Source organism: Antechinus flavipes, chromosome 3, assembly GCF_016432865.1.
Source record: "Antechinus flavipes isolate AdamAnt ecotype Samford, QLD, Australia chromosome 3, AdamAnt_v2, whole genome shotgun sequence".
Lineage (NCBI taxonomy): Eukaryota > Metazoa > Chordata > Mammalia > Dasyuromorphia > Dasyuridae > Antechinus > Antechinus flavipes.
In genome coordinates, this window is record NC_067400.1 from 270,079,411 (window position 1) to 270,151,499 (window position 72,089).

Consider the following 72,089-nt stretch of genomic DNA (forward strand, 5'->3'; position numbering starts at 1 on the left):
ATTCCTTCTAAGCTGGAAATAATTATAAATTCAACAGAATCATTTTGTTTTAATATTGACATATGATTTGATTCAACTTCTCTTATTTAATTTAAAAATAAAAATAAGAACTTAAAATATGTGATCTTACCCTTTTTCTCCTGCTTTGATTTTATCAGAGAAAAACCATAGGTAGCAATGGTTGCAACTATTTATTAAAGTCAATTCTATCACTAAAATTTTTCTGATATATTTTTGTTTAAATGTGAGAAAAATTCAAAAGTAAATGGCTACTTTTATTTCCTAACATTTTCAAGAAACTATTTAGTTTTAATTTGCTTACTGTTCATCACAAGAATAAGTTCCCACTTATTCAAGTGATGTATATCTTAGACCAAAAGCAGCTTTACCAAAGCTAGAAAGAAAACCTAGATCTACAGTTTTTTTGTTATTTTTGTTGCTGTTGTGTTGTTTAAATTACACTAAAAATATATTCAGAGAAATTTATTTTTAAAAGTTTTATTTCATAGACAGACTTTTACTTTTTTAACCTAATGTTTATTTCTTAATTTCTTCTATTCATTCATTCTATTTATCTTTTTAGAAATGATATCTATTAAGATATAGAGTTATATGAACAAAATTACAAAGCTGTTTTTGGAAGCAAATAGATATAAATATTTGGAGATAAACTAATTAATTGCTCATGAGTGGGATAAGCCAATTAAATAAAAATGGAATTCTAACTACATTGATTTACTTATCATTTAACATTAAACTATCAAATCATTACTTTATAGAACTACAAAAATTATTGTTGTTGTTGCCATCATGTATGACTCTGTTTGATTCCATCCACTTTTTGTCCATGAAGATTTTCTTGGCAAAGATACAGGAATGGTTTAACATTTTCTTTTCCAATATGTTGTACAGATGGGAAACTAAAGCAACTAGGGATTAAATGATTTATCCAGGGTCACACAACTAGTAAGTGTCTAAGGCTAAATTTAAACTCAAATTTGTTAGGGTTCTATTCACTAGAAAACCAAATTCCTCTTCTAGTGCAACACAAGGTCAAGAATATAAATACAAATGATGGAGGAAAAGTGGAAATAAGGAGAGTTTAGCACTGCTGGATCTCAAACTATAGCTCCCAAAATAATAAAAGATAGCTACTAGTTTAACAATAAAAAGATTGATTGGTGGAAAAGATTAGCTACACAGTATACAAAAACAAATTAATTTAGTAGACTATTGTTTAATAAATCCAAGGCATAAGCTACTGTAGTAAAGGCTTACTATTCAACAAAATTTTTTGAGGGAAAAATGACAACTAGGCAGAAAGAGTATGATAGAAATTAGGTTTAGATCAATGCTTCATGCTATATAAACTAAGCTGCAAAAACTATATCATCTAAATAAGAAAGATAAAAAACAAACAAATTTGAACAGCAATGAAGAATTACATTTCACATTCCCAAATACTGTAGCAGTTCATGAGCAAACAAGGAACAGAGAAAGTTGCAAAATATAAAATGGACAATTCTAGGTATATAATTCTAGGTGTGTGTGTGTGTGTGTGTGTGTGTGTGTGTGTGTGTGTGTGTAGTTATATAAATAAATCTAATGCAGATAACATAAAAGAGGAAACTGTAAAATGGTGAAAATATGTACTGCAAATTAATCAGATAGAGAGCTCATTTCCAAGGTATACAAGGAAATTGTCATGTTTGGTCTAGCTTTCTGGAAGTCCCCTGGATGGTCTTTAGTCTCAGTAGGATAGTAACCATAAGGATGGTCGAGGATAGAGTTTAAAGTCTTTATTGTCTCCTTCACAATCTGTCTTCTTCACAGTCTATATCTGACACATTCTGACCCAGTCTTGATCTAGTGGAGGAGTGCAGGAGTGCAGGAGGCAGGAGAGCCACCAGGAGGATGGCCAAAGATGGAATGACTCATTTCCAGTTCTCTCAGCCCTTAAATGCCCTATTATAATTACATCATTACAGCATACTGAATATGTGTGAACATCAGAACTATTACACCACCAGCCTAAATACTATGTATATGTATACTAAAGAATATCATCTCATCAATTCCACCGAGTTAGCACCTTGTTGTAAGTATCCTTGTTTCAAAAACACTTCTCCAGAGTTCTGACCCTCTACAGGAAATGATTCATTTAGAAAAAATAAAAGTCATCCCCGAACTAATAAAAACATGTAAAGATTCCAAAGATCTGATCTAAATTATTTCTAACCATATAAATAAAATTTCCACATTACTAAGAAAGAAGGAAATATATATTAAGCAGCGATTAACTTCCACTTCATATTGCAAAGTTGAAAAAAAAATTACAAAGTTGGAAGGACCTCAGGAAAAGGGACATGCTGATGGAGCTGTAAATTCTTTAGGCAACTCTGGAAAGCAACATTGTCCCCAAATTATGTCCCCAAACTTATTAAAATGTACAAGTCCTTTGACCTATTTTTACAACTGCAAGGCCCATAGGCCAAAGAAATCATATAAAGAGAAGAAAAAAGATATATATGTACAAAAATATGTGTAGAGGTCCTTTCTTCCCTTGTCTTTTTCTCTAGGATAAAGAAAAGATTGCTTTTCATTTTTTTCCCTGCTTTTATAATCCAGTTTAATCTGATACAATTTATAATAGGTATGTTCTCAGTCTCCACATAAGTATTATAACTCTATTAAAATTCTCTAGTTATAAACAATAAATCATATATTCAGGTACAATCCTTTATATGAGTGTCAGAATTCACGCTACTTAAAAGATTTTATAAAGGCAACTTAAAGAAAAATAAGAGTTTGACCATCAAATCCCTTTCCTTGGAAAAGGAGAAAGAACACATGAGAAGGGACAGGTAAGAAAGACCATTATAATTTTTCCTCCAAAATTTGAGCTAACCTCTATCTCTTGGTTATCTTAGTCCACATAACTTCTTTCTCTTTTGTTCGTGGCTATATCTGTGGTGGAGGGAGCGGTAGTCCTCTGGCGCCTTCTCCATCTCTTAGATTTCCTTTCATCTTGTCAATTGTGTACCCCAAAATTGTTTGCTTTTCTTCACTTTGGAGTCCCCAACAATCATAAATCTCTCAGAACTCAGGACATACCATTCTCACATACAGATCTTCAATTCCCATATTATGTCATCTCATATATTAACAAAATTATGAGGGCAGAGCTGAGAGTAAGCAGGACTTTTCTCTTTTTTTTTTTTTAAGGTTTTTATTTTCAAAACATATGCTTAGATAGTTTTCAACATTCACCCTTGCAGAACCTTTTGTTTCAATTTTTTTTCTCCCTCTCTTTCCCTCACCCCCTCTCTTAGATTACAAGTAATCCAATGTATGTTATAGTGCATTTCTTCTATACACAATTCCATAATTGTCCTGCAGCCTAAGAAAAATCAGATCAAAAAGAAAAAAAAAATGAGAAAGAAAACAAAATGCGAGCAAGCAAAATACAATGTTGTGACCCACACTCATTCTCCACAGTCTTCTTTGTGGGTGCTTCTAAATCACAAGCCCATTGAAACTGACCTGAATCACCTCAATGTTGAAAAGAGCCATATCATTATACACTTCACTTAAAATCATTCTGTTAACTATTTCTTTCAGAGAAATAATATTCCATAATAGTTATATACCATAATTTTTTTCAGCCATTCTCCAACTGATGGGCATCTACTCAGTTTCCCATTCCTTGACACTACAAAAAGAGCGGCTATAAACAGTTTAGTACATGTGGGTCCTTTTCCCTTTTTTTATGACCTTTTTGGGATACAGACCCAGTAAAGACACTGCTGGATCAAAGAGTACGGAGAGTTTGATAGTCTTTTAGGTATTGTTCCAAATTGCCCTCTAGAATGATTGGATCAATTCATAACTCCATCATCAATGTATTATTGTCCCAGTTTTCCCACATCCCCTCCAACCTTTATCATTATAAGAAATGTGTAGTGATACATCAGAGTTGTCTTAGTTTGCATTTTCTCTACTCACAAATGATTTAGAGCATTTTTTCCTATAAGTATTTTTTTTCATATTATATTTCTTCATCAGAAAATTGTCTGTTCATATACTTTGATCTACGGTATCTTTTAGCAAGAATACTTATTTGTTTATGTCTTTTAATTATATCTGTTTTTCATTTTGTTTTGTCTGAGATCAAGTTTGCTACTCCTGTTTTTATTCTGTTTTGTTTTTAACAAAACTTTTTAAAAACTTTTCTCTGTGTCTGTTTCTATACTTTAAATATGCTTCTTATAAACAACACATTCTTGGATTCTAGTTTTTAATTTACTTTGCTATGCATTTCCATTTTAGGGGAGAGTTCATCTTATTCATATTCAGTCATGATAACTATCTGTGCTTTTCCTTCCATCCTATTTTCCCACTATTGATGCTTTTCTCTCTTCCTTTCCCTCCTACACAGTATTTTACTTCTGACCTCCTTCTGTCTTGCTTCTCTCCTATTAGTCGTGGTTCTCCTTTTCCCTTTTATTTCTTTCTCCTTTTCCATCAGACCTCCCTTGTTATTTTTATTCCTCTTTCCACTTCTACTTATCTATGGGATAAAATAAATTTGTACATCAAATCAAGCATATATATTATTCTCTCTTTGAGCCATATCTGATAAGAGGAAGTTTCAAACTATGCTCATCTCATCCCTTCTTTTCTTGTATTATAATATGTCATTTGCACTTCCTCATATGATATACATTACTATATATTCTCCACCCCCCTTTCCCCTTCTCCAAATATAATTCTTTTTTAATCCCTTATTTTTATAACATCATATCAAAGTCATCTTATAGCCACACCCTATGTCTATGTATATAGTCATTTTAACTATCTTGAGATACAGTTGTTAAGTGGTACAATCATTATCTTCTTGGATAGGGATGTAAACAGTTTGACTTTTTTGAATAAAATATTTTTTTCTTTCCAATTTACCTTTTGATGTTTCTTTTGCATCTTTTATCAGAAGATTGAATTTTCTGTTCAACACTGGTTTTTAATCAGAAAAGTTTGAAAGTCCTGTATTTCATGCAATATCTATTTTTCTCCTGAAAGACTGTTTCATTTAGCTGGATGATTCTTTATTCTAATCCAAGTTATTTTGACTTTCAGAATATTATATTCCCAGCCTTCCAATCCTTTATTATAGAAGCTGCAAAAGTCCTGTACATCCTAACTATGGCTTCTTAATATTTCAATTGTTTCTTTCAAGAAATTGTTACAGAATATTGTTCTAAAAGCTTGGAACCACTAGATTAAAAATTGTTATTGAAAGAATCTGCCATTACCTCCTGAAAGAGATCCCAAAATTAAGACTCCAAAAATATTGTAACTAAATTCCAGGATTATGAGATTAAGGAAAAAATGCTATATGTATTCACCCAAATCAAATGATTCTCCATTATGCTAAAAGAATTTAAAGATGATTTCATGAAAATGGATCTATAATCTGTGGGAAATCATAAAAATAAAAATAAAATAAAACTTGAAAGCACATAAATATTGTACTAGCCATCTAAAAAGGTAGATTGTAAACATTATGGACTTGGAAGCCTGGCCATTTTTTAGCAAAAACATTAGATTAACTTATTAGCAGAGAAGTTTTGATGATACAGAGTCACTATAACCAATGCATATTATTTTTTTTCATTTTTCATTTTTTTATTATAGCTTTTTATTTACAAGATATATCCATGGGTAATTTTCCAGCATTGACAATTGCAAAACTTTTTGTTCCAATTTTCTTCCTCCTTCCCCCACCCTCTTCCCCAGATGGCAGGTAGACCAATACATATTAAATATGTCAAAGTATGTGTTAAATACAATATATGTATACATATCCATAAAGTTATTTTGCTGCACAAGAAGACTTGGACTTTGAAATAATGTACAATTAACCTGTGAAGGAAATCAAAAATGCAAGCAGACAAAACCAGAGGGATTGGAAATGCTATGTAATGGTTCACACTCATTTCCCTAAGTTCTTTTGCTTGGTATAGCTGGTTCTATTCATTATTAAACAAATGGAACTGATTTCATTCATCTCATTGTTGAAGAGAGCCACGTTCATCAGAATTGATCATCATATAGTATTGTTGTTGAAGTATATAATGATCTCCTGGTCCTGCTTTTTTTCACTCAGCATCAGTTCATATAATTCCCTCCAGGCCTTTCTGAAATCCTCCTGTTGGTCATTTCTTACAGAACAATAATAATGGAGAGGTGTATTTTCATCAAAGTTGTCCACAAATGTGATGGAAAAGTCTATCACATCTTCCAGCAAAGAGCTGAAATTAAAGAAGCAGTCCAAATAAATGGTGAGATCTATTAAATACATACATACATACATACATATATATATATAGCATAGTGTGGAATACATTAAGCCCTAGAATATTGAAAATCTGTTAAAATAAATCCTTAGTTCAAGAATTGAACATTAAAGAATGGACAAAATGGATGAGGAATGCTTATTTGTCCTTTTTCAAAATATATTTGGATTGGCAAAACATGATACTTTCATATATATATATATATATATATATATATATATATATATATATCGAACAGAATGGAGTGATGGACAATTATTTGGATTGGGAGGTGAATAAGAGATAACAAGGTGCACCACTTTGGGGAAATTACAAAGTTTTTTAATGACTTCAAATTCTCATGAAAGCCAATGTTTCAGTTTCCATACAAATTAAGTCTGATCTAACCAACTGGAAAAATATTAAATGCTCTTGGATAGGGTAAGAAAATATAATAAAGATGACAATACTACCTAAACTAATCTATTTATTTAGTGCTATATCAATCAGACTCCCAAAAAAACTATTTTAATGACCTAGAAAAAATAACAACAAAGTTCATATGGAAAAACAAAAGGTCAAGAGTTTCAAGGGAATTAATGAAAAAAAAATCAAATGAAGGTGGCTTAGCTGTAACAGATCTAAAATTATATTATAAAGCAGCGGTTACCAAAACCATCTGGTATTGGCTAAGAAATAGACTAGTTGATCAATGGAATATGTTAGGTTCAAAGGACAAAACAGCCAATAACTTTAATAATCTAGTCTTTGATAAACCCAAAGACCCCAGTTTTGGGGATAAGAACTCATTAGTTGACAAAAATTTTTGGGAAAATTGGAAATTAGTATGGCAGAAACTAGGCATTGACCCACACTTAAGACCATACACCAAGAAAAGGTCAAAATGGGTTCATGACTTAGGCATAAAGAATGAGATTATAAATAAATTGGAATAGCATAGGATAGTTTACCTCTCAGACCTGTGGAAGAGGAAGGAATTCATGACCAAAGAAGAACTAGAGATCATTATTGATTAAAAAATAGAAAATTTTGATTATATCAAATTGAAAATTTTTTCTACAAATAAAACTAATGCAGACAAGATTAGAAAGGAAACAATAAACTGGGAAAACATTTTTATAGTCAAAGATTCTGATAAAGGCCTCATTTCCAAAATATATAGAGAATTGACTCTAATTTATAAGAAATCAAGCCATTCTCCAATTGATAAATGGTCAAAGGATATGAACAGACAATTCTCACATGAAGAAATTGAAACTATTTATAGACATAAGAAAATATGCTCCAAATCATTATTAATCAGAGAAATGCAAATTAAGACAACTCTGAGATACCACTACACACCTGTCAGATTGGCTAGAATGACAGGGAAAGATAATATGGAATGTTGGAGGGGATGTGGGAAAACAGGAACACTAATACATTGTTGATGGAATTGTGAACACATCCAGCCATTCCGGTGAGCAATTTGGAACTATGCTCAAAAAGTTATCAAACTCTGCATACCCTTTGATCCAGCAGTGTTTCTACTGGGCTTATACCCCAAAGAGATACTAAAGCAGGGAAAGGGACCTGTATGTGTCAAAATGTTTGTGGCAGCCCTGTTTATAGTGGCTAGAAACTGGAAAATGAATGGATGCCCATCAATTGGAAAATGGTTGGGTAAATTGTGGTATATGAATGTTATGGAATATTATTGTTCTGTAAGAAATGACCAGCAGGATGAATACAGAGAGGACTGGGGAGACTTACATGAACTGATGCTAAGTGAAATGAGCAGAACCAGATCATTATATACCTCAACAACGATACTGTATGAGGATGTATTCTGATGGAAGTGGATTTCTTCGACAAAGAGATCTAACTCAGTTTCAATTGATCAAGGATGGATAGAAGCAGCTACACCCAAAGAAAAAACACTGGGAAATGAATGTAAACTGTTTGCATTTTTGTTTTTCTTCCCAGGTTATTTTTTACCTTCTGAATCCAATTCTTCCTGTGCAACAAGAGACCTTTGGTTCTGCATACATATATTGTATCTACGATATACAACATATTCAACATGTACAGGACTGCTTGCCATTTGGGGGAGGGGGTGAAGGAAGGGAGGGGAAAAGTCAGAACGGAAGTGAATGCAAGGGATAATGTTGTAAAAAAAATTACCCAGGCATGGGTTCTTTCAATAAAAAGTTATAATTTAAAAAAAAAAGAAAGCCAAAGTTTCATCTTTCATTAGTAATTATATCTTATTTTATGTTGGTAAGTAAAAATGAGGCAGTGTGTGCAATGGTCTCCAGAGAATTAAAAAAATAAATTTAACAGAAAGGACATAGAATTAACATAATTTATATGAGCAAGCTGCATGATATTGCATATTGATACAAATTGACTTCAGCCCTGCTGCAACTGAGAACTCCAGAACACAGGTGATCCTATACTCTCAGGGTAATGGTATCCACACCAGAAGCAAGGAGTATAGTCATTTGGCATAATGCCATAATATTTCTTCTGAATGTTTGAAGAGTAAACACTATTTTCTCTAAATTGAATCTTCAGTATTTCCGAATGTATCTTCAAAAGGGTAAATTATTTTTAATTGTTGTTGTTTTCTGTTTATTTTTAGAAGAGTGACATATAATCGAAGATTTAAAATTATATCATATTCATTTTAATAAGACATACCTTATTGTAAGTGAAGAAGTATTTCTGAAGTATCAACTTTTCTTTTCTTTTCCTAAGTTGATGAGCAATAGTCTTTTCACAGGTACAGATAAGAGTGAAATAGCAGTAATAGTTAGATTGTATACAATATTTTGAAATGTATTATATTTGGAACTTAACAGAAAAAATCATTTTCAGCTGTAATGTTTAAAGCTAACTTTTATATAACCTTTTAATGTTTGGATGATTTTACATGGTGTGATTGGAAAATACTTTTTATTTTTCATTTGGGAATCTACATTTTAGAGTAATACTTTCTGTGGATAAATGATTTCCCATTCCATTGACATTTTTTGATGAAGCCCTAATTTTAATACTTTGAGGCAGTGTGGATTGGCATTCTGTACTTCAAAGAAACAACATCTGTGGCTCTTTGGAGTTCATAAAAGACATGAATAATCATAAGCTGTTTAGTTTGGATAAGGGCACAAAACTATGACCTGGTAGCTAAATCATTCAAACTTCTTCCTTTGAAAATAGGCTGTCATCTTCTTGAGCTGAGAAAATGCCTTGGGTTTCACTTTCATTGTCCTGAAATTTCTATTTTTATCTCAATATGGGGGAAGAGAAATTCAAATTCACCACTAGGATATAGCTTCAACTTAGAATATGTCGATGTTGTAACAAGGTGCTAATATGAAGCATGAATACTTTTTGCTTAGTCATAATGGATAACAAGACTGGTGGACTGGAAAAAGCTCAGGTATTGGGTGCTCAAAATAAATAAAACCTGAGTTTGGTTTCTGCCATTAGTTTAAATTTTGGTGACACTGTAAGGTATGAATAGTTACAGAAAACCCAGCTTTTTACCTCTTGGCAGGAGTGGGGGAAAATGTGTTTTTCTCCTGCAAAGTTCCCACCAGATGCATTATATAGCAGCTGAACTGATTACCTAGAAGAAGATGGGCCATTGAACAGCTGAAGAGCCAGCACAAGAGACTTTGAAGCACATCTCAGGGAACCAAGCCACACAGATACAGAAAAGCAGGCACTAAGACATGGAAGCAGCTTTAGTGTCTGGTAGCAAACAAGGAAAATAGCTTAAGGGCTCAAGGGAGAGCAAGTTTTGGAAATTAAGAGCCAGGTTTTGCAGAAGTACAGATGTTGGTAGCCCAACTAAATACCCTGAAGAATTATTGCTCACTGTGAAGTATTAGATAGCAAGGATTCCATGAGGAAATGAGTATTGAGTCTCTTGCCTCCTTCCTTTTTTGAGGGTAGAAATAAGACCTTGTCTCATAAGGCTACAATGTTCACTGTTTACTTCTCAGATGAGATGATAGGAATTGGGCAAGCATGTGAGAGAGTGGGACATTATCTCCCTTCTTAGTCTTTCCCCAGCCCCATCATTCCTCTAAGTCCCATAGGAACTTCTCTCTGGAATTCAGCTTTTTCCAGAAATATTCTCTTTGGGGGCAGTGTAGACAGTGTTGTGGTTCTAGGTTGTCTGGTAGGCTATTTCTCATGAGGTAACTTCCACTGGTGCTCCAAGAAAGGGTGTGGGGTTAATGGAAGAAAGCTGATCATGATTTCACAGAAGAAACAAGATTGCTGTTGACTTTTGGGGATGTTGGGGAAACAAAGACTCAATACTTTGTGTCTTAATTATGAGTAGCTTTGTCCATATATGTTATCTATGTACCATTGTACTCTAGGTTTACATTCACTCCTTTGCTGTGTATATTTATTGGCAAAGTTGTATACTATGCACCAACATTTTGTATCTTTTCATATGAAGTTGTTGTCTTTTATATTATCTGATTTTTCAGCTTTGTTTTTTTTTTTTTTAATATACTGAGGGAGGGATGTTTTGCAGCTACTATTTTAATTATACCATCATATTAAATGTTTTTGTTGAGATTTAATTTTGTCTACTGTCTTACTGTAATGGAAAGCATGTCTTTGCCAATGCCACAAGTGTAAGTTAGGGAAGTAGCCTGGAATGTGTGGGGTATCAGACTATAACATGAAAATTCTAAGGGATAATTTATAATTGCAGATTTTGTGTGATGATGAATCATTGGTTAAAGTAGCAATACCTCCTCCTTCAAACTTCTTCCTTTGAAAATAGGCTGTCAACCTCTTGGGAGATACAAACACGATCCCCCCTAAGGTAAGCTACTGGCATTTTGTTTAATAACCTATATTTCAATTTGAAGTCCAACCAAATAATAATAAAAGAAAAGTTTTTCTCCTGAGTTGTAAAGGCCACAATATTCAAAAAAATTCTTAAGACTTTATTTACACTCAGAATAAATCTAACATGTGCAAGGCAACAGTAAAATTATGTCCCCCAATTTCAATTTTGTTTCAATTTCAAAATTATAGTACCTCTTTAAAATATAGTAAGTTCCCAAAACTCTTAATCAAATGTTGCAGACAAACAATTACTTAAACAAATCCATCAAATGACTAGGCTATACATAGCAACAAAAGCAAAAGCAAACTAAAAAAATCTTAAGTAAGTTAGTCATTTTTCCTTTGGAAACCTGACTTTTCTAGCTTCCCATATATGGTCTACTGCCTTTGCCCTCTATCCCTACCTTGCCTAGATTTCCCTTCTGCTATTCAGACTATATGTCCTGCTATGCTGTTGGATTTATTACTTTGCTTGCTTTTATACTGAAAGTAGCTATCCTTAGCTCTGTGTTGGAATCCTTACTAACTGCTAACTAATTAGAGTTGATCTAATCTTACAAGAAGATGTTTTGGGCAGAACCTGAAACAAGGTACTAAGTAGAACTAAGTTCAATGAGTTCACACCTCCCTTGAAGCTCGTTGGGCCAGAGAGCACTATGGGAGAAAACCCATAATCCCTCTCTCGTATCCCACAATTCCTCCCTCTTGGATAAAAGAAACAGACAGAAGCTCTCGGTCAGATTTCAGTAGAGTTACGCCAGAAGCCCTCTCTCCGAGGCAAGGCAGAATATTTTCCACTTGGCTGGCTGGTGGCAGAAGTGTTCTTCAGAGAGGAAGACGCTACAAGTCGAGATTTCACTGGAATGACATGAAGACTGGAGCTGGCTGGAGGCTGAAGAAAGCAGAGGCAGAGGCTGAAGGACCAGACCTTTGGATTTAAAGACATTTGGAGAGAGCTCTTGGAACCAAGCAGAGAGATAGGCCTCTAAGCTAACCGGGCTATATTGGGATAATAAAAGATCTGAACTTTTATCACCTGGCTGTTTTTTGAGAAGAAAAAGCTCACCACAGCTCTGTACTCTCTATCATGGCATGACTATATACAAACTTAGTCTGTGTGTAGCTACATTTGTGTTCTCTCAACTCTCTTGAATTCTGTACTTCTTTCTTTCTATTTTATGAAATTGAATCAAGAAATTGCTACTATTCATGTTCTTGACTGGAAACCTTTGAAACTGATACCAGTGCAACACAGTGAAAAGATTACTGGATTTAGAGTCAGAGAAAGAGAATTCAAATCAACTTTGTTTACTTTTTTCTGTAGCTATGATCAATTCCCTTAAATTCTCGGAACCTCAGTTTCTTCCGCAAAACGAGATAGTTGAAATATTTTTTAAGATCCATTTTAACTCTGATTAAATGACCATATGCTACTAAGATTTACTTAAAAATAATAAAATAGCATCTCTATGTGGGAAGGTGGGTGTCAGAAAGTGGGTTGTCTTTAAAAGAAGATGCTTTATTTCATAATACAGTTCTTATCTTTAGATGGAGATATTATCTCCAGATCATGAAATACCCATATTCTTTGGACAGTGGGAAATGGCTTTACAAGTTTGAAGGTTTCCTATTATCTTTTAGCCTGATGTGCAGATTTCTAATGTTTTGTCATATCAAGGAGCATCATATTCCTGAATTCATAAATAACCCTGAGTTATCAAATAGAGACTTTTTTTGTCTGAATGCTGAGTATGATCCAAAAGCATACATTTCATTATTTCATTCTTATGGGGGCATGTAAGAGAATAATGATTACAACATATTAAAGTCAAACTAATATAATGTTTTACATGGAGTTATTTTATAACTAAGTTATTTCTAATCTTATAAATAACTTGCTTTATGTTATTTTATAGCTATATATATATATGTTATATATATATATATATATATATATGTATAGTTATATATGTGTTAGTTTTTAATTGAAGTCATCATGACTCAGCATCTTTCCAGTTACCAGTAATCACTTAATTAACAAATTCAATGGCCTTTTCACAATGATGATCTTTTTTTTTTTTAAACTTCTTTGTAGCATTTAATAATGTTGACCATCTTCTCTTTTGTAATCTTTCCTTTAGGGTTTGTTATGTTATTGTTCTCTAGTTTTTCATGATTTGCTCCTACTGCCTCTGATTGTTCCTTTTCAGTTTTTTTTTTCCCTTTCTCATCCTTCACATTCTCCCAACAAATGATGGGACCTGAAGTACACATTTTGGAACTTTTATCTTTTATAATTTCACCAGTTTTCTCATCAGAAATTCTTTAATTTCCTTGGGTTCAATATGACTTCTTGTCTCTCTTCTGAGCACCACATCATGAATTAATTATTAGACCTTTCAAAATTGTAAAAAAAATAGTAATTTCTAGACATTTTTGCTACAAAAAAGTCATTGTTTGATTAACTCACCTTGTGCCTCTCTTCTAAAATTTCCCATTACTGTGATTAGCCATAATCAATAGGTATCACAAACTTCTCATCTTTGATTTTTTATTTTTCCTCCTCTCACATACAAAATCAGTTGCTGGATCCCTTCAGTTCTGTATTTGTGAATTGTATATCCTGTATTGGTCCTTTTCTATACATTCTCATAGCTATCACTCCAGTCCAGAACCTCATCTAACCTCTTTCCTGGCAATATCTTTCTAAGTGGTTTCTCTGTTTCTAGATTTCTTTTTCTTTCATCCATCCTACACACAGCTGTCAAAGTGATTTTCCCAAAGCTCATATATGGCCATGACAATTAATCCCTTAGTCAACAAACTTCAATAGCTCCTCTGTTTGGCATTTAATATTCTGAATAGTCTGGCTTCAACTTATCTTTCTTGGATTATGCATGGTTCCCCTCTATGATTTCTAATATTGCCTTAAATCATCCATTAAAAATTCTAATTTCTGGTTCTTTTTCTCCAGATTAAATTTTTATATTTATTTTAGTGGTTGTTTTTAATATAGAATGATGGTATTGAAAATAAAAGATTTATTACTATATTGCTCTTATTAAAGTTGAAAATTTAATCTTTGAGAAATTAAAAAAGTTAAACAGATAAAATGGCATGTTACATATTCATGGGAAATATGTATATATGTTTCTCAAAAATGAATTTAGAAACTATTGTTTGGAGATCTTGATCAATTTGAAATCTTGTATTTGAATTTTCATAAAGCATGTTATTATGCAGAATATCCTAATTACATATTGTTTCATCAATTCATTGAAAAAATTATGAAACATTCATTCAAGAATGGGGTCAGGGCCATTTTTGCTTCTTTGCCAAGGCTCAGAATTCTAGGTGGCCAAAGAGAATGCATTTTGATATCTGAATTCAAGGAAGGGGTTAGATAAGGTGAAGAGGGAAGAATATTTACAAGGAGTGAATCATATTTATGTAATGTAATCAGGTGAAATCTGTTTTTCCAAGTAACAGTTAAATGGAAAACAATAGAATATAAAGCCTCCATCAGATGCAATATATTTGCTAATGATTATTTTGGGAGCATAAAAATATTAACTATATATTCTTTATAAACTATGTGTTAAAAATCATTCAATTGTTCCAATCAAAGAACTGTCTAAAGTTACAGTTAATTCCAACTCTCAAAAAACATTACTTAACCTTCCATATCTAAGATACTATATCAGATGCTGTGTATTGAGTATTGGCTTTTTTTAAAGCACTGATTAAAATGAGTAATAAAGGTTTAACAGTTCAACTGACTTGTTTATTTTTATAGCTACACTTGAGACTAGGATAGAGATAAGAAGCAATTCTTTAATCAATGACTTTTGCTGTATTTTCATTTTTTCTGCAAAAAAACTTATAGAGTAGAATTAAATGAATGGATTAGAATATTTTATATTCTACAAAAAGATTTGTTTTATCCAGGGACTATTCTGCAACAAAATTATATAGGTAAAATTTACCCTTGCTAACTTTACCTCTAATCATGAGTAACTTAATTTAATTTTAATTTGAGGAGTTGATTTCATTAATTAGAGATTAAGTTTTTAGTCTCTTTCCATGCAATCAAATAATAACAATAGAAAAGAAATTTCTGATTGAATTCTTCAGAGTTTTATTTTATTTTTATTTTTGTTTATCCTATAACAACTGCATATAAAAGCTTGTTTATTAACTCAGGCATTCTTTTTTCCTTCTGCAACATTCCTCTCCCTATTATAATCAAATCTTCATTAACCTGAAATTTATCTGAGAACCTTATCTTGTGCTTCATGATAGTTAAATAATACAATAAATTTGTCAGTGTTGCTAAGTATAAATGACAAAATGTATTACATCTCCACGTACATTAGGGGCTGTCAGAAACAACTCTAATACCAGTACTCTCTCAGTTTGTCTTAAGACAAAATGAGAATCTAATGAATCATTGAACAGTTGAAAATAAGGAGGATTATTTTAGCTTAACACAAGAAGGAAATGCAATAAAGTTATGATGATATTTAACTTGAGCTTTGGAAGAGGCAACTTCCCCTATTTCCTCACAGAAATTGAAATGATCAACAAATCATTAGAATATGATTATTTGAATGGAATTAGATCCCCACCAAATCTTAGAGGATCAGTATTCATGATTATATAGTCAGGATTTAATACCCTTATAGAATCTGGAAAGTGTATTAGAGAAGCCAAGACCAATAATGTCCCAAAGGAAACATTGTCTTCTTTCTGGAAAGCCACTCACTAAATATTTGGAAGAGAAAGTGCCTCGGATTCTCTATGTTGTAGGTGAAATGAAGGAAGCTGTATAAGGGAAATTTTGGTCCTACAACCTTTTCTGGGGGGAAAAAAATAGTTCAATTGGCAGTAATCTGGGATTCATCAAATCTTTCTTGAAATCTACATGGATGGCCTTTCATTTCATCTCAACTATTTTCAGATATGTGATCTATTAATTTGAGGTTGGGGTCTGGATTTCTTAGTGCTATAACTAAGCCAATGCAACCATAGGAAATGAGAATGATTAGATAATTAGCATGAATGACTAAAAGTTTGATTAAACAGTGGCTATTTAAATATCTTATTTAGGGCAAGGTGAAGAGGAAGTATGTAGCCTGGATAAATTTAGTGTTAAATGGTGGTAACCAACCATTGGTTTCAATGTGACTTCACCTTCAAATAAAATATCTATCCTTTCTTCTCTTTGGGTTTGTTTATTTTTGAAGTGTCTCCTGGTTCCTCTTCTGTCCATATTCTTTTTTTCCTTTGCTGTATTTTCAAGCTTAGTAACTGTGAGCATCTCCTAAACCTCTATTTTAGACATTCTCCTCCCTTTATCATATCTTACTTGATTATCTTATCAGTTCTCATGATTTCAATGATATGATTCAATGATATCTATGTAGATAACTCTCATCTCAATTTTGTCCCAGGCATTATCTCTGTCCCAATTTCAAATCTGACATTTTCAACTGACTATGGGATATTTCATTCTGAATATCCCATATGCTACTTAAATTCAACAGTCCAAAAAATAACTTATTATGTCTTCCATAAAGCATTTCTTCTTCCTAAATCTTCTCTTACTATCAAAGTTTTCATCTTCCTTCCAAGCACCAGGGGCTCTCAAACCAAATGTCATACTCAACTCCTCATGCTTTCTCAAACCCCAAATCTGCTGCTGCCAAGATCTGTTTATTCTAACTTTTTGTAATTCCTCATATTTATCCCTTTATGTCCTTTGATATTGTTACTCCAATAATGCAATCTTTTAATATTCATTTCTGGACTACACCAGATTTTTTTTTTAAATAGGTCAATTTTTTTTCCTCTTCTATCCATTCAGCTATCAATGATCTTTCCAAAGAATGTGTTTAACCATTTCATCCAACTCACCCAAGAAAATCCAGTACCACTGGATTCCTAAACTTCCATTAGGAAATACAAAATCGTCAAGCTTTTAAAGTTTCATAACCTGGCTTCTTTCTACCTTCCCTGAATTCTCATACTTACATTTCCTTCTAGGTACTAAATCCTATGAGTCTGGATTATGTAAAAGACATTCCAATTCCTTACTCTGTGACTGATTCTATAACTTATTTCTTAGAAAAATTATAATACTGGTAAAAGCCATTGATTGGAGAATTGCCTCTCATCTATAGTAGAATTTTAAGTGTAGCTATTAAAATAACCAAAAGTTAATACAAGTGTTAAAACTTTGTAACTTATTTTAATTAATGCTTGAAAAAATCTACATTTAATACTCAACTTCTAATATAGTAAATCCCTTACCCCTATAAGGTATTTTATATTTAATATATTTCATATTTTTGAGTGTTGAGATTAACTTCCAAGTTAGGACATTCCTTGAATGGAACAATTATTATTTTTAAATCTATGTCATTTACAAGTATGTGTGTGTGTGTGTGTGTGTGTGTGTGTGTATGTATATTTATTGAAACAGAATGTGATACAATGGATAGAGGGCTGGGCCTGGAGTCAGGAAGGCTTATCTTCATGGCCTCAGATACTTACTAGGTATATGAATCTGGCCAAATCATTTCACCTTGTTTGTCTCATTGTCCTCATCTGTAAACTGAGTTGGAGAAAAAAGTGGCAGACTACTCCAATATCTTTACCAAGAAAACACCAAAAAATCAGACACTATCCAAACAACTGAACAATAACAACATAATATATGATTATCCTCTTTGCCTAGAACTTCCTCCTTCATCATTGCTTTCCACTATCCTTGGATTCTTTCATGTCTTGGCTAAAATCCAAGTTTTGTGAGAAGCTTTTTTGTGGTTCTCCTTAATCTTAGTGCCTTTCTTTTGAGATTATCTCTAATTTATCCTGTATATAAATAATAGTTATGACTTTCCTTTATCTCAGCTAATACAGTTATATTTATCTTTATGAAGAAAAATTGCCATAAATCTTTAAACTTTGCTTCAACAGATATACTCAAGATGTTACTTTACAACTCTTCTCCCAAAGGAACTCACTATTACAATTGAAAATCTCCCCCTTATAAGTTAACCAACATATATTCATATCTACCACACAGTAGTACCAGTCACACCACATGTTTTAGTGGTTATTTGATATTTGATAGAGAAAACACAAACATCTAAGTCTGCTATTCAAAACCTTCCACAATTGGCTTCAATCATCATTTCCAGCCCTATTACCCACTTTTTGTACTCTTTATTGTAGTCAAATTGTATTATTCCTTATTGCCACTTTTTTTTTTTTTTAACTATCTTGTGCTTTCAAGTTATGGTGCATATCTCTCCTTGTTCACTGTAAATGGGATAGAATGAACAGACAAAAATCCCTTTTTGACAGATCAGAGATCTCACTTCATTTCCTTCTCCCTAACCAATTGTCTTCCAAATTTCCTCATCAGTTAGTCAGGCAATAAAAAATGTCCGTTATATGGCAGGCACTGTGTCAAACACTGCAGATACAAAGTAAGGTAAAAAACAATTCCTCATCTTGAGGAGTTTACAATGAATAGGGGGAAATTCAATGAACAAATGCTACGGACAAATAAGATTATCTATAGATTACATTGAACATAATCAATAGAGGTCAGGCACTAGAATTAAAAAGGATTGGGAAAGGCTACTTGTAGAAGATGGGTTCTTAGCCAGTACAAAAGGAATCCTGGGAACCCCAAAAAAATAGATGAGGAGGGGGAGAGTTCCAGATATGTAGGACAATAAAAATGCCCACAGGCAGAAGAGGAATGGAATTTAAGGTGTAAGATTTGGAAGGGATATGTGTTTGGGTATGGGGAGTGCGTGTGCTTTTGCAATTATGTGTGTGTGTGTGTGTGTGTGTGTGTCGTGTGTGTGTGTGCAAAGTGGGCAGGTTATAAATGTCTTTGATTGCCAAACAGAGGGTTTCATACTTGAACAGATGGGTGATACTGAGTACAATGGAGTATGTTGAGTAGAAGAATGACATCATCTGATATGTGCTTTCTTTCTAATTACCTAGCTTTGAAACCTCATTGTCATTTTTAGCCTTTCTCTCTCCCTCATATTACATGTAATGATAACTTCTAAATCTCTCGATTTCTATTTCCATATCTATAGCATTCATGTCCCAATCTCCATTCTCACAGCCAATACTCTTGTATTGAATAGGGCTTCATCAATATACACCTACACTATTGTTCAACCCTTTTAACTGGTCTCCCTAATGGAATCCTTCCCCTCTCCTATCCATCATCCATAATAACAGTAAACATATTTTCTTATGGTACAAATCCGACCATATTCCATATTCAGTAAACTTTAGTAAAAGATAGCTTCAGCAAATAATGTGTATGTATGTCTCTAAGATTTTTATTTATCATTATTTTAAAAAACACAGTTTGTTAATGTTTTACATATTAATTCAATGTAGCAACATATGGATACAACTAAAAAGTAAATGATAATCAAAGACACTTTCTGTATAATATACCTCCTTCTTTTCCTCCCTCTACCTCCATTGCTTCCTTCCTCACTCCATCCCTCTCCCTCTTTCTCTCTCTTCTCCTTCTCTTTCCCCTCCCCTTTTCCCTGACCCCTGTCTCTTATAAGTGCCCATATTGAAAAGCAAATTGCCTCTCATAGCCCAAACAACATTCTTCTTTCCAGATTCCTAAAATTGATGTAAATCTTGGGATAAAAACATTATATGATTTTATATTCATGAAAACTATGAAAAGACATGTCAGATAAATAAATCCTCTAAATAGATAATATGCCTCCTTTAAAAGAATACAACTATTTTGAAATCTATTCAGTTTATATATGTATATTTTTTTTCTCCCAAGGTTTCTAGCATTAGTCCAGCAACAGTGTCTTCCTCTTTGTTTAGAGTACAAATTTGCTATTCAATCTGCTGAGTCATAAGACATCAAATTTTTGGTAGAGGAAATTATCATTTTTCAGGTGATCTGCTTTTAGCAAAACATTAGCTCCAGCAAATAGTGTGTACACCTGTATGTGTATATGTATATGAATATGTATATGTATGTGTGCTTGTTTATATATACTACATATGTGTGTGTGTGCATATGTATGCATGTGTTTTTTACTACTTTCTTACTTCAATGGAAGTTTTGTTGTATTCCCTTTCTTTTATCAATTTCTTCTTCTTCTATTTTTCCTCTTACATACCCTCCATGTAGTCAGGGTGTTTAATATATAATCTCGTATTCACAGTTATGAATTTCCTTGTAGACATACAAACAATTATAGTATTTCTCCAAAGTCCAAGTGAAGTAAAATTTCACTAAGACTTTTGGCATACTGTATATATCCACTTTTCTCTATTTTATAAGGTATATATATTCATATTATTTGGTTTTCAACTATAACATGCATTAGAAAAATTTATTTGGAAAATAACCTACTTTATTATCTTCATGGATTATCTTTCAAGAAACAAATACTATTGAAAGTTTAAAGTATGTTATAAAATAGATGCATTTCTCTTACTTGTTAATCTGTTTATCTTTCTGTTGGTGAAATTGGTATTGATTGAACATCTTCTGTGTACAAAATACTCTTATAGGTACTGTGGTGAAAGTAAAAAAGATCTGGCCTTCATCCCCAAGGAGTTTAAAATATACTACAGAGTTAATTCAGAAACCTATGCAAAATAAATAACAAGAGACAGTAACACAAATACTAGTTCAGGGCATGAGTGTTTGCTGAATCAGTACTATCTACAATGAATATTATTTCAGATAAGGTGATGATAATTGTGGCCTAATCTGGCTAAAAGATTTCATGGAGGAATTAGGACTTTAGTCACTTCTTAAAAGACAGGGCAAATTATTATATTAGTTGATATATGTTTATGTGTTTTAAGATATGGAAAACACTTCATTTATTTCCTTATAACTATATGCAATTGGTGCTAGAATTATATTTACATCATTGCCAAAAAATCTCAGACTTCAGAGAGTTTCAATTATTATCTGTTGTGTATTCAACCGTTAAGTATTAGGAGCTGGATTTGAATTCTATCCTATGCTTATTTCAAGCCCACTCTTCTTTCCAAATAGAAGAAAAGAACAAAAAAAACCCAAAAATGTTGAGAATGATTAGAGAGACTCTCGTGTGATATGATATAAGTCAAAGGAAAAAATGCACAATAATGTTAAATGCTATAGAGTTTAAAGATCAAATGAACTGGTAATTAGAAAGTCATAAAAATCATTAATATGCAGATGGATAAAAGGATTGAAGAATTACGAGTTAGAAAAGATCTTAGAAATCATGAAATTGAGTCCATTCTTGAACAATAATTTATCTTCTATTGTCCCTGGTGCTTTTTAACTCCAACTTTACTGTAATAATAGAGTATCTGGTAACCCTAACTATTCAATATGGGGTAACTTTACTGTAATAATAGAGTATCTGGTAACCCTAACTATTCAATATGGGGTAACTTTACTGTAATAATAGAGTATCTGGTAACCCTAACTATTCAATATGGGGTAGTTAAAATTTTAGGATTATATACATAAAGACATATCTTGTTGAAGATCTAAAACATGATATAAAAGAATTATGAGATAAATTGTATGCATTACTTTTTATTAACATTCATTTTTCACAAGTCCTTAAAGGCAGAAATAATCTCTTTTGTATATTCACTCCAGTGACTAAAATAATATTTTACACATATTGGGTGGTCAGCAGATTATTCAATATTAATTTCTGTACAGAGATTATTTTGTACAGAGATGTATTAATTTCTCTGTACAGAGAAACATATAAAAATGGAAAAATAGATATTAATAAGTTCATTTAAAAGATTAAGAAAACTGTACTAAGAAATTGTTATTGGTCAGTTATGTTTGACTTCATGGCCTAATTTGGGGTATTTTTGGCAAAGATACTGGAGTAATTTATTTCCTTTTTCAACTCATTTTTCAGATGAAGAAACTGAGGCAAACAGATTTAGTGACTTTTCCGAGGTCACACAGCTGATAAATATCTGAGGCTGAATTTGAATTCAGGATAAGATGTCTTCCTGATTGCAAGCCTGGCATTTTATCCATTGCAACATCTCTGTCCATGATAGCAAATGACAGAGTCCAAATATGAAGTCAAGTGTACTAATGAGTTGGGTTATCATGTAGAAATGAAAGACATATTCTGTGTGTTTGTAGAAGCCATAATAACAACAATAAATATAGGAGAATTTCAGATAAAGGGGCATCAACTCAATATAAAACGTTTCAAAGAATGAAAACGGTCTTCAAATACACTTTTAGAGATAATAGATAAGAGGTTGGACTAAGCTCCCTTTTAATGCAAAAAAAAAAATTAATTTATTATGCCTTCTGTAATTCTTCAGCATTTCATGGAGATTCATAAGTATTTATTAATTTTGTTCCTCATTATATATGTATTACCCTTTTAGATCAAAAGATGAACATTAATATTCTAATCTCAAACTTTATCTGTGCATGTGTGTAGTTTTTCTCTTCCTATCCCCCATTTAAGAATGCTAGTTAATATTAAATGCTTTTTCTTTCTTTTGAAGTTAATTCAAAATAAAAATGGAGGGAGAACTACTCAATATTATAAAGATCTGTCAACTGATTATTTACTATATCCTTTAAAAATCTGGAAACAAAGACTTTCATTAAAAGCAAGTATGTAATAACATTTTGGAGGTTCAATTCTGGAATTCCTTCAAGGTCCCCATTCAAACAGAAGTAGAATCTAAGGAATACATAATTTCCTTTCAAATCCCAGACTCTTCTGAATCCATCAAATGATAGGGACTGGGCTTCTGATTTCATTGCTATTGAACTGGAGGTGAGGAAACACTTTCTACCAATGAAGGTTACCACATTCTCTCTACCTTGTATAGTTTAGAATGCCTCACAGTTCCATAGGGATTTAGTGACTTTTCCTAGAGTCACATTGATAGTATGCATCAGAGAGAAATTTCTTGAATTTATATTTTCCTAACTCTGAGCACAGGATGGTTCTTTCTACTACCTCTTAAATCAATCAGTAATAACCTACGTAAATCCAAGCTTATTGCTTACACTTTTGCATGTGACTTCTAATTAGAATCAATCATTTTGTGTCTTGGCATTTCAGAATTTAGTGACCAGACATATTTAAAACTAAATACTTTTCAGTAATTAAAACAATCTCATCAGAAGATTTTTTTTCCTGAATTACACTTCACTTTTTTCATTCCTTGTTTTTCTACAGTCTCCTTTTATTTTTCTTCATTCATTCACTTATTCAACACATATATTTTTAGTATCTATCGAATGCAAGGAACTCTGATAAAGTGTTTAGATGATGGCAGGATGAATGCAGATAATCTGCCTTCCAAAAATTTACAAGGAATGTGAAAAGTAGAAAAATAATTACAATTCAAAATACAAGTGACTTTAGAAAGGTAGAGATCAGAGCACCAGAGAAAGCTGGCTTTAAAGATGGACCTTTGTTATGAGTTCAAATGTTGGAGTTCTTGTTCTTCTCAAAGCACAGCCGATTTAGAGGCTTAGAGCCCTTCGGATATCTCCAAATCCAAAGGTTCTGTCCTTCAGCCTCTGCCTCTGCTTTCTTCTGCCTCCAACCAACACAGAGATGGAATGTCTCTCTTGACTCCTTCTGGGGAGCCCAGCCACCAACTACAGTGGTGTGAGATGAAGATGAATCTGGTTGTCCACTAAACTCTCCACTCGTAGCTTTATCCTCTGAAAACCCTTCGTCTGCCACCAGAGTCGCTCCTCTCGAGTCCAGCTGAACTTTCTTCTGCGACCAGCCAGCCAAGAGGAAATAATGTATTCTGGAATGGCTGTCTCACCTTATATGTGAACCTTCTGAGAGAATGGGATTATGGGTTTTCTCCCATAGTGCTCTCTGGCCCAAAGAGCTTTAAGGGAGGTGTGGACTCCCTTGAAGTTAGAAAGTGTACTTTGTGAAGCTAGCATACTTGTGGACTCCAATGAGTAAAGGTATGAACACAAGCCTTGTATTAATTAGTTCTACTTAGTACCTTGTTTCAGGTTCTGGCCAAAATCTTCTTGTAAGATTAGATCAACTCTAATTAATTAGCAGTTAGTAAGGATTCCAACAGACCTTGAAGATAAAATTTTAAAAAGGTATATATAGTAGGGAAGGGCTTTGCAATCTCACATGGGAAAAAAATAAACAAAAACAAACAAACCAAAAAAAAAAAAAAAAGTCAGTTGAGAAAGCTCTCATCATTAGTGTAATCAGGAAGACATAGCAAAATATTGCCTTTTACAATATTTCTTATACTGAAATTTTATAAATATTATGAAAATTATAATTATGTGTTTATTTCCCTCAATAATACCTAGCAAAATAATTTTTACTACTTTCTTGGCATGAATTAGAATTTTGTTTTTTTTATTTCTGCTTTCTACTTCTAATATTCATTTAATATATATTTCAGATGTGTTTGAGAGTCATCTTTATCTTTTGATTTCATGGGCATAGTTGGTATAAATTTTGTTGTGGGAATTAAATAGTCATGGTATCCTCTACTATTTTCTCCTTGTTAGTAGGCTGAAGAGCTAGTTACCATCTAGTACCTCTTTGATTAACTGTTTTAAAAGTAATTTAAATATATTTTAATACATTTAACAAAAGTCTACATCTTAAAATCACTACTACTTTTAGGATTATACATACATATGTATGTACATATAAATGTTATATGTATATAATATATATGCATATATTTCTATATTTAAATATATTACATTCATATGTTGCATATTGTATATACACACATATATACATACACATATGTGTGTGTATATATATCTATACATATACATATATATGCTTATATACATTCATACACATACTTTAAGGTTTAACAAGCATTTTTCTACTACTGCTGCTGTTGTTACTACTATTATTAATAATAATAATACTAATAGCCAACCATCTAGCTAATATTTACATAATACCTATTGATGTGCCAAACTGTCTTATGCACTTAACAAATATTATTCCACAATTGAGATAATTGTCAGTTATTAAATATTATCCCACAATTGATCCTCAAAAGGTAGATGATATTATTATTTCCATTTTTCAGATGAGGAAACTGAGGTATGCTGAGATTAAATGACTTCTTCAGCATCACATAGCTAAAAAGATCTAAGGCAGAATTTCTTCATCCTTATCCACTTCTTCCTAATTCCTGGTCTGTCACTGTATGTACACTATATCTGCTAGTGGCCTTGTATCATGGGATCAGCAATATCATGTAAAATTCATCAGGTACCTGAATAAACTGGATCTTCACTAATAGAATGTTGTTTAACCATTTAAATTCCTCTTCTATTGTTAGTACATGTGTACTATAATCATGTTCAATTGTATGTGATGAATGTGCCCTTTCAGTTATTTGTGTGGCTCTTATCTTTGGTGCTGGTTGGATTGAGTTAAGTTGTAAGAGTTAAATGATGCCTATCAGTAAGCCTTCCCTAAGGGGAAAAGTTTTTTTTTTTTTATTAATGTACTACTTATTAATTTGGAAAGCAATAAAAATAAATCAGTGAGATGATAATAAATAATAATGTGAAATATATTAAGGACACTTTTGCCATGTTAGTTTTTATTAGTGCACTGTTTTTAATCATCTCTATTTTTTTATGAAAGATTGAATAAAAACTCATAAAAGCTAATTTAGTAATAAGGAATTGCTTTCATCTTTTAACACTTTTAAACTTTGTTTTAATTAAAAATATAATTTCTAAAGATTGATATTTTAAAAATAAACTTTTAATTGTAAAAGTACATATTGGATGGCACTTGGAACTTAAATTCAGCTAACTTCTGCACAGTTTTAAAGATTTTCAGATACTAAGGTGGTACAATGGATGGACCACTGGATATAGAGTCAGGAGGACTTGAATTCAAATTTGACCCAAGTCATTTACTATTTGTAAGATCCTGAACATATTATTTACCTTTGCCTGACATAGTTTCTTCATTTAGAAATGGTGGATAATAATATCACCTACTTCTCATTCATCATTATTACTAGATAAAAAAAAATACATGTGTGGGTTTAAATTTAAAAAAAAATTGTTACTACTATTGTTATTTTAGCTAACATTTATATACTACTTACCACTTATGTACCAAGCATTGTGCTAAAATTCTTTTCAAATAATACTTCATTTGTTATGTGATATATAAATTCTAGTTATTGTTAAAATATTATTATATTATAGCAACATGTCATTATTGTTGTTTTTGCTTTTCTTGTCATTATGGAGTCATGGGGGAAAGGAGAGAATTTTAATTTATTTAATTTTATGTGAGCTTTAAAAAATAGCTACACTGATATAAAACATCCAATATTCTATCAAAATGCAGCTTCCTTGCAATTTTGTTCTTAGCTTTTTGAGGTAATAACCTTCTTGGATGGGTTATCTATATTTTTATAGGAAATGCTGAAGTGTACCACAAGCTTTATTTTTTAATTAGTGATTATCCCATTTTCAAGCTTCTTTTGGAGACTTCTGACAATACTAGAAATGATGCCAGCATTTGAAATGTTTTCACTAATGCTTATGGGGGCTAAGGAGAAGAAAATGCTTATATGCTATTGGAAAATAAGATTCAAAAGTCACAGAATAAAATCGTATTCCATCCCTGGTCTCTGAAATAATGATATTTCCCAAAGATACTCAAGAACATATTATTTTGTGGAATAAATATTAGACAAAACACTATTTATCTGCATAATGTTATTGAAAAACTGGTGATATTTTAATTTTTAAGTAATTTCATGTCATTACTATCATATTATTTACAAGTGTGTATGGATAGCTGATAATCTATCCAACAGTGCTTATTTTGAAACACAGGAATCCTAAGTAGGATTTGTCTTCACATGATAAGGCATTTTGTTTTTTTCCTTTTGCATCTATTTAACATGATAATGGATTCAACCTGGTATTATTCTAGTCAGTCTCCAAAGCTTTGTGCATGTTTGTTAATTTGTCAATTGTTCCTTAAACAACATCTTGTCTATTTAATAAGCAGTCACAAAAGTCAAGAGAGCCCTGTCCCAGCATGAGTCTTAATTGAACATGTGCTGGGTAATAGAATTAAATTCAGAGCAAATAGTTAATGGCAGATGATCCTTCTCTGTTCTGAGGAAAGAATGGGCAGAAGTGATTATGTAAAGTAGATGGTATAATGGCAGAATAGTCATTTGTAGCTAATGTAATGTAATATTACAAGGGCCTTAAAGATGCTCTGGTCAAAGGGAACAATATGGGAGGGAGAGGAATGGATTTCCAGAACTTCCTGACATACCCACTTGGTCATCATTAAGCAGTGTTGAAATAATGTAATAGCATTTTAATGAGCCTTTGGTGGTTACAAAAATTCTGTTCTCATTACTGTGAAAGAGTTCTGATATATACCAAGCTTGGGGGATGCTTTCAAAACTCTAGTATAAAAATATCATTAAAAACAAAAACTAAATGAAGAATATTGAAGACAGTCACATCAAAACATTAAGAAGGATGGTCAGAAAAAAAAAACTGCATAAATAAGTTTACAAAACACTTGTCATGGAAATCTTATCTTATATATATATTTTTTTGTCTCCTTTTAAAACTCTGTAATTGATGATTTAGTTTTGAAAGCAGCTAGTTCTTAAGTGAGTATGTATTTTTAAACATTGATGGTCTAGTAATACTTCAGAACTGAAATGCATTAGTCTAGTTATATCTGTGGAGATAAATGGTATTGTGTAAAACCTCACAGGAGATTTTTTAGAACTGGATGACAGGATGACAGTACTGTTACTCACAGTTCAGACTACCACAATACAATATGTAATGAGCCATAATGCTATTATTTTTCACTTTAGAATTTTAATATTATGTTTTGTACAGCTCTTAAAATATCATGCATAAAACATCATGCAGACACCACAGTGAATTATGTATTTATAATACCATTTGGGAGAAACAGGCTCACAAAATTATGAAAAAATGAAAATATATTTATTTCTTTCTCTCTTTATTTTTCTTTTTTTTCCCTTTTTGCCTCTTTCCCTCATGCCCTCTTCCCTCTCCATCTTCCTTCCTTCTCTCTGCCTTTCTTTCATCCCTTTCTCTTTTCTCTCTCCTCTCATTTTTAAGTATGCATCAGGTAGTGTAGCTTCCTGGATTAACCAAATCTTTAGGAAACCTTCTGGTCAGATTTGGAAAGGAAGTTCTTTGATTTCTCATGATCCTGAGAGTCTGGAGACACGTAACTCTCATGAATAGTGCATTTATTGACTTCGTCATCTTTAATGATAACATTGTTCTAATCATCTTCATAATCCATAGAGAAAATGAAATTATTTTATATAAAATCAGTAACTGAGCAAATATGTTAATTGGAGGGAAGAGGAAAAGGAATGCCTGTATGATATTGTGGGATAGAATAGTAGCTATCTTGTTAGAGATGAGAGTGGCCTTTGTGTATATATATAGATATGTAGCACATATGTACACTTATATACACAATACTACATGAATGTTAATGCATTGAGTATGTGGCAAGTTTTTTATATGGAAGAGTTTTTATTTGAGTTTATTCTGCATCAGATGATTTTTTTTTTTTTAATGTCAGCATATAGTGAGAAGTGAATGACAAATACACTGTGGTGCATATCTTTAGGTAAACGCCTGAGAAAACAGGAGAAAGGTTATTTCAGGAATGAACATTCAAAAAATTGTTCTTTCAGGTATTTTATTAACCACCCTGATTAGCATATTCTAGTGGAGTACTTAGCATTACCATCAGCTTGTAAAGGAAATCTCATTGGTTTAAACAAAGAGTCCTTCTGACCTTTCTAAATGAAAGCAATGTGATGCTAAAAACAATTATAAGAAGGATCATCTCTATACACAAAATTGGCTTTGGAAATTCACCGTTATGTTGAGAAAAGCCCTTATATTCATTATAGTAGTACTGTAGTTGATTTTTTTAATTAAAGAAAATTAAAATAGTGTTTGCACTAAATGAAAATAGAGATTGATTGCTTGTTGGTGGTGAAGGTTTCTAAACAACATATGCTTTTCTCCCTCTCTATCCTTAATCTCTTGCAACCATATCCAGAGTAGCTTCATTGGTGTGCACCCAAGCAGGGAAGCGATTTTAGGTTTCAGAAAAGTTGAATTCAAAGTATTAAATGCTATTCAGTTTGTAACTATGGTATCAAGAAACTTAAGGATCAGGTAAGGAATAGGAATACATAGGATATCTTCCACATAATAGCAATTCCCAAATGACAGAAATCAACATCAATGTCAGACAGATATACTATAATGTTAGTAAGCATCTCTTGGCTATATCAATAATAGTGCAAAATGTGTTTCTGGTAGAAGAAGAAATATGAGCAGGCAGTGTGTTGGATTATCAGTTGTGGAGATGCTCTTTAACAAGGATTACTGGCTAACATCTGTGTCCCATTCTAAGCCCTAGACTTTTCATAGCTTTTATAAAGGCTTTTTTTTTTTCCTGTGAGGCAAGTTAAATTACTTGCCTAGAGTTACACAGCAAGAAAGTGTTAAATAGTAAGTGTTAAGTATCCAAGACACCAATTTCAACTCAATTCCTCATGACTTCAGGCCTAGGGCTCTATACATTGCATCTTCTAGCTACTCCCACTACATGTTACTCTACAAAAACAGAATGGCCAGCAGAATTTAGCACTTTGATGCTTAGCATCTTGAAATACATCACATTTATAGAAGATCTGAAGTATGCCTTATTTTTGAATTGCTAATCTTTTAAATTCTGGGGCAAAGCTTCAATTATGAATTACTGGATATTTCAACCAGTATTTCTATTGTACAATAGTTCTGTTTAGTTTGACTACAAGAAACAAGTCATTCTTATTTCAAGGAGCAAAAATGTAGACTTCATGGCACCAAGGAAATGTGGAAAATCTACAGTATGAATGTGCTTTCTAATTAAAAATGTAACTGCAAAATGTCAAATCATCTATATGAGAAATGCTAACAAACCATTCATTATAATGTGGAATGCTGGATGATTTCAAAGGATGTGTGTGACGATGAAAGATTCAGATTTGTTTATAAGAACAATTTGAAATTTCTTGCTTTATGAGAACATTTCCTTTTGTAGGTGGCATGAAGCTATTTTAGGACAGCACTTTAACCATAAAAAATAAGATTATTTGTGAGCCATTAATGTGCATATGAGGTAAATGCTGAATGATTTTTTTTTTAATGGCAACAAGAGTCATTTTATAGACTATTTTTTTAATCTGAAATTTCCATTAGAAAGAAGACTGGTGGTTTTTTAAATTGAGGGAAAAAACTAATATTAAAAAAGCACAAATGTACTATAAATAGAAAAAAAATGATTTCAGCAATGTATTATGTCTTTATGAATCTGAAGTGTGATGGCCATCTGTTAATAATAACATAACCTAAAAGAGCAAATGTAAAAGAAACCAAAGAGTGATTGTTATTATCTAAATTTTAATATAAAGACAATATTTTTTTTCTTTACCAAAAATGTTAAATACATTGTGATTTCCTCTACTTACAGGCCATCAATCTAATTCAGGTCCTCATCACTTTTCACTTGGAATTACATTAGTGCCCTAATGCTTTCATTGCTTAAAGTCTTAAACCCTTTTAATCAATCCTCCAGAGCTTCCAAAGAAATGTTTCTAAAACATAGACCTTACTATGTGCTCAGTAAATTTTTGTAGTTCTTATTACCTATAGGATCAAATGCAACCTTTTTCTATTTTAGAAATTTAAAGTCACTTACATATCCTTCCCCTTTCATGAATTCTATATTTGAAACAAATTAACCTTCTTTCTGACCTTCACATATATTAGTTATTCATCATGTTCCCATACTGAAACCTGTAATCAAGATAAGTGATCTTTATTTTAAAAATATCATAAAAAAATGATGAAATCCTTTTTATGACTTGTGCATTTGTTTCTTCCGGAAACATCAAAAACTGTTGAAGTAGAATTTATTATATATATATATATATATATATATATATATATATATATATATATATACATATATATGTGTATATATATATATATATATATACATATATATATGTATATAGAAAAGAAAAATATCACTGCAGGATAATTTTAAAGTATTTTGATAATCAAAATCAATTCTTCATGAAATAATTCTATCTCCCATCTTGCTAACTTGGCACAAGCTAGCCTAAACTCTTTCCTCATCTTCACCTCTTAGAAATTTTAGTTTCCTTCAGAACTCAAACACCCATTTCAAAACTATTTTTTCATTTTGTCCACCTGTCTTCCACTTACCCATGTCTCTCTATATAGTTATTTCATATTTATTTGACATAATAGGATAATACTTGTGACAAAAATACTGTTGGGCCCAATAAAGATGGAAGTTCCTTTTGATTAATAGAAGTATTATTTTTTGTTTCATTATTCAGTTCTATTTAAGAAGATTTTAGACTAGAATTTAAGTTGCCAATGAAAAAAGTTTAAGATTATATGCCTTCATAAGGTCTTGTCTTCATATGACCTTTCAGATGTAATACTATTGTGAATTGATATTTTATATGGCTATCTCAAACTGAATATGTTCATAGTTGGACTGCACTAATTTTGTCCATTGGAGGGAACTTGTTTTAGTCCTCATATTTTGAAATATGGTATGATATTTTATGTCATCTCCAGAGATAGAACATAAGCCCTGTCCTCATTTCAAACTAACTCAGAATCCAGAATCATCTGATTGAATCAGAGCAGAAAGCTGCCAAAATGAGATGCACAATGTGTTGTTCTTTCTAACTAAAAAAAGGAATAAATGAAATAGATCTTTCAGCTTTCTTAGAAATTAATATATACATACATATCTCCAATCAAATTGTGTTTTCATTGCAAGTGAATAGCTAAGTATAAATATTTCTAGTCCCAATAAACATAATTTTTTTTACCTGCTTTCATATCAGTAAAGCTTTTCCTTCTATTGATGAGGCTGGTAGAGTGACTTCATATGATTATATCATCTTTCATGATATCTTAGAAAATTATGTAGAAAATTAAATGCATATAAGACATAAATTGGAAAGCTCAAATTCCACCACAGATCTTTAATGGCCACATGATCCTTGACCTACTACATGTCTGAGAATCCATTTCCTAATCTGTAAAATGCAGGGTGGAAGAGGGGATGGAGTTGATCAGTTTTATTATTTCCCTTTTTAATTATACAGATATTTGAAGCCTTTTAAGCTCTGAATATGCAATCCTTGAACAAGTTCTTGTGAACTTTAACAAAGTAACTGACATCACTTTTTCCTGATACACTTTTTTTTTCATAATTAGGACTCCTCTTTCAACTAATTCTCCTAAATAGTATATTTTTATTTTTTACTATATTTTTATTTATTTTGTTAAATACTTTCCAATTACATTTTTACATAGTCTTTTTGTTTACTTTCCTCAATAGTATTTTATAGCAGTTATCTTGAAGAGTACCAATAACTTCTTTTAGAGCTGAACTTTTGACCTTCATCTGTGATTTTGTTAGTCTAGGGAACCATTGGTGTGGAAAATCTCTTTAACAATATAGATTGACAAATAATTTGTACTTAAAGTTATAGTGAATTGCCTCTGGAACTGAGAGATTAAGGGATTTGCCCTTTCCATAAACTTCATATTGTCAGTGACAGGTCTTTGATTCATGTCTTCCTGAGTCCAAGATCTATTCCACCTTCTAGTTATCTCAATAGTTTCAATGCACAAACATTTGATGGAGTCAGACTTGTAAGCTCTCATCAAATTTTCACCACACTGATGTTCTTCGGGAACAAGTATAATCTCAAAAGGGTAATATTACATGGCATGTGCAATATTTAGAAATAATGAAAAGGGTCTTATTCTTGGGGTTATCTTTACCCTCAGGCATTTTACTGACAGCTAATTAGTAAAATAATAATTTATTGAAAGTTCCAATTAAGGCTTTAGATATATTGGAAAACACAAATAATTTAAGACTAGTAAATATAGCATAGAGATACTGAATATTTTAAACATGAGATTAACAAGCAGATATATAGGTAAATAGTTCAATTTGAAAAAGAAAATATCAGCAAAATGAAGAAATAATTAGGTTTTTTTGCACATATATTTTATCCATTTCAATCTTATTTCAAAAGAAAGAAGAAATACCAGATCTAGAAAATTTCAAGATTAAAACATAAAACAAAAATATCCCATATGATAAAAGCCTCATAATAAAAATTCTGAACATCTAGAACTCCTGTTGAGTTTACTCAGACACCTCTACCCATAAAAAAGTAGCCAAAAAAAGGATAATCTTAAATAACACAGTTAGCAAAAGAAGCTTAAACATAAATGAGGGGAAAATAAATCTTCTTTCAATAAGTAAAACTTTTGAGAAATTTCTTTAAAATAAATATGCAGCATAAAAAGGCCAGTAATGACCAGAATATTATTTTTAAATTGTTTTCTTTATTTTTATAGTTAAATGTACATTATTTTTAAAAAATCATTTCTTTATGAATCATATCAGGAAAGAAAAGTCAGAACAAAAGGGAAAAATCATAAAAGAAAAAAAAACAGAAGAAAAAGAAAAAAGTGAACATAATATGTGTTGATTTATATTTCTTCTCCATAGTTCTCTCTCTGGATGCAGAAGGAGTTTTTTCTAAACAAAATTTATTGGGATTGCTTTGAATCACTCAACCTCTGAGAAGAACCAAGTCTTTCATAGTTGATTATTGCACAACCTTGCTATTACTGTGTACAATGTGTTCCTCTTTCTATTTGTTTGACTCAGCATCAGTTCATGTAAATCTTTCAAGGCTTTTCTAAAATCAATTTATTAATCATTTTTATAAAACAATACAATTGTATTCCTATTATATACCATAACTTATTCAGCCATTGCTTTCCAACTCTTTGCTACTACAAAAATAGTCACTACAAATAAATTTGCTCATGTGGGTCTTTTTCATTCCTTTATGATTTCCTTGGAATACAGACCCAGTAGTAGCACTGCTGAATCATTCTGTATGTAGCATTTTATAGCCCTTTGGACATAACTCCAAATTGCTCCTTAGAATGGCTGGATCAGTTCACAACTCAACCAATAATGCATCAGTGACTAATTTTCCTTCCCTTCAACATGTATCATTATTTTGCCCTGTCATTTTAGTCAATCTGAGAAGTGTAAGGCAGTACTTTAAAGTTGCTTTTATTTGAATTTCTCTAATCAATAGTGATTTAAAACATCTTTGTATATGACTATGGATGGCTTTAATTTCATCACTTAAGAATTCTCTGTTCATATCATTTGACCATTGTCATTTGGAGAAAGATGACAAGAAAATTTTAATTGAGATTGAGAGAGAGAGAGAGACAGAGAGAGAGAAAGAGAGAGAGACAGAGAGACAGAAAGACAGAGAGACAGAAACAGAAAGACAGACAGACAGATACAGACACACACACACACACACACACACACATATATATATATATATATATATATAGAGAGAGAGAGAGAGAGAGAGAGAGAGAGAGAGAGAGAGAGAGAGAAATGAGAAATGTGGTAAAATTTTAAAGTAAAATTATTTTTGAAAAAGACTAATTGAATCCATAACTGTGGTGATGCTTACTATTTAACAAAAACTTCTGGGAAAACTGAAAAATTGTTGGACAAAAATTGAGTTTAGATCAAGACTTTACACTATATAACAGAATAAGCTTTAACTAGATATATAGCTAGATATACAAAACTATATCACAAATAAAGAAGAATAGCAAGACAGAAATTACTTTTGAAATCTCTGAAGAGGAAAAAAAAACTAAATGAAAGAATTAAATTAGAGAGATCACAGTGTTCCATGAATAATTCTGATTACATAAAATTAAAATGTTAGATACAAATAAAACCAATATAACAAGAAATTAGAACGGAAATAGCAGACTGGAGGAAAATGTAAAAGTTTCTTTTTAAAAAGTGTCATTTTCAAGATAAGTGAGAAATTGACTCAAATTCATAAAAATAAACTCCTCACCAATTGAATAATATGTCAAAGAATATGACCAGGCAGCATTCAAAGAAACAAATGCAATCTATCTATGGTCATATTAAAATTCTCTAAATCATTAATTATTAGAGAAATATAAATGAAAAGAATTCTGGTATTACAACTCATATCTATCTTAATAATGAAAAAAAATCTTGAAAGGTCTCTAGGGAAACAGGTATACTATTGATGGAACCATAAATTAATCCAACCATTTTACAAAAGAAATGTGGACACTTGCTCTCACTCTACGTGAGTGTGTGCATGTGTGTGTGTGCATGTGTGTGCATGTGTATGCATGTGTGTGTGCGTGTGTGTGTTTCCCCTGTGCCACAGAGATACCACAATTAGGCCTATAGTTCCTAAGAATTTTTTAAGAGAAAAAGTTTCCATATGTGCAAAAAATATAGAATCAAACATGGGTTGGTTTCACTTAACAGTTAGTACTCACGAAGCAATTCTGGTCTTTGGAACTCAAGTTACAGAGGGATCCCTATAATGGATACTGCTTCAATTCAATACAATTTTCTTCATAAATTTCCAAATTTATTTTATTTCCAAATATTTATTTCCAAAAATAAGGAACAATTGGGAAAAATGTGAATAAAGTAAGGCATATAAACTCAGTAGAAAAGAAAGAGGATAACTATAATTAAATAATTAAAATTTTAAATGAGCTAGAATAATTAAAAACAAAAAGTAATAAGTAAAATATAGTGCTTTAAGTTTTGATAATTTTTGAAATATTTTCTCATTTAGACTTCATAATACTCCTGAAATCACGATTGCCATTTCCAGCAATGAGGAAATGAGGAAATGAGTTGAGGAAAAATAAAGCTCAAATGTGTCAATTTAGTATTAAATGGATGATTTGAATTCAAGTCTATAAATGAAAACGTGTTCCTTGAAAAGTCAAATCCTTTACTTAAATTTAATCTAATATACAAAAGAGAGAGAATGAAGAAGAAGCAATTAATAATATAGCCAGGAATGTTTCTTAACCAGAAGTGTCATGTGACAAGACTGAAGAATGACAGCTTTAGAGTGACAGAGCTCTCTTTTGGTACTCTCAATATTAGGGGAAAAAATTAATGTTCTTTTACTATACTGAATGATCTCTGTCACAAAATTGAGGGAACTCATTGGCCAGAATCACATAAGATAGGCAGGCATGAATGAATTGTAATACAAATAATTGGAGGTCATTATAGTAACAATAATAGATGTACTTAAGAATTCACTTCCATACACATTTATTGCACCTAAATTAACAAATGAAAGTTAGTCTAATTATAAAGTAAAAGAAATGCACAAACTGTAGGAGATGCTAATATTCCATTCTCAGAAATAGAACTAAAAGAAAAATAATATATTCAGAACTCAAGAAATTTTAGAAATGTTAATTGAGAAAGTCATTGTACTTTTTAAATGGGATCATTGAAGAATAAAAGTTTGTCAAGGCCAAATGGAATTGTTTTAAAAAGATATCTAATGGAACTTAAAAATATATAAATAAAAAAGAGATAAGCCCATTAGTTATATACCATAACATAATAACATTATGATTTATACAGGGATTAGTGGCATATGCTACAGTTATAAATGAAGACTTAAAAATAGATTTTGAATAATGAGTCCAAGAATGAATCATAGAAACAATTATGTGAAAGAGAAAAATGATGGGATAACATACTACAATTATTTAAATACTGCTAAAGCAGCTATCAAACATGTTTTAAACACCTATGATGTTCTAAATACTTTGCTAATAACTAAGGTTATAGAAAAAAAAAAGAAAATTAAGAAACCCTTTGTTCATAGAAATTATACTAAACACATCAATTAGTGATAAACTTTTACCTATCTTCTTCCGCCCAAAGTGAGGGATGACTAAAATGATGTTTAAAAACTAACAAAATGTATTCTCAACAGAGGAAAAAATTTAAAAAAAATATTGAACCCTACTATTCTTAGCCATGAATAAAGTGAAAATTTAAAACATTGAATTATTATATATAAAATATGAGCATTAGAATAGAATCAATGATTCAACTGTGGGAAGAAACTTCCTCTACCAATTATGTCAATATCTTTGTAATTTATAGTCATAGAATGAGTATTATCCAGAGGACTAAGAATTTCACTTTCTTGCATAGTGTCATACAACTTATATGTTCAAGGGGCAGGATTGGTACCCAAATAATTTTGGTTTTGAGACCAATTCTTTATTTTGTATGCCACACTGTCATTACTTTATATAAAGTACCCACATCAGTAGAATATGAAATAGAGATTCTAAACAATCTATTCTCTAAAAGAAAAATAATTTATAATGACCAAAGGAAAAATTATTTTAAATAGGTTGATATAAAACATTTAAAGAGATATTAATACTTATATACCATATATTTTCTGTAAACAATGAGGAAAGAAAACTCATCCAGCTTATATATATATATATATACTGATATCACTATGGTTATTTAAAATTTTAATTTGAAAATGTAGTGACATCAGCCTGAGAGAAAGAGAGATAGTTGAAAGCAATAAACTAAAAAGTCTTCCATAACTACAGTTTCCACCGCTACAAAAAGGGAGGGAACTGGGTTTTTTTTTTTTTTGGTTTCTTGGGTTTTTTCCCATCTATTTGGGAAGAGATTCTTGAGCATTATAATGGTATAGCATTTAGTTTGAGTAGTTTTTCTTGTTTTTCCTTTCCCTTAGTGTTATCATCGTTGTATATATTGTTTTCTGTTATGTGAAGCATTCCATATTTTTCCTTCTATGTTTTTCTGATTCTTGCTGTATAGTAAAAATATATTTTATGTTCCTCTACTGTTAAGAGTTCAAATGTTGGAGTTTGTTCTTCTCAGGGCACAGCCGGTTCAGAGGCTTAGAGCCCTTCGGATGTCTCCAAATCCAAAGGTTCTGTCCTTCAGCCTCTGCCTCTGCTTTCTTCTGCCTCCAACAGAGATGGCTTCTGGCGTAGCTCCACTGAAATCCGTCAAAAGTGTTCTCTGCAGCAGAGTCGTTTTCTCTCGAGTCTAGCGCGATCAGCCAGCCAAGAGGAAAAAAGTGTATTCTGGAATGGCTGTCTCGCCTTATATGTGAACCTTTTGAAAGAATGGGATTATGGGTTTTCTCCCATAGTGCTCTCTGGCCCAAAGAGTTTTAAGGTGTGGACTCTCTTGAAGTTAGAAAGTGTACTTTGTGAAGCTAGCATACTTATGGACTCCAATGAGTAAATGTGGGAACACAAGCCTTGTCTTGATTAGTTCTACTTAGTACCTTGTTTCAGGTTCTGGCCAAAACAACTTCTTGTAAGATTAGATTAACTCTAATTACTTAGTAGTTAGTAAGGATTCCAACACTCTACCATGATTTTATTTTTGTTTATTCCTCCAAAAATTTTATCTGCTTTTCCTCCATCCCTTTGCAATATACATGATGTCATAAATACTATGATGTATATGGGAACTTTCTACATTTGATTTTAGCATTCCTATCGAGTTGACAGATCTCTAGGTCAAAACATATAGACAACTTTAATCAGTTCTTAAGTAAAATTTTAAATTGCATTAGAGTTTGGCTGGACCAATTCATACCTCAGCCAATTATTATTATTATTGTATCTGTCTTTTTATAGCATGTTCAAAATTAACTATTTCTATTTTTCATTTTTGCCAATTTTCTAAATGTGAGATGAAATTTCTCTGCTATTTTAGGTATGCAATAATTGCAACCTGATATTGTTAACTATCTGTAATAATAAAGAACTGGTTAGGAAGTCTTTCATCTAACTTTCCATAGATCCCTGAAGTTTGATTGAGAAGTAATAAAGAACTGAAACAACAAGAAAAATGAGAAAATCTCTAAAAATTCCTTAATTGTTCAAAATTAATTTCATTTCTTTCATTGCATAAATATTTTCTGAGAAGCTTTTATACTGCTGTTTGTTTCAATTATAGAAAAAATTACAGTGTCATTGGGAGTCATGCTTATCAGCAGGATTATTTCATTCACAGCCAGAATATTTCCTATTAAATTATCTTGAAATGAAAAATAAATTAACATGTAATATTTATGTTGTCTTATCTAACTAGACAATTTGTTCGTTGTTTTCATCACTTTCCATACCAATCAATATAAAAACAAATAGCATCTTCTATTTTCAATGAAAATCATTGCCAAGTATTGATCAATCAACAAGCATTTTAAAAACACCTTTGATTTACCATTCACTATGCTAGGTAATTAAACTTCCAAAGATAAAAAAGAAAAAAAAAAGAACATTTTTCTTCCTTCACAGGTATTATATTGTATTGTTGTATCAGGAAACATAGCACATGCATGCATGTGTTTTGTGTGTGTGTGTGTGTGTGTGTGTGTGTGTGTATGTGTGTGTGTTCTCTCATGCTCTCTCTCTCTCTCTCTCTCTCTCTCTCTCTCTCTCTCTCTCTCTCTCTCTCTCTCCCTCTTTCCCATATTACCAATATATCCAGTAAATAATGTTATTTAAGGATAATAGCAACTGGGGGAGAGATAAGAAAATGTCATGAAGTAACCTTCCAAGAAAACTATGGGGGAAAGTAGTGGTTCTCAGAAGTCAAGGCTAAAGAGATAATGCATTGTAAGCATGAGAGATAAAGTCATTCTGTGAGAGAATGTCAAATTGAATTGTTAATTTGCAAAATGTAGACATTGGAACTAACTTTCAGTAAATTTGGGAAAATTATTTCACATCCAAGAAAGTCAGTTGGTTAAATATGTAAAATGACAAATGTATATTAGATGATTTAGAAGGGTTCTATACAGCTAAAATTTCTAATTGTCCATCAAGGATGACAAATAACAAGATAAAAGTTAAAGATATTTCAGTTTTGTCTTTAATTTTTTTGAGATTAAGATAAAGAACATAGCCAACATAGATTCCCACAAATCTTCCTTAGTGATGGAATCAAATGAAGATTTCTATGGTTGAAGAGTTTTTGCTTTATCCTGAAATGGTATTTATCTTCTTTTGAGTCTTTATCTTGCAATCCTAACACATAAGACCTATATACAGTATTATTTGGAGATAATTTCAATAGCATAAAGGGAGACCATGAAAGACTTCTTGTGGAAGGTGGAACATTAGATGAGATTCTTATAGTGAATAGCTTATAAATTTCTTAAAATCCATATCTTCTGGAAAAATATTTTCTGGTTCTTCTTAGCCTTCATGACCTCTTTGTGATTATTTATAATTTATTAATATAACTATATGACTATATATGTATATACAGATATACATAAATGTTTGTATATGTATACATACACACACATATGGGTGTGTTATATTCACACATATCTTGTTTGTACATAGTTATTTGTCTATTGTCTCCCCCATTAGACCAATCTTCAAATCAGTAACTATTTTAGCCTTTCTTTTGCCATTTCTATTGCCAACATTTATCACAGTACCTGATACATATTAAGCACTTAATCAATTGTTTTATTGATTAAATATTGAAGAAAATCAGGAAATCTAAGAGGTAGAGATGAGAAGGGAGAATATTCTAAGCATGAAGGGACAACCAATTAAACAGATAATTTCAAACACAGTGGTTTTTGTATGAAGAACAGCAAGAAGACCATTATTATTGGATTATAAAGTATTGTGTAAGAAGACTGGGAAGATAGAAACAGATCCAAGTTAAAAGTCTTTAAAAGTCAAGCAGAACACTAACAGCAAGAGCTGTGGAATAATTAACTGCGATACACTGAATGCAGCTCAAAGCAGGCAATTTTCATTTTTTCCCTTTTGTTCTGCTTCTTCTTTTGCAAATGACTAATGTAAAAACATGTTTGTACATATATAACCTATACCAGATTACTTGCCATCTTGAGGAAGGGAAAAGAAAGGAGGGGAAGGAAAATTTTTGAAAAAAAAATTAAAAATTTTATAAAAATTAATATTGGAAGCTATCTTTATATGGAATTGGGGAAAAATAAAATATTATTTACCAAAAAAGTCAAGCAGAACATTTTATATTTGTTCTCGGGAATCACTAGAGTTCATTGAATAGTACTCAGAACTAAACTTGATGGTGGTATTAGATGAGAAGAATATGGAGAGATGTTCCTCTGTACTTTTCAAAAGCCTGGATTTGGGAGGTGAGCAACAATGAAGAGTATAGAATGATATTTATATTTTGAATCTGGGTAGTTGTGAGCATGTCTGGGAAGGATAGTAGAATCTTAGAATAAAGTAGGAAAGTCAGACAAAGTTAAAATTTTATGTGAAAGATAAAGAATTCAGATTTATATATGTTAAATTTAATATATTTCTGAGGTATCCAGTTTAAGATGTCCAAAAGAGAGAAGTAAATTCAAGACTGTAACTTAGGAGAAATGTGAGGTACAAATAAGTAGAATTCAGAATCATCTGCATGGAAATGATATTAGTATCCCTGAAAGCTGATTAAATTATCAAGTGAAGTAGTGTAGAGGAAGATGATAAATCCTAAAACAGATCCCTGGGGACATTCATGTTTACAGAAAGTAATCTGGAAATATCCATCAAAGAAAACAGAGCAATAGTTAAACAGGTAGAAGGAAAACTAGGAGATAGCAATATTGCAATAACCTAGAGATAAGAGGTTACCAAAGAAAGGTAATTGTAGTTTAAAATCTACAAAGAAGTCAAGGAGAATGATGATTAAGAAAAAAGTCATTAGATATGGAAATTAGTAAATCATGTGATTTTGTCAAAATACGTAAAATGCTCCATAACTTTAATTATCTCTACCAGTTTCATATATTAAATCAATATCTTGATTTCTGAGCATTTCTGTGTCTTCAAAAGTTTCAGTGACCAAAAACAATTCTCTCACAGTACTGCAGTAAAAAGAAACCTGACCTAAATAAGGTTAATTAAGCAGTTCAGACACAAATTCCAATTATTGGTCCTTATTCAAAATCTTTCTAATTCAGTAGTATCTGCTACTGTTCTTTTAGAATAGTATGGCTGAATAGAATGGCATTGGATTGCCTCTCCTTGTGAGAAGACCCCAGAATAGCATTTTAGGCAGAGTTTTCATTCACTTTAAAAACTCAATTCATTTTTTGTTTATTAGCTATCTTGAAAACAAAATGGATATATTTTCAATACTCACATAATAGATATTTTAATTAGATTCAAGTAAACTTCAACAATGTATGAGATTTGTCATCTTGAGGTTATCAGTAAGCTTTTTCATAACTTTTATTGCTTTATTTAGAAAAAGTTAGCATAATATATACAGTAAGGTATTTTATATATTTTGATATATTTGAAATGTGTGATGGTATAACTTTAGCTTAATTCTTTCTCAAAATTGTAAATCTGTAGATCAATCAGGGATATAGCTCTCTAATTGCTAATAGTTGTTTATTGTTTTTATGAATACCTTTTGATTTGGAAAATTATTTTTTCAAAATCATGATTTTCTTATAGTCTGGATTTCCAAACTTTTTAATATATTTCTTAGGAGAAAATTAGGTGAATTTTCTTTTAAAAATCACAAGACACAATTTGCCCCTTGATATACTTAAGGAATGCAATTAACCTTTCATTATTTTATATGGTATGGATTTAATTCTACAAATGGATATTTAATGTAAGTGATTTCTATTTCTCATTTTGTAGTTCCATTTCTAACTGCTAAAAGCAACATTTAAAAATTAATTGTGGGGATTGAAATGGGAAGTTATATACAGTGTGTATAATGGTACCAGAAATGGGGAGGTTGGGTTAAACTGAGAAAATGGTGATTACCTGAGGTTTCTCTATGTAAGTTAATTATAAGTTAAGCATTTAGAATATAAACCAGTTAATTCAAAGACAAGGTTTATTAAAGTTGTCTTTTTGTTGTTGAATGAAATAATGGCATTAAGTGAAAGTTAATTTATTTTATTGTGGACCTCATCTACACTTGTATGGTCCTCTAATTAACCTCATTTGTTATTGTATCCATTTTAGTAAATGTACTCTACATTTGTTTTTGGAGTTTTAAACCCTTGCCTCTTCCTTCAGTGAACCTAGATTAACCTATTGATTTCTGATTGGGAAATTCTCACAAAGTGCAAAGATTTTGAATATGAGAAAAGCCTTGCATATAAACTATTGTGTTATAGTTCACTAAATACCAAAGTGATGGGGGAAAAAATCAGTAGACAATGAATCACTTTTTAATATGTTTCATATAGTTAGGGTGCAAATTATTTTTACACAAGCATTACTTCTCTTTCACATTTATAGCACTAACTTTTAAATGTAAACAGAAACTAGACTTTTATGTGATCATATTTTGTTTTATAGTAAACATTTTAAAGATCTTTTAACTTAAAAATATGTAAGTAAAATTCCTTACAACCGTTTACAACTTATATTTGACATAGAGGCTTCTATATGTGGCCATTAACTTTCCAGGAATCTTTTCATGAGTTAGATTAGTAGTCAGTGAAAAGTGTATTTATATGCATTCTGAACTTCAATTGACTTTTTGTAGCAGCAGTGTCCAACAAATAGGAAAAAGGCCCACTAATAATTATATAAAGAGTCCCATAAATATATGTATATTAACTTGTTTTAAAATGTATTGCTAACTCTAAGTTTCCATATCACATGTCTCAGAGTGGCTAAAGTGACAGAAAAAGAATAATGTTGGAGAAGATGTGGGAAAACTGGGACACTAAAGCATTGTTGGTGAAGTTGTAAAATTATCCAACCATTCTGGAGAGCAATCTGTAACTATACTGTCTAGCTGTCAAACTGGACATATCACTTGACCCATTAGTGCCATTACTGGGTCTGTATCCCAAGGAAATCGTAAAGGCGGAGAAAGGACACACATGTACAAAAATGTTTGTAGCAATTCTTTTTTGTGGTAGCAAAGAATTGGAAAAGGAGTGGATGCTCATCAATTGAGGAATGGCTGAACAAGTTGTGGTACATGAAAATAATGGAATATTATTATTCTATATATGTGATGAATAAGCTGATGATAGAAAGGTCTGGAAAGATTTACAGGAATGGATGCTGAATGAAACAAGTAGAACCAGAAACACATTATATACAATAACAGCAAGAATGTGCAATGATCAACTATGAAAAGCCTAATTCTTTTCAGTGGTTCAGTATCCAAAGGAAGTCCCAATAGACCTTGGAGAGAAAATGCCATCTGCACCCAGAAAAATATCTAAGGAGACTGAATGTAAATCAACACATGCTATTTTCACTTCTTTTTTTTTTCTTTTTTTCCTCATCTCTCCCATGGTTTTTTCCCTTTGCTCTGATTTTTCTGTCCCAATGTGATTCATAAAGCAATGTATATTAAAAATAAATAAACTTACTACAGTAAAAACTCTAGGAAGAAACTTTTCTGCATTTTGGCTACATCAGATCAATAGTTTATCCCATATTGAGATGTGCCAATTAAAATGTAGTTGTTTCATTATTATCAGTGATGACAATAGATTGCTATAGAAATACTGAAAACTGATGGAGAAGGCTTCTATTTTGTATCCATTTGTTGTCTTTCCTGTTATTTCTATGAATTTGGTAAAAATGACCTGGATTAATTAGGCTTTAACACATTATTTTTTGCTCCATATTTGTCTTTCAGAATTTATATGGATTTTCTACAAGATTTCTACAAGAAATCATCCATAATTTATGATATTAGTTATTTTTTACTCTTAGTCTTATTTCTTCCTCAGTTGCTGATATTCTCCACATGGTAAAGTAAACATAAACATGGTGAATGAGATGATTTCTGAACTCTTTTGACCTTCTTGTTATAGATTACACTTTGTTTTTACAATTTTCTTCAAAATAGTGATTATCAGATTCAATGTCTTAATCTTTTATCGATTTCCCACTTTTTAGAATCAGCATTTTTTAAATAGGTCAGATTTGATCTGATATAAATTCTAATAGTGACATTGGCTTTGATTTTTGCATAAAAAATTAATAGTCACTGTAAATGGATCCAACCATTCTGAAGAGCCATTTGGGACTATGCTCAAAAAGGTATCAAACTGTGCATACCCTTTGATCCAGCAGTGTTTCTACTGGGCTTATATCCCAAAGAGATCTTAAAGAAGGGAAAGGGACACTTATGAGCAAAAATGTTTGTGGCAGTCCTCTTTGTAGTGGCAAGAAACTGAAAACTGAGTGGATGCCCATCAATTGGAGAATGGCTGAATAAATTATGGTATATGAATGATATGGAATACTATTGTTCTGTAAGAAACAACCAGCAGGACAATTTCAGAGACCTACATGAACTGATGCTAAGATGCAGAAACAGGATATTATTATACATGGCAACAGAAGACTATACAATGATCAATTCTGATGGATGTGGCTTTCTTCAACATTGAGACAATTCAAACCAGTTCCACTTGTGCAGTAAGGAAAAGAGCCATCTACACCCAGAGAGAGAATCATGAGAACAGAATGTGGATCACAACATAGCATTCTCACTCTCTGTTGTTATTTGCTTGCATTTTATTTTATTTCTCAGTTTTTCTTTTTCTTCCTTCTTGATCTGATTTTTCTTGTGCAACAAGATAACTATAAATATGTATACATATATTGGATCTAACATGTATTTCAACATATTTAACATGTACTGGACTACCTGCCAGCTAGGGGAGGGGGTTAAGGGAAGTAGGGGGAAATATGGAACAAAAGGTAATGCAAGGGTCAATGTTGGAAAAATTACCCAAGCATATGCTTTGTAAATAAAAAGATTTAATAATAATAATAAAATGTTAATAGTCCCCATTCACACAAATAACTTATTTTAACTGAATTTCAATAAGTGATGTCACTTTTGCCTATTAAAATATGACCAATTTCATTTTTGTGATATTATTTTAGGGTCATTATGTAAACTTTGAATTCTCTTCTCAAATAAAATATTCTATACTACAGGTCTAAAGTTTCCAAATAATATACATGAGTTTGATTTTTTAAATTCCTTACTACTGAACCATATTTCCAAAATGATTTTTTCAATACCCACTCCTGTGCTAGTTTCTACTGTGAACATAAAAATCTCCATGTATATATTAATTATTTGCTTTTGTTGTTGTTGTTGTTGTTGTTGATGTTTGTTTGTTTGTAGCAGACTTTATTCATGTCCTTTTACTCCACTACAGGTACATAAGCATGTAAAGTATAATTATCTTTAAGGGAGTATTTATTTATTTACTTATTCTTATCATAAATACTACAAGGAAAGATAGAACTGACCATAACAAGTTTCTTATTGCCCTTAGACGCATGCTGAAATTATAGGATAATCTGGTATCCTTGTATACAGCTACAAGTATTTTATAGCATTAAATCATGTAATATGAAAATGACAATACTGATTTAGTGCAATTGCATAGTAGTATATCATCAACTCACTCTTTTTGTGAACAGAGATCTTGCATTTATAGTGCCAACAGTTTAAGTTAGTATTTATAGATAGTCTAAAAGCATTGATTCTTTAAAACAAATAAAGAAATAAAAAGTTTTCTTCTGTAATTGCCCATGATGAAGACAAAAATATAAAGAATAAATATGGGTAATAAATTTACTAATATTTGTATTAGAAGGATATAAACTTGAATGTCTCAGAATCAAGAAAACCAGAGTTCAAATTCTGCTTTATATACACAATTAAGATGGGGATTTGTGTATGCTAGTCTATAAAATGAGAGGAGTTGAATCCATTGCTTTCTATGGTCTCTTCTAACAATAAATGTAAAAAATCAATGATATGAGAATAGGCAAAGCCTTTGTACTTTCATTCTGGTAGGGAATTTTCAACATAGAAACTTTTTCAACCAATACATATCACACCCTATCTGTAATATAATAGGTGAGTAAATCTTAATAATTGCTTGAGGTATTGGATAAGTTAAATAACTTATTCAGGAACTTAATCTAGAAAGTATGAAACAGGATTTAAATCCAGGATTTCCTGACTCTTTCTAACCTTTCTTTTTTTTAATTTTATTTTTTTTAAATTATAATAACTTTTTATTGATAGAACCCCTGCCAGGGTAATTTTTTACAACATTATCCCTTTCACTCACTTCTGTTCTGATTTTTCCCCTCTCTCCCTCCACTCCCTCTCCTAGATGGCAAGCAGTCCTATATATGTTAAATATGCCACAGTATATCCTAGATACAATATATGTGTGCAGAACTGCACAGGGAAAATTGGATTCAGAAGGTAGAAATAATCCAGGAAGAAAAACAAAAATGCAAACAGTTTACATTCATTTCCCAGTGTTCTTTCTTTGGGTGTAGCTGCTTCTGTCCATTATTGATCAATTGAAACTGAGTTAGTCTCTTTGTCAACGAAATCCACTTCCATCAGAATACCTCTTCATACAGTATCGTTGTTGAAGTATATAATGATCTCCTGGTTCTGCTCATTTCACTTAGCATCAGTTCATGGAATTCTCTCCAAGCCTCTCTTATTCATCTTGCTGGTCATTTCTTACAGAACAATAATATTCCATAACATTCATATACCACAATTTGCGCAATCATTCTCCAATTGTTGGGCATCCATTAATTTTCCAATTTCTAGCCACTACAAAAAGGGCTTCCACAAACATTTTGGCACAAACAGGTCCCTTTACCTTCTTTAGTATTTCTTTGGGATATAAGCCCAGAAATAACACTGCTGGATCAAAGGGTATGTACAATTTGATAACTTTTTGAGCATAATTCCAGATTGCTCTCCAGAATGGTTGGATTCGTTCACAACTCCACCAACAATGCATCAGTGTCCCAGTTTTCCCGCATCCCCTCCAACATTCATCATTATTTTTTCCTGTCATCTTAGCCAATCTGACAAGTGTGTGGTAGTATCTCAGAGTTGTCTTAATTTGCATTTCTCTGATCTATAGTGATTTGGAACACTCTTTCATATGAGTGGTAATAATTTCAATTTCATCATCTGAAAATTGTTCATATCCTTTGACCATTTATCAATTGGATAATGGCTTGATTTCTTATAAAGTAGAATTAATTCTCTATATATTTTGGAAATGAGGCCTTTATCAGAACCTTAACTGTGAAGATGTTTTCTCAGTTTGTTGCTTCCCTTCTAATCTTGTTTGCATTATTTTTGTTTGTACAAAGGCTTTTTAATTTGATGTAATCAAAATTTTCTATTTTGTGATCAATAATGGTCTCTAATTCATCTTTGGTCACAAATTTCTTTCTCCTCCACAAGTCTGAGAGATAAACTACCCTATGTTGCTCTAATTAATTTGTAGTCTCGTTTAGAACTTATCTTGGTATATGGTGTTAAGTGTGGGTCCATGCCTAATTTCTGCCATACTAATTTCCAGTTATCCCAGCAGTTTTTGTCAAATAATGAGTTCTTATCCCAAAAGTTAGAATCTTTGGGTTTATCAAACACTAGATTGCTATAGTTGACTATTCTGATGTATGAACCTAACCTATTCCACTGATCAATTAATCTATTTCTTAGTCAATACCAAATGGTTTTGGTAACTGCTGCTTTATAATATAGTTTTTGATCAGGTACAGCTAGGCCACCTTCATTTGATTTTTTTTTCATTAATTCCCTTGAGATTCTTGACCTTTTATTCTTCTATATGAATTTTGTTGTTATTTTTTCTAGATCATTAAAATATTTTCTTCGAGGTCTGATTGGTATAGCACTAAATAAATAGATTAGTTTAGGGAGTATTGTCATATTTATTATGTCCTCTCGGCCTATCCAAGAGCACTTAATATTTTTCCAATTATTTAAGTCTGACTTTATTGTGTGGAAAGTATTTTTTGTAATTTTGCTCATATAATTCCTGACTTTCCTTTGGCAGATAGATTCCCAAATATTTTATGCTATCAACAGTTATTTTGAATGGAATTTCTCTTTGTATCTCTTGCTATTGGATTTTGTTGGTGATGTATAAAAATGCTGAGGATTTATGGGGATTTATATTGTATCTTGAAACTTTGCTAAAGTTATGAATTATTTCTAATAGGTTTTTTGTGGAATCTCTGGGGTTCTCTAAGTATACCATCATATCATCTGCAAAAAGTGATAGTTTGGTTTCCTCATTGCCTACTCTAATTCCATTAATCTCTTTCTCGACTCTTCTTGCCGAGGCTTGCCTTTCTAATATAATGTTGAATAATAATGGTGATAGTGAGCAACCTTGCTTCACTCCAGATCTTACTGCGAAAGGTTCCAGTTTTTCCTCATTGCATATGATGCTTACTGACGGTTTTAAATATATGCTCCTGACTATTTTAAGGAAAAGTCCATTTATTCCTATATTCTCAAGTGTTTTTATTAGGAATAGATGTTGGATTTTATCAAATGCTTTTTCTGCATCTATTGAGATGATCATATGGTTTTTGTTAGTTTGGTTATTGATATAGTCAATTATGCTAATAGTTTTCCTAATATTGAAGCATCCCTGCTTTTTCCTGGTATAAATCCTACTTGGTCATAGTGTGTGGTGATCTTTTTCTTCTTTAATATAATAATAATAATGGTTCTTCTCTGGGAGAGAGCAGGTTTCTTGGGGGAGGTTTTCTGGAGGTAACCTTAGTATCAGTTCAGATCAATAATTACCCCAAATGCAGCCAGCTGGTAAAAATACAAATATTTATTTCTCCTTCCAAGTTTTGTCTCTATCCTTGGGCCTGGATAGCTAGATTCTTAGAGGCCTATCTCTCTGCTTAGTTCCAAGAGCTCCCTCAGAATGTCTCCAAATCCAAGGGTTTGTACTTCAGCCTCTGCCTCTGCTTTCTTCAGCCTCCAGCCAGCTCCAATCTTCATGTAATTCTGCTGAAATCTGTTCGAGAACCTCTGTCTGTTTCTTTTATATGAGAGAGAGGAATTCTGGGATATGAGAGAGAGGGATTATGGGTTTTCTCCCATAGTGCTCTCTGGCTGTAAGAGCTTCAAGGGAGGTGTGAATTCACAAAGTTACACAGTTAACTTTGTGAATTTCCCATACTTGTGAACTCCAATGAGTAAAGGTGTGAACACAAGCATTGTCAATTAGTTCTACTTAGTACCTTGTTTCAGGTTCTGGCACAAAACATCTTCTTGTAAGATCAGATCAATAATCTATCAACTCTAATGAGTTAGCAGTTTGTAAAGATTCCAACAACAGTGTATTATCCTGGGGATGATTTTCTGTAGTCTTTTTGCTAATATTTTATTTAAGATTTTAGCATCAATATTCATTAGCGAGATTGGTCTATAATTTTCTTTCATTGTTTTCAGCCTACCTGATTTAGGTATCAGTACCATGTTTGTGTCATAAAAGGAGTTTGGTAGGACTCCTCCAATCCCTATTTTTTTCAAATAGTTTATATAGCATTGGTATTAATTATTATTTAAATGTTTGGTAGAATTCACATGTAAATACATCTGGTCCTGGGGATTTTTTTCTTAGGGAATTGGTTAATAGCTTATTTGATTTCTTTTTCTAAAATGGGACTGTTTAACCAATTTACTTCTTTCTCTGTTAATCTGGGCAAGCTATATTTTTAAAGGTATTCTTCCATTTCATTTAAGTTGACAAATTTATTGGCATAAAGTTGAGCTAAGTAACTCTTCATTATTGCTCTAATTTCCTCTTCATTAGAAGTGAATTCTCCTTTTTCATTTTTAAGACTAACAATTTGATTTTCCTTTTTCCTTTTTTTAATCAGATTTACTAAGGGTTTGTCTATTTTGTTGTTTTTTTTTTTCATAAAACCAACTCTTAGTTTTATTAATTCAATAGTTTTATTTTTTACTTTCAATTTTATTGATCTCTTATTTTTAGAATTTCAAGTTTAGTGTTTGACTGGGGGTTTTTAATTTGTTCCTTTTCTAGCATTTTTAGTTGCAAGCCCAATTCATTGACCTTCTCTTTCTCTATTTTATTCAAGTAGGCCTCTAGAGATATGAAATTTCCCCTTATTACCACTTTGGCTACCTCCCACACAGTTTGGTATGATATCTCATTATTGTTGTTTTCTTGGGTGAAGTTATTAAATAACTATACTAAAAAGGGAGGGCTGTGAGAAGCAAGTGCTGCTCACAAGTTTAATATTGGGAAGGAGGGGAAGGGTAGGGAAAGGGAAAAAAGCATAAACAGGGGTTAACAAGATGGCAAGTAATACCGAATTGGTAATTTTAACCATAAATGTGAACAGGGTAAACTCCCCCATAAAGAGGACACAGTTAACAGAATGGATTAAAATCCAGAATCCTACAATATGTTTTTTACAGGAAACACACCTGTAGCAGGCAGATACATGCAGAGTAAAAGTAATAGGTTGGAGCAGAATCTACTATACATCAGGTGAAGTCAAAAAAGCAGAGGAACTCTCCCACCTTAGAGTTCCTCCCCCTATCTTACTCCTTTCTCTCACAGGTACCGTATTCCCTTCCGCTTAGCTTATTCCTTCCCTTTTCACTTTTCCCTTCTCACTTTTCAATGAGGTGGGAGAAGTTTCATCATAAATTGAATATGTCTGAAATTTTTCTCTTAAAGCCAATTCTGATGGCAATAGAACTATACAATAATTGATTTTTTAATGTGGATGCTGCTAGATCTTGGGTGATCCTTATTGTGCCTCCTCTATATTTGAATTGGGTTTTTCTAGCCGCTTGCACTATTTTTTCCTTCATCTCAGGGTTCTGGCATTTGACCACTATATTTCTTGGTGTTTTGATTTTAGGATCCTTTTCAGTAGCTGATCAATGAATTCGTTCAATGTCTATTTTATCCCCTGTTTATATGACTTCTGGGCAGTTCGCTTTGATAATTTCCTGGAAAATAGTGTCCAGGCTCTTTTTTTCATCATATTTTTCTGGAAATCCAATAATTCTCAGATTGTCTCTCCTACATCTATTTTCCAGGTCTGTTGTTTTCCCAAGAAGGTATTTCACATTTTTATCATTGTTTGATTCTTTTGGTTTTACTTGACTGATTCTTCTTGTCTCCTTGAGTCATTCAATTCCATTTGTTCAATTCTGATTTTCAATGAAGTATTTTCTTCACTCACTTTTTTTATATCTTTTTCTAATTGTCCAACTGAGTTGTTTTGTTCTTTGGAATTTTTTTCCATTTTGCCAATTTCATTTTTTAGAGAGCTATTTTCTGTTTCTGGTTCACTAATCCTATTTTTCAAGGATTTGATTTCTTTATCCCCTCTGTCTTTAAATAAGTGGGTTAACTTCTCCAGACTCTCTTGCCAAGCCTCCCTCTCCTTTTCCCCTTTTTCTTCTAGCTCTCTTGTGAGAGCCTTTTAAATTTCTTCTATGAGGTTCATCTGTGCTGAGGAACAGATGATCTCCTCCTTTGGGGATTCACCTGGAGACAGTCTGTTTTTAGTCTCCTCATGGTTTAGAGTGTGCTCTCTAGCCATATAGAAGCTGTTAATGTTTAAGGTCCTTTTCAATTTTTTGCTCATTTTGTCAGAGAACAAACAAAGACAAACTAGCAAAGAAAAAAAGAAAAAAAAACAAAAACAAATGGAATCTGCTTTTTTCGGGAAGGAGCTGGGTGGTGTTACTGAGCTTCCTCTACAGACTGGCACTAGCAGGACTGTGCTGCTCCTGTGTTCTGAGACTCCAAGAGCATGCTGAGACATTGTGGGGGAGGGATGGACAGGTCCCGAGAAACTCCAGCTGTTCAGGGTTGTATTCTTCACCCCTGGTGTTTTTCACTTCTCTGCTGGGATACTGACTTGCTGCCAGGGTGAAGTATCCTATCTTGTAGCAAAGCTCTCCTCACAGAGATGGCTGAGATCACACCCCACCCCTCTCAGGTCTGCTCAGCTGTGAGCTGCCTGCCGGGATCTCGCTGCTGCTGTCTGCCCTGCACCCGATCTAAAACTGCCCCTGCTCTTGAGCAAAAACAGACCTTTCCTGGCAAATTTCAAGGATGTCTTCTCGTGGTAATTATTTGTGGGGTTTTATTCAGTCAAGTATTAATTCAGAGGCTTGTAATGAAATGGATTCTGAGAGAAAACATGGAGCTTTCACAGATGTGTGCCTCCTCTCTGCCATCTTGGCCGGAAGTCTCTTTCTAAACTTTCTAACCAACCTTGGAAAAATTATGAGGAAAAAGATTGAAGCCTAATGCAGAAGACTTCCATTAGAATAGTATGTAGTATGTAATGAACTCATATTTTGCTTAACATTAGCAAAGCTGAAAGTCTAATGATTTTTGAATATTACATTATCATTTTTCTCAAAATTTTGAATGCATATTTTAACTGAGAAGACTTTAGTTCTAACAAAATCTGGAAAGGGGAGGTTTCTATGAAGTGATTAATATTTTGCATCTTTTGCTAAATAGTTTTTGTATTGTCTTTTCATTCGGGAAAATGACATCTTAATTGAATGGCAACTTTGTATCAATGGATCTTTGTGACAAAATAAAATGGGAAACTTGAAGCTTTATTTTACATGGCAAATTATTCACTCCCTTCTCATTTTTTTCTAAAACATTTTTTGTTTGTTTGTTTGTTTTTTGGTATATTGTTGCATTCTTTAATACAATATAAACACACTCCTTAAAGGTAGCACATGTATTATTTTTCATGTCTATATATCAATAGTTTGGTATCTTTAGGTTTTTGTTATTATTGTTCAATCTTTTCCATAATGTATGATTTTTCATGACTTCATTTAAGGTTTTCTTCACCAAGGTATCAAAGTGATTTACAATCTTCTTTTCCAGCTCAGCATACAGATAGAAAACTGAAGCAAATATGATTAAGTAACTTGTCAGGGTCACACAGGTAGTATACATTGGAAACTAGATTTAAATTTAGGAAGATAAGTCTTCCTGATTCCAGGAATGCTATTTACTATGTCACCTATCTATCCACTCCCTTTATGGGATAGATGTTTAATAAATGTTCATAAATTAAAATCAGTTTCCTTATTGAAAGTATTATGACATTAAATATTATGAATATTATGATACTAAAATATCGTTAGAGTGGCCTGGATTTTCTGTCATAAATTAGAAGAAAATATTCTGTTTTTAAGATTGGAATTGCAAATGTCTTAATCATATCAAGTGTCTGGATTCAAAGTATCAATGTCTTTATTCAGCTAATTTATTCTTAAAATTGGGAAGTATTATAATTCTGCCTTTACGCAGAAATACATGAAGTGCAACTACATGAGCTCAAAGAATGCATTATCAATTATACTATCTACATTTATGGCTATCCTAAATTAAATTTACCAAGAGTATAAAAGTGGGAAATTATTTAAAATGAGTCATTTTAATTTGATACCTGAGAAGTATTTAAGAATTAGACAGTGAAGATGGTGATGATAATATTTAGATAATTTCTTTTTTCTGATTAGTCTTTGAAGCAATGTTTACTTTGACTTTTAAATATTTCTTCTAGAATTACAGATTTTTTTGTACAATTATCTACTCCCAAATGTTGTTTTAGATTTTTCATAATGAATTTTGTATCTTAATGTTTTAAATGTTCCATCTTCTGATTACACTCTTTTGTCTTCTAGAAATCCTAAAAATCAAAGTACCATTTCAGTTATTTTCATGGTGTTGAAGCTGGGATTGTATCTTTCTGAATTGGTTTTTACATGGATAAATTCATTTGGTCCAGTATTTTGATATTCCTACCTTTAGCATAGTATGCATTTCTAAATAGCCAGGTGCTTTCTTAGCTTCATAAAATATTTAGCTATTTGAAAATATGGTCTTGGAGAGTTTCCTGAAAATTTTGAGAGTAGGGAGATCTCATATGAAAAAATGAAAAAAGTCAAGTGCATCATTGTTTTCATTTATAAAATTATGTCTCTAACAGAAATCTGACTTGTCACCAATCAGGACCAGGGAAAGCTATTCTTTTAAACATTGAACTCCAAAGTTCAAGATCCTTAACTTTACCATGAATGCCTTATTTCCTATTACTTAAGAATTGATTTGTTTTATTGAATTAGAAGAATACGAGGAAAATGACCATTATATTTGCCATTGTTTTGAACTTTTGTAACTTTCCCCAAAAAGCAGAGAATATTTTTATTGTAGTGGTGATTGTTAAGTTGTTTTTTACTTTTCTGATTCTCCCAAAGGATTCCATTTGAGGTTTTCTTGGCAAAGGTACTAGAGTGGTTTAGCATTTCTTTCTCTGGTTAATTTTCCAGGAAAGAAAACTGAAGCAAAAGGCTTAAATGATTCAATTAGAGTCATACAGCTAATAAGTATCTGAGGCCATATTTAAACTCCAAATGGGTCTTCTAACTTCAGTCCTGACTTCTGTCCACTGCTCTAATTTTGCTTTTTGATGCTCTCATTACCTGTTCTATATATCAGTACACAAGCATATGTCCTTAAATTCATTTCTTTTTAGGGAACCAAAACAATAACTATCCCTAACTCTGCCTAATTACCTATTACATATTCATAGGCATTACAAAAAAAAAAAAAAAACTTCTTGAGAATGAATAATATTTACTCCCCTTCTAGTCCCCCTACCACCACTGAGTTATCATAGAAGAGTTATCATAGAATAGTCCATTAAAAGCTACTCTTAGAATTAAGACTTCTTGGATTCCAATGCTGCCTTTAACATATTATGGCTGTATGGACCTGGGCAAGTTACTTAAAACTTTCAGTGCTGTAAACAAATTCTATAAGACTATAAGGTATAGAGTACAGTAGTTGCATTGATGTAGACTATTTCCTTGCCTTGACTTCCTCATTTTGACTCACTTTAAATTAACTGGACTGATTATAAAGCAAAGGCATGTACAAATCTTTCCTGAAAGTAAAGTCAAACTAGATTTTTTTTCCTGTTATATTAATGTTTCATATGATCTATAAATAAAATTTAAAACATGGCCTATCAATAAGAAAGTATGTATTTATGAAATATATCATCCTAATAGATGATATACATGATAGATAGATAGATAGATAGATAGATAGATAGATTATGGTTATCTAATCTCCTCAATGATTCAATTCAAAAAGTAATATTTCTGTTATCCAAAAGAAAGCCCATGAGAAGACACATCACATTTTCCAAAATTGTGGAAGCTTCTCATTCAATATAATTAATTAGAGCCATACATTCATATGTTGAATGAAAATTAATTGAGGAAAAGTTGAAAGAATATCTTCCCTCAGAGAGGCTGCTGCTAATGATAACAAATAGCATTTATATAGTACTTAAAATGTTTAAAGAGAGCTCAGGTAGCTTCTGTATATTTTATAATTATAAAAATTATGTGAAATAAGTACTCATTTGTCTCGACCGGCGAGACCTAGTTACTTGTTGGGGTTTTGAGGAGGATCCAGCCTGAGGAGAAATGGGCGAGAAGGAGGAGGAAGACGAAGCTGATTGTGGCCAAGGTCTCAGTTTATTGCTCTCAGGGTACAACTTATATAGGAAAAAGCATGGGAAAGAGAAGTAGGGTGGTCTGGGAAAGGAACATGGGCTATAGCTGGTCCAGTGAGCAGGAACATAGTGTGGTGACAACTCAAGATTGATTCTCAAGACCGTTTTGCCCGGTTGCAGTTCTCAGGATTGTTTGACCACCTGCGCAATTCTGTTGCAGCAAGGGGTGGGGAAAAGGCACCAGGGATAGGGCCATGAGAAAGGCACCTGGGCGGGGGCCTTTGGCTTCCAACACTCATTTTCATTTTACAAAGAATGGAGTTGATTTTAAATGACTTCCTATGACAACATAATTAAGTAAAATGTCAGAGATCAAATTTTATGTTTTCCTATCCTAACAACTCTAACACTCTTGCCACTATTATCACCTTACTTTGTCTATCCAACTCTACTTTCTCAGCAAAACCCCTTTAATCTATGAATGTATGCTTCAAATTAATGGTATTTTAAAAATATTTTCCCATATTTTAAAAAAAAGATGTAAAATAGATCTATATATAATTTCACAAATTTTATTTTGAGCCATAGAAATAATCTTTTTTGGACTTCCAGCCAAGATGGCAGAGAGGACACATACATCTATTTAATCTCTGTCTGCTCTCAGAATTTATTTCATGAAAAGTCTTGGAATTAATGCTTGACTGGAAAAAAAACCACAAATAATTGCCAACAGAAGACAACCTTGAAATTCACCAGAAAAGGTCTTTTTTTTTTTTTTTTTTGCTCGAGGATGGGGACTATTGGATGGGGCACAGGCTGAAGGCAGATAGTGAGCACATAGCAGGCAGCTCACATTGAAATAGACCAGAAAGGGGTGGGGTGTGATCCCAGCTCTTTCTGCAGAAAGAACTTTACCACAGTGTGGCTATTTTGCCCCAACTGGAGTGTCTCAGCACGCTCTCAGAGTCTCAGAGCACAGACATAGAGCAGCCATTGCTGTCCTGCTAGTGCCTCACTGCCATCCCTCACAATCTGTAGAGGAAGCTCGGTAATACCATCCACCCCTCCAAAAAAAAAAAAAAGTCAGACTGCATTTGTTTTTTGCTAGTTTGTCTTCTTTGATTCTTCTCTGACAAAATGAGCCAAAAAAGTAGACAGAATCTAACTATTGATAGGTTCTATATGGATAGAGAGCAGACTTTAAACCCTGAAGAGACTAAAACCAGACTGTCTCCATATGAATCCCCAAAAGGGGATATGATCTGGTCCTCATCACACAAGACTCTCATAGAAGAAATATAAAAGGCTCTCACAAGAGAGCTAGAAGATAAATGGGAAAAGGAAAGGGAAGCTTGGCAAGAGAGTCTGGATAAGTCATCCCATTCATTTAAAGATAGAGTGGATGAAGAAATCAAAGCCTTGAAAAACAGAATTAGTGAATTGGAAAAAGGAAATAGCTCTCTAAAAAGTAAAATTGGTGAAATGGAAAAAAATACATAGAACAAAACAACACACTTAAAAACACAATTAGACAATTACAAAAAGATATTTTAAAAAGTGATGAAAATAATTCATTGAAAATCAGAATCAAACAAATGGAATTGAATGACTCGAGGACACACAAAGAATCAGTCAAGCAAAACCAAAAAAAAAAAAAAAAAAATAGAAGCAATGGAAAAAAATGTCAAATATCTTCTTGGGAAAACAACAGACCTGGAAAATAGATCTAGAAGAGACAATCTGAGAATTATTGGACTCCCTGAAAAAATATGATGAAAAAAAGAGCCTGGACATTATTTTCCAGGAAATTATCAAAGAGAACTGCCCAGAAGTTATAGAAACAGAGGGTAAAATAGAAATTGAAAGAATTCATCAAGCACCTACCGAAAAGGACCCTAAAATCAAAATTCCAAGAAATATAGCAGCTAAATTCCAGAACTATCAAACCAAATATATATATTACAAGCTGCTAGAAAAAAAATAAAATATAGAGGAGCCAAAATAAGGATTACCTAGGATCTGGCAGTATCCACATTAAAGGATCGAAGGGCTGGAATCTGATATACTGATATACTGCATATTGGTATTCAGCCAAAAATAACTTACCCAGCCAAAATGAGCATTTTTCCCGCAGGGAAGAAAATGGACATTCAATGAAATAAGTGAATTTCATCTATTTCTGGTGAAAAAACCTGAACTAAACAAAAAGTTTGATCTCCAAATACAGAACTCAAAAGATACCTAAAAAAGTAAAAAGAAATGTTGGGAACTATATTTCTGCTATAAAGATATATAAAGAACATGTGTATAATTTGTTCTAGAAACTAGAGATGGAAAGGAAATTATACCAGAAAAAGGGTAAAGTGAGGGTACTACATTTCATGAAGAGACAAAGGAAATATATTATATCTGAGAGAAAGAATGGAGGGAGATGAACATAGCCTGTATAATACTCTTGTCAGAATTGGCTTAAATAGAATAATGTTAGAAAGATTCAATTTATGGTGAAACTTCTTCCACCTCATTCAAAAGTGGGAGGGGAAAAGTGAAAATGGAAGGAGTAAGATAAGAGGAAGGGAATACAGAAATTGTGAGAAAAATGAGTAAAATAGGGGGAGGAACTCCAAAGTGTGGGGAGAGATAATAAAAGGGGAGGGCTGTGAGAAGCAGGAAGTGCTCATAAGTTTAATACTGGGGAGGGGGGTAAGGATGAAGGAAAGGAAAAAAGCATAAATAGGGGTTAACAAGATGACAAATAACACAGAATTGGTAATTTTAACCATAAGTTTGAATGGAAGTAAACTCCCCCATAAAGAGGAAGTGGTTAGCAGACTGAATTAAAAGCCAGAATCCTAGAATATGTTGCTTACAGGAAATGTACCTGAAGCAGGGCAATACGTATAATTGTAAAGGTAAAAGGTTGGAGCCGAATTTACTATGCTTCAGGTGAAGTCAGAAAAGCAGAGGTAGTCATCCTCATCTCAGATCAAGCAAAAGCAAAAATTTATCTAATTAAAAGAGATAAGGAAGGGCACTATATCTTGCAACAGGGTAACATAGGTAATGAAGCAATATCAATATTAAATCTATATGCACCAAGTGGTGTAGTATCTAAATTCTTAAAAAAGAAATTAAGAGACCTGCAAGAAGAAACAGACAGCAAAACTATAATAATGGGAGATCTCAGCCTTCGCACTCTTAGAATTAGATAAATGAAACCACAAAATAATTAAGAAAGTTGTCAAAGAGGTAAATAGAATACTAGAAAAATTAGATATGATAGATCTTTGGAGAAAACTAAATGGAAACAGAAAGGAGTACACTTTCTTCTCAGCAGGTCATGGAACCTAAACAAAAACTGACCATATATTAGCATATAAAAACCTCAAACTCAAATGCAGTAAGGCAGAAATAGTAAATGCATCCTTTTCAGACCACAATGCAATGAAAATTACATTCAACAAAAAGCCAGGGGGAAGTAGACCAAAAAATAATTGGAAACTAAATAATCTCATACTAAAGAATGATTGGGTGAAACAGCAGATCATAGACATAATTAATAACTTCACCCAAGAAAATAACAATAATGAGGCATCATACCAAAATGTATGGGATGCAGCCAAAGTGGTAATAAGGGGAATTTCATATCTCTAGAGGCCTACTTGCATAAAACAGAAAAAGAGAAGGTTAATGAATTGGGTTTGCAACTAAAAAATGCTAGAAAAGGAATAAATTAAAAACCCCTAGTCAAACATGAAACTTGAAATTCTAAAAATAAAAGGAGAGATCAATAAAATTGAAAGTTAAAAAAAAACCTATTGAATCAATTAATAAAACTAAGAGTTAGTTCTATGAAAAAAACAACAAAATAGAAAAAACCCTTAGTAAATCTATTTAAAAAATACGAGAGGAAAAACACATGGTTAGTCTTAAAAATGAAAAAGGAGAACTTGCTAATAATGAAGAGGAAATTAGAGTAATAATTAGGAATTACTTTGCCCAAATTTATGCCAATAAATGCAATAATTTAAATGACATGGAAGAATACCTTTAAAAATATAGCTTGCCTAAACTAACAGAGGAAGAAGTAAATTGGTTGAACAGTCCCATTTTAGAAAAAGAAATCAAACAAGTAATTAACTAATTCCCTAAGAAAAAAATCCCCAGGACCAGATGGATTTACATGTGAATTCTACCAAACATTTAAAGGACAATTAATGTCAATGCTATATAAACTATTTGAAAAAATAGGGATTGGAGGAGCCCTATCAAATTCCTTTTATGACACAGACATGGTACTGATGCCTAAACTACATAGGTTGAAAACAGAGAAAGAACATTATAGACCAATCTCACCAATGAATATTGATGGTAAAATCTTAAATAAAATATTAGGAAGATGATTACAGAAAATCATGACCAGGATAATACACTATGCTCAAGTAAGATTTATACCAGAAATGCAGGGCTAGTTCAATATTAGGAAAACTATTAGCATAATTGACTATATCAACAACCAAATTAGCAAAAATCATATATCATCTCAATAGATGCAGAAAAAGCACTTGATAAAATCCAACATCCATTCCTAATAAAAACACTTGAGAGGGTAGGAATAAATTGACTTTTCCTTAAAATAGTCAGGAGCATGTATTTAAAACCATCAGTAAGCATCATATGTAATGGGGACAAATTACAACCATTCCCAATAAGATCAGGAGTCAAACAAGGTCTGCTACTATTCAATAATAGCTTTGGTAATAAGAGTTGAGAAAGAGATTAAAGGAATTAGAGTAGGTAATGAGGAAAGCAAACTATCACTCTTTGCAGATGATATGATGGTATACTTAAAGAATCCCAGAGATTCTACTAAAAAGCTATTAGAAATAATTCACAACTTTAGCAAAGTTGCAGGATACAAAATTGTTGGAATCCTTACTAACTGCTAAGTAATTAGAGTTGATCTAATCTTACAAGAAGATGTTTTGGGCAGAACCTGAAACAAGGTACTAAGTAGAACTACCCATAATCCCTCTCTCTGGAAGGAGCATAAATAGGCCAATGGGCCAGTCGGAGAGTTCTTCAGAGAGTGAAGAAGCTACAAGTCGAGATTTCACCGGAATGACATGAAGATTGGAGCTGGCTGGAGGCTGAAGAAAGCAGAGGCAGAGGCTGAAGGACCACACCTTTGGATTTAAAGACATTTGGAGAGAGCTCTTGGAACCAAGCAGAGAGATAGGCCTCTAAGCTAACCGGGCTATATTGGAGATATTAAAAGATCTGAACTTTTATCACCTGGCTGTGTTTTGAGAAGAGAAAGCTCACTACATTTTGGCGCCCAACGTGGGGCCGACAAAATCCTGATTCCAGGGAAGGCACCCAGAGAGAACCTTTATAATATTTTAAAGAAGAACAAGAACCCAAAATCCTAACCCCGAATGACTGGAAATCCATAACAAAAACTTGTCTAGAACCGGGACAAAATTTATTGTGGCTTTCGGAGTTTCATGAATTATGTAGGATTCAAGCCCAATGCAATAGGCAAACAGGAGCTATTGTACAAGTTGCTTTTGACCAACTAACTGGAGAAGGTCAGTATGCAGAGAGTTCAGAACAGATTTATTATCCCATAACAGTGTATGAGCAAATTTCTAAGGCTGCAATAAAAGCTTGGAATTCTCTCCCTGGACAGAAAGATGGAAATAATGCTTTCACAAAAATAGAGCAAGGTCCCAATGAACCTTTTGCAGATTTTGTGGGACGTTTACAAACAGCTGTAATAAGAACCATTGGAGACAATGCAGCAACAGAAATAATGACTAAACATTTGGCTAAGGAAAATGCCAATGAGGTTTGCAAAAGAATTATATGGGGGCTAGACAAAGATGCTCCTTTAGAAGAAATCATAAGACGCTGTACCACAGTGGGCACAAATGCTTATTATGCCCAGACTATGATGAACATGGAAAGACAAGGTCCTTCTTGGCAGAGGAATTCTAGAGAAACTCGTCGATGTTTTCAGTGCGGAAAAATTGGACATTTGAGAGCTCATTGTAGATATGGAGACAGAGTGAGAAGACAGGGTGAGAGAAAACCCAAAACCCCATGTCCAAAATGTAACGGAGGCTTTCACTGGGCCTCTAAATGTATATTGACCCAGAAGAATGAGAGGCAGGGCCCAGCTCCAAAGTATCAATCAAAGGACAGGTGGGGCATGATAGCAGCTGAGGTCACACCCAGAGAGACTTTAGAAATTCAGGATTCTGATGTCATCAACCAACAGAAAAGCAATCCTGATTCCAGGGAAGGCACCCAGAGAGAACCTTTATAATATTTTAAAGAAGAACAAGAACCCAAAATCCTAACCCCGAATGACTGGAAATCCATAACAAAAACTTGTCTAGAACCGGGACAAAATTTATTGTGGCTTTCGGAGTTTCATGAATTATGTAGGATTCAAGCCCAATGCAATAGGCAAACAGGAGCTATTGTACAAGTTGCTTTTGACCAACTAACTGGAGAAGGTCAGTATGCAGAGAGTTCAGAACAGATTTATTATCCCATAACAGTGTATGAGCAAATTTCTAAGGCTGCAATAAAAGCTTGGAATTCTCTCCCTGGACAGAAAGATGGAAATAATGCTTTCACAAAAATAGAGCAAGGTCCCAATGAACCTTTTGCAGATTTTGTGGGACGTTTACAAACAGCTGTAATAAGAACCATTGGAGACAATGCAGCAACAGAAATAATGACTAGACATTTGGCTAAGGAAAATGCCAATGAGGTTTGCAAAAGAATTATATGGGGGCTAGACAAAGATGCTCCTTTAGAAGAAATCATAAGACGCTGTACCACAGTGGGCACAAATGCTTATTATGCCCAGACTATGATGAACATGGAAAGACAAGGTCCTTCTTGGCAGAGGAATTCTAGAGAAACTCGTCGATGTTTTCAGTGCAGAAAAGTTGGACATTTGAGAGCTCATTGTAGATATGGAGATAGAGTGAGAAGACAGGGTGAGAGAAAACCCAAAACCCCATGTCCAAAATGTAACCGAGGCTTTCACTGGGCCTCTAAATGTATATTGACCCAGAGGAATGAGAGGCAGGGCCCAGCTCTAAAGTATCAATCAAAGGACAGGTGGGGCATGATAGCAGCTGAGGTCACACCCAGAGAGACTTTAGAAATTCAGGATTCTGATGTCATCAACCAACAGAAAAGCAATCAGGATTACAGTTGGGAAGAATACAGGCCTTTTAAGACAACAAGACAATATCCAATGCAAACGACTCCAATGTAATTACCAGATGATGAGGAGAAATCCCAAATTTGGTAAATAGAAGGGAATTAGATTAACTGCTTGGGGAAGAGGATCTGCTTATATTTCCACAGATGGAGAAAGAATCAGATGGCTGACTATGAAACTGTTAAAAAGACTTTTAAAAGCTTCAGGAATCATTGGATTTCCTAACACAAGATGAAACTGTTTTACTTCTTGAAAAACCAGCAAGAATCATTGGGTTCCCTGAGATGAAAAATTGTTGATGAGACTTTTGCAGTACTTCAGGCTTACAGGAACTATTGGATTCCTGGCACATGAACTAATGGACAATGGAATCCTATTGGACTGTTTCTAGGACTTATGGACATGTGTAAATTTTTAGGTTGATTCATGTTGTTACATTACTACTAGCCTGTGTTATATTGCTATGTACTTATGTAAATTATGTATAATGCCTCCCATATTGATGGATTTATGTATACCATGTATATCTGTTACAAAGTTCTGGCCCATATTGATGGATTTATGTGTACCCCCTCAGAAACCCCCTATGTTTTAAAACAAAAGAAAGGGGGAGATGTTGGAATCCTTACTAACTGCTAAGTAATTAGAGTTGATCTAATCTTACAAGAAGATGTTTTGGGCAGAACCTGAAACAAGGTACTAAGTAGAACTACCCATAATCCCTCTCTCTGGAAGGAGCATAAATAGGCCAATGGGCCAGTCGGAGAGTTCTTCAGAGAGTGAAGAAGCTACAAGTCGAGATTTCACCGGAATGACATGAAGATTGGAGCTGGCTGGAGGCTGAAGAAAGCAGAGGCAGAGGCTGAAGGACCACACCTTTGGATTTAAAGACATTTGGAGAGAGCTCTTGGAACCAAGCAGAGAGATAGGCCTCTAAGCTAACCGGGCTATATTGGAGATATTAAAAGATCTGAACTTTTATCACCTGGCTGTGTTTTGAGAAGAGAAAGCTCACTACACAAAATAAATCCCCATAAATCCTCAGCATTTATATACATCACCAATAAAATTCAACAGCAAGAGATACAAAGAGAAATTCCATTCAAAATAACTGTCGTTAACATAAAATATTTGGGAATCTATTTACCAAAGGAAAGTCAGGAATTATATGAGCAAAATTACAAAACACTTTCCACATAGATAAAGTCAGATGTAAATAATTGGAAAAATATTAAGTTCTCTTGGATAGCCTGAGTGAATATAATAAAGATGACAATACATCCTAAACTGTTCTATTTATTTAGTTCTATACCAATCAGACTCGCAAGAAACTATTTTAATGACCTAGAAAAAATAACAACAAAATTCATATGGAAGAACAAAAGGTTGATAATTTCAAGGGAATTAATGAAAAAAAAAAAAATCAAACGAAGTTGGCCTAGCTGTACCTGATCTAAAACTATATTATAAAGCAGCAGTCAACAAAACCATTTGATATTATCTAAGAAATAGATTAGTTGATCAATGGAATAGGTTAGGTTCACAAGACAAAATAGTCAATAGCCAGTGGTAGTGTTTTCCAAACCCAAAGATCCTAACATTTGGGATAAGAATTCATTATTTGACAAAAACTGCTAGGAAAACTGTAAATTAGTGTGGCAGAAATTAGGCATGGACCCACACAACACCATATACCAAGATAAGATCAAAATGGGTTCGTTTTAGGCATAAAGAACAAGATCATAAATAAATTAGAGGAATATAGGATAGTTTACTTCTCAGACTTGTGGATGAGGAAGGGATTTGTGACCAAAGAAGAACTAGAGATCATTATTGATCACAAAATAGAAAATTTTGATTACATCTAATTAAAAAGCCTTTGTACAAACAAAACTAATTCAAAGAAAATTAGATGGGAAGCAATAAACTGGGAAAATATTTTTATAGTTCAAGGTTCTGATAAAGGCTTCATTTATTTCCAAAATATATAGAAAACTGAGTCTAATTTAGAAGAAATCAATCAATTCTCCAATTGATAAATGGTCAAAGAATATGAACAGACAATTTTCAGATGATGAAATTGAAACTATTTCCACTCATATGAAAGAGTGTTCCAAATCACTATTGATCAGAGAAATGCAAATTAAGACAACTCTGAGATACCACTACACACCTGTCAGATTGGCTAAGATGACAGGAAAAAATAATGATGAATGTTGGAGGGATTGCGGGAAAACTGGGACATTGATGCATTGTTGATGGAGTTGTGAATGAATCCATTCATTCTGGAGAGCAATCTGGAATTATGTCCAAAAAGTTATCAAATTGTGCATTCTCTTTGATCCAGCAGTGCTACTACTGGGCTTATATCCCAAACAAATACTAAAGGAAAAGTGACCTGTATGTGCCAAAATGTTTGTGGCAGCCCTTTTTGTAGTGGCTAGAAACTGGAAAATGAATGGATGCCTATAAATTGGAAAATGGTTGGATAAACTGTGGTATATAAATGTTATGGAATATTATTTTTCTGTAAGAATTGACCAGCAGGATGAATACAGAGAGGCTTGGAGAGACTTAAATGAATTGATGCTGAGTGAAATGAGCAGGACCAGGCGATCATGATATACTTCAAGAACAATATTGTATGAAGATGTATTCTGATGGAAATGGATATATTCGACAAAGAGAAGATCTAAGTCAGTTCCAATTGAGCAATGATGGACAGAAGCAGCTACATCCGGAGAAGGAACACTGGGAAATGAGGGTAAACTGTTTGCATTTTTGTTTTTCTTCCCAGGTTATTTTTACCTTCTGAATCCAATTCTCCCTGTGCAACAAGAGAACTGTTTGGTTCTGCATACATATATTGTATCTAGTCTATAATATAACATATTTAACATAAGACTGCTTGCCATCTAGGGAAGGGAGTGGAGGGAGGGAAAGGACAAATCAGAACAGAAGTGAGTGCAAGGGATAATGTTGTAAAAAATTACCCATGCATATGTACAGTCAATAAAAATTATAATTATTTTAAAAAAAGATTTCCAGCTTTAAAAATAATAATAATATTTTTTTGAAATAGAAGATTGTGTAGATTAGACAGCAGCAAGTCCGTATAAAGCATCCTTATATCGGGGTACTATACCAATAATAACTGGATTTCATATAATCATCTACAGCTTTGAGGAAAATTCTAACCTCACTATTTTCCAGTGCCACAGCTATAATGTTTTTACCAATTTCTTTGTCTGAGAATTGTCTGTTCATATCCTTTGACCGTTTATCAGTTGGAGAATGTCTTGATTTCTTACAAATCAGGTAGGCCACCTCCATTTGATTTTTTTTTCATTAATTTCCTTGAAATTCTTGACCTTTTGTTTTTCCATATGAACTTTGTTGTTTTTTTCTAGGTCATCAAAATTTTGGGGGAGTCTGGTATAGCGCTAAATAAATAGATTAGTTTAGGTAGTATTGTCATTTTTATTATATTTACTCACTCAATCCAAGAGCATTTCATATTTTTCCAGTTGGTTAGATCAGACTTAAGTTGTGTGAAAAGTGTTTTGTAATTTTGCTCATAAAGTTTCTGATTTTCCCTTGGCAGATAGATTCCTAAATATTTTATACAATCAGTAGTTACTTTAAATGGAATTTCTCTTTGTAACTCTCACTTTTGGTTTTGTTAATGATATATAAGAATGCTGATGACTTAAATGGGTTTATTTTGTATCCTAACTTTGCTAAAGTTATAGATTGTTTCTAATAACTTTTTAGTAGAATCTCTGGGGTTCTCTAAGTATACCATCATATCATCAGCAAAGAGTGATAATTTGGTTTCCTCATTGCCTATTCTTATTCCTTTAATCTCTTTCTCAACTCTTATTGCCAAAGCTAGCATTTTTAATACAATATTAAATAGTAACGGTGATAGTGGGAAACCTTGTTTCACTCCTGAGCTTATTGGGAATGCTTGCAGTTTGTCCCCATTACGTATGATGCTTACTGCTGGTTTTAAATAGATGCTACTGATTATTTTAAGGAAAAGTCCAAAATAGCAAGTTCTTATCACAGAGGCTGAAATTTGGAGTTTTAATAATACTAGATTACTATAGTCCCTGAATATTATGTCGTGTGTGTCTGATCTATACCACTTATCCATGACTCTAAATAGGACATGTTTTTGATTATTGCTGCTTTATAAGAGTATTATGTGTAGTACTGCTAGATTACTGATTTTTTATATTTTTTTTTACATTGATTCCTTTGCTATAGTTGAACTTTTGTTCTTCTAGATGAATTTTGTTATTTTTTCCTAATTCTATCAATTTTTTTTTGCCCTTTTGATTGATATGGCACTGAACAAGTAGGCCAATCTAGATAGAATTGTCATTTTTGTTATATTTTGTTATAGTAGCTCATCTTATTCATGAGTAACTGATTTTTTTCTCAGTTGTTTAGCTTTCATTTTATTTGTTATCTCACATTAATATGGTAAATAGTGTATTGTAATTGTGTTCATATAATTCCTGGATTTGCTTGGCAGGTATCCACCCAAATATTTTATTTTGTCTACCATTAGTTTAAATACAATTTATATTTCTATCTCTTGCTGCTGGGTTTTGTTAATGACATATGGCTGACACCATGTGATGCAGGGCTGATGATTTGTGTGATTTTACATCCTGCAAATTTTCTAAGGCTGTTAATTGTTTCAGTTAGGTTTTTAGATGATTCTCTGGGATTCTCTAAGAAAATCATCATATCATCTGCAGACTAATGGTTTTATCTTCTCATTGCCTATTCTAATTTCTTTAATTTCTTTTTCTTATTGCTAAAGTCAACATATTAGTACAATGTGGAATGATAGAGGTGTAATAGGCATTCTTGCTATATATACCCCGTATCTTATTGGGAATGCTTCTTGCTTGTGGCTATGGCAAATACGGCCTGCTGGTGGTTTTATGTAGATGCTATTTATCATTTTTAATAATAATAAATAGCATTTTTATTTTCAAAATACATACAAATATAATTTTTGACATTCACTCTTGTAAAACTTTGTGTTCCAAATTTTTCTTCCTCCATTCTCTCCACTCCCTCCCCTAGACTTGCTTGTCATTTTAAGGAAAACTCCCTTTATTCCTATGATCGTTAGTGTTTTTAATATGAATGGATGCAGTATTTTGTCAAAAGCTTTTTCGGCTTCTATTGAGATTATCATAAGTTTTTTTTTTCTTAGTTTTGTAATTGTTAAGATCAATTATGGCAACTGTTTTGCTGATATTTCCAGCCCTGCCTTCCTGTTATAAAACCTAATTGTTCATTGTGTATTATCTTGCTGATACGTTATTTGCTAATATTTTATTTAAAAATTTTGCACTTGTATTCATAAGGTAGATTTTTCTGTTATTTTCTTTCTCTGTTTTGACTGTTTCTGGCTTACGTTATCAGTGCCATATTTGTGTCATGGAAGCAATATGACCATATTCCTTCATTACCTATTTCTCAAAATAGGTTACATAGTAATATAATTAATTTTCCTTTAAGTGTTTAGTATAATTCATTTATAAATCCATCTGGTTCTATAGATATTTTCTTAGGGAGCTTATTAATGACTTGTTTAATTTCTTTTTATTTTTTTCTAAATTACATCCTCTGAAAGATGAGGCTCATTACAACTGGGAAGTTTATTCTTGATTGTAATCCCAGGTTCTTTAATTTCTGGATCCTTTATTGTACAAGCTGCTAGATCCTGGATAATCCTGACTATTGCTCCTTGATAATTACAGTGTTTTTTAGCACTATGCAATATTTTTCCTTGGGATTATATTTCTGAAGTTTTGCAATAGTGCTTCTTGGGTTTTTCCTTGAGGAATCTCTTTCTGCAAGTGATCAATAGATTCTTTCAATGATTATTTTGCCCTTTGATTCTCAGGACAGTTTTCCTAGATGATCTTTTGAAGAATGTTCTCCAGGCTCTTTTATTGGTCATAGCTTTCAGGTAGACCAATAATTTTTAAATTGTCTCTTCTGGATCTATTTCCCAGTTCAACTGTTTTTCTACTGTATTTTTAAGGTATTATTTTTTTTTAATTTTTATTCAATAATTACTTTATATTGACAGAATCCATGCCAGGGTAATTTTTTTACAACATTATCCCTTGCACTCGTTTCTGTTCCGATTTTTCCCCTCCCTACCTCCACGCCCTCCCCTAGATGGCAAGCAGTCCTATATATGTTGGATATGTTGCAGTATATCCTAGATACAATATATGTTTGCAGAACCGAACAGTTCTCTTGTTGCACAGGGAGAATTGGATTCAGAAGGTATAAATAACCCGGGAAGAAAAACAAAAATGCAGATAGTTCACATTCGTTTCCCAGTGTTCTTTCTTTGGGTGTAGCTGCTTCTGTCCGTCATTTATCAATTGAAACTCAGGCCTCTTTGTCAAAGAAATCCACTTCCATCAAAATATGTCCTCATACAATATCGTTGTCGAAGTGTATAATGATCTCCTGGTTCTGCTCATTTCACTTAGCATCAGTTCATGTAAGTCTCGCCAGTCCTCTCTGTATTCATCCTGCTAGTCATTTCTTACAAAACAATAATATTCCATAACATTCATATACCACAATTTACCCAGCCATTCTCCAATTGATGGGCATCCATTCATTTTCCAGTTTCTAGCCACTACATATAGGGCTGCTACAAACATTTTGGCACATACAGGTCCCTTTCCCTTCTTTAGTATTTCTTTGGGATATAAGCCCAATAGAAACACTGCTGGATCAAAGGGTATGCACAATTTGATAACTTTTTGGGCATACCAGATTGCTCTCCAGAATGGTTGGATTCGTTCACAACTCCACCAACAATGCATTAGTGTCCCAGTTTTCCCGCATCCCCTCCAACATTCATCATTATTTTTTCCTGTCATCTTAGCCAATCTGACAGGTGTGTAGTGGTATCTCAGAGTTGACTTAATTTGCATTTCTCTGATCAATAATGATTTGGAACACTCTTTCATATGAGTGGTAATAGTTTCAATTTTATCCTCTGAAAATTGTCTGTTCATATCCTTTGACCATTTATCAGTTGGAGAATGGCTTGATTTCTTATAAATTTGAGTCAGTTCTGTATATATTTTGGAAATGAGGCCTTTATCAGAACCTTTACCTGTGAAGATGTTTTCCCAGTTTGTTGCTTCCCTTCTAATCTTGTTTGCATTAGTTTTGTTTGTACAAAGGCTTTTTAATTTGATGTAATCAAAATTTTCTATTTTGTGATCAGTAATGGTCTCTAGTTCATCTTTGGTCACAAATTTCTTTCTCCTCCACAAGTCTGAGAGATAAACTATCCTATGTTCCTCTAATTTATTTATAATCTCGTTCTATGCCTAGGTCATGGACCCATTTTGATCTTATCTTGGTATATGGTGTTGTGTGGGTCCATGGGTATTGTTTTTTTTTTTTTTTGATAAAAATTTCCTTTCTTTTCCAAGCTCTCGCTTGCATACCTATCAGTTATTTTCTCATTTTATATTCAAATTCTCTTATTTGCCTTTTAAAGTTTTTTTGTGGAGCACTTGAAAGAAGCCTCTTTGGACTTGAATTCAATTCAAATCACTCTGAGTTTTCCTCTGTGGTCATATTTTCCTTGTCTGAGTGGATGTTTTGATCCCCTTTATCACCATAGTAGCTTACTATAGTTAAGGTTCTTTACTATTTCTTGCTCATTTTCTTTCTCTTTTGTATTTCCTCTTTTGTGACTTTTATGATCAAGCTGTGCCCCTGGGGTAAAGGGGTGCTTTCCCAACCTTCCCAACCAGCTCTGAGGCTTTGAGCCCAGGGGCCCCTATGTTTGCTGCTTTGCTCACAGCAAAAAATAGCTTTACCTGCTCTTTCCTGGAAACAGCCCAACTTCCCAGAATTTGTGTTCTGAGTTGGAACTGGACGCTGCCCCACTGGATTGTTCTGCTACCGAAATCAGTTTGCTCATCTCTTGTTATAGTACAATTATATTACTTTATATTTACATATCATATTT